General features: G+C 42.0%; 2 protein-coding genes, 1 long non-coding RNA gene and 1 pseudogene across 3 annotated transcripts; 1 reads left to right on the top strand and 3 right to left on the bottom strand.

Moving 5' to 3' along the window:
* Window positions 1-1,360: 1,360 nt before the first annotated feature.
* Window positions 1,361-6,094, bottom strand: LOC119907519 (CMP-N-acetylneuraminate-beta-galactosamide-alpha-2,3-sialyltransferase 1-like). Its single transcript, XM_038725280.1, has 5 exons — window positions 5,913-6,094; window positions 5,419-5,598; window positions 4,102-4,147; window positions 3,883-4,002; window positions 1,361-1,855 (listed from the first exon to the last, which is right to left on the bottom strand). The coding sequence occupies exons 1-5, from the start codon at window positions 6,044-6,046 to the stop codon at window positions 1,676-1,678; spliced, it is 660 nt and encodes a 219-aa protein (XP_038581208.1). The 5' UTR covers window positions 6,047-6,094; the 3' UTR covers window positions 1,361-1,675.
* A 20,531-nt stretch (window positions 6,095-26,625) lies between these two features.
* On the top strand, window positions 26,626-29,850 carry LOC119906748. Its single transcript, XR_005445021.1, has 2 exons — window positions 26,626-29,604; window positions 29,700-29,850. It is a non-coding gene; the product is annotated as an uncharacterized LOC119906748 (long non-coding RNA).
* Window positions 29,851-32,470: 2,620 nt separating this feature from the next.
* Window positions 32,471-44,417, bottom strand: LOC119908077 (CMP-N-acetylneuraminate-beta-galactosamide-alpha-2,3-sialyltransferase 1-like). Its single transcript, XM_038725812.1, has 8 exons — window positions 44,254-44,417; window positions 43,388-43,795; window positions 42,701-42,972; window positions 42,331-42,527; window positions 38,139-38,318; window positions 36,941-36,986; window positions 36,722-36,841; window positions 32,471-33,471 (listed from the first exon to the last, which is right to left on the bottom strand). The coding sequence occupies exons 3-8, from the start codon at window positions 42,941-42,943 to the stop codon at window positions 33,292-33,294; spliced, it is 966 nt and encodes a 321-aa protein (XP_038581740.1). The 5' UTR covers window positions 42,944-42,972; window positions 43,388-43,795; window positions 44,254-44,417; the 3' UTR covers window positions 32,471-33,291.
* A 19,893-nt stretch (window positions 44,418-64,310) lies between these two features.
* LOC119906859 lies at window positions 64,311-70,498 on the bottom strand (annotated as a pseudogene).
* Window positions 70,499-72,089: the final 1,591 nt, after the last annotated feature.

Here is a 72,089-nt window from a genome sequence, read left to right as displayed (position 1 = left end):
AAAAGTTGTTAGACAGGTTATATTGCCTCTTGAGCTGAGATAGTGTTTTCCTTTATTGTGTCAAGAATAGTAATATTCAGAGTCATAGTTATAGGTCTCATTTAAATGTGTTTCATTTGATAGTCCATACTTTCATGGGCCGAAGTCCATATTCAATGTATTAAAGCAGCATTGTCTGAGTTGTAATGGTTTTAGGAACTTTGGAGCCACTTCTACCAAAATCATCCAGACTCTTATCTGAAAATTCAGATGTCATATCTGAAGCCTACTCCTTACTTACAGTCAGCTCAGAACAAATGGATGTGTCCCTGTAAACGTCCGTATATGTGTGAATGAGATTATGTGTACATTCTTTTGTATGCACACACGCATTCATGTATGATATGTTCCAGCCTGTTCTTCTGCAATGGCTCCATGGCACCTGAGTGGAGATTTAGTGTCCACCAACTGTTTCTGTTTTTTAATGCCATGTTCTGTAATTGATTTTGCTATAATAGCTATATCCCATCCATGCAAATTAAACATGTCTTAACTTCCTATATTTGTGTGTTAATAAATAGACATACTGTAGGAAGGAAGCTGGCTGACAATAAGTGACTGTTTAATGGTGAGTTGATAATAAACCTGCAGGGGTGGACTGTACCATGACTTCACTGCCCACATCAGTGGAGTGATGACGTCCTGACTTCCAGTTATTACAGTAAGAAGTCTAAGAGCACCCTCTATGTTTAAACATGTGTAATGACAGCTTGATAGGCCTAATTTTAAACTCTTTCATCCATTACACAGAAATGTGGTATTCTCATTCATACCAATTTAAAAAATTATTGGTGTCAATATGTGTCCTTTTTTCACTCCTTTACTTGCTTTCTTCATCCTCTTTGTCCCAGAATCCTTTCAAATCTTTGCAGTTTAAACTTTTTAAAAAGACAAGAAAGATTGTAATAAGGGACCTCTGAACAGAGAATGTTTGGATTTATTGTTAATTTAATTTGTGTGTTGCACAATTGAAACCCTGTACATGTCTGATCACAGTTCTGATATTTTTTTCTGTCTGAATTGCAGTACATTTTCCAACTTTTGTTCCTGTGGAGGTCAAATGCACTTTGTAGTTTGCTTTAGACAAAACCTTTTGCCAAATAATAATAACTTTATTTATATAGCACATTTTAAACCAAAGTTACAAAGTGTTTTGCAGTGATAAAATAACACATCCAAAATTTTCTTATAAACTTCATTTAATCCCCCCTCCCGCATTTTACCCCCTCCCGTATGTTTTTTTTTACCTACAATGTCCCTAATGTGCCATCGTACTTAGATACATTTAATAAGGTAACATTTTGGCACAGTCATTAACACGTTTAAATAATCCATCACAATCTTTCAGCAGACAAAATAGTTAATTGTTAGTTGTAAAAAATGTCATCACATAACAGTTTTCAAGAAACAAATCAATAGTCTACACATTGTAACATGCTGTCATTTTCAAATTTTAGAACTTAAATAGCTGGCAAAACATTCATTCAAGATACTACTCTCATTGTCCTTGTGTTTCCATACTATGTATCCATCTATACAATATTTTCTCCTTCTGCTTTCAGCTAGGCAGTTAGTCTTCTCATTCTTGTTTTGCATGGCGAATGATTTGCTATCAAGTTTATGAATAGTTCAAATGCTAAGAGAAAGATCTCCGCCCTGTAAAAAACTTGATCTTTTGTTGCTCAGCTAGCTCCTCGATAATTCCATACTCATGAATTCCAGGATGTATTCCAGTTTTAAACTTTGGGTTTTTGAGTTTTTCCCAGTAATGATTCCAGTTTCCATTTTTGTCTGCTCCGTAACCGAACACACGGACCTTGGAGAAAAAAAAAACATCTCTTAACAGAACAACATAATGTATGAAACATTGCTTTTGCCACAATGTTTAAGATGTTAATTTTGCTCATAAGCAGTACTGGCAGCTGGACTTCTGAGTGGGCCACAACATTCAAACTGAACTGTCTATCAAGCCAGTCGGGCCACGAGTCTGGGTTAGCCAATGCAGGTCTGATTAAGCAGCAGAGCTCTTTGCTGAGGTGTAGGATTCAAAAGTAGTTTAAAAGAAAGTTAGGTCTGGTTTAGAGAATGACTGACATTAGGTATACTGACATAATGATAGGTCACAACATAATTTAACTCTAATGCTGGGCCTCCATAGGAATGTTCACCCAACTGTTGGCCAATATCACCATGTCATTACAGTTTTTCACAATTGCTGAGACACATTTCTTGAAACCTTCATCCATTTTCTCGTAACTTTAAACACAAAACCTAATCTTTACACTACATTCACAAAACCCCTGACTCAAAAATCAAACAACTGTCTCAAATCCATGTGATCTATATGCTTAAAATCAAGTAATGCTTTCAAAGCATAAACACAACCAGTCAATAGGTAAAACACTACAGAGCGTTCTTTAAACACTACATCAAAAATTAAGAACACAGCGTTCAGGGCATGTAGTTACAAAAAAATGGGGTTTTTTGCACATAGGAAACACCTTTTCCAATTTAAAAAAATATATTGATCAGAACTTACAGTACAGTAAATATATAGTATACTGTAAGTACCGCAAGTAATACAGTACTGAATATCTGTATAATCAAGCACTTGCATAAAAATACAGTACAGTAAGAAAACTTTAAATGAAAAGCCTACACATTTACACTCAAAAATGTTGTGCAGCCGCAAAATCAAAGTTTGCGCTGGGTCCGGCCAGAGGACTTGATCTACATCACATGCAGACTTACTGTAACAATTCCATTGCATGCAAGAGATTTCCCTAGTAAATGAATTTCGGTCATACATCTTCCACCACCAGGCAAAGAAATATTCCTTTATTGGATAGAAGTAAGGGCTGTATGGTTGAAGGTAAACATTTGTGAATTACTGGTTGCTGGTTTATGTTAAGCCACTTGCTTAGCAGGACACCACAGTGAAAGCTGACATTGCCCCGAGGTTGAATGAAAGTACAGAACGTGTCCCTAATTACAGAGTTACAACCAACCGTTGTCTTTGAAGAATTTATTTAACAAAATACATAGACAGCTGGTCCAGAGACCTGCCGCCTAGGGTGGCTTGGGGCGTTTGGCCCCGAGCAAAGGGATGCATCATCATTTACACAGTCTAGGTTTCTATGTTTTGGGGAACAGAGATCCTCTCTCTGCCTTGAATGAACATTCCAAGAGAAGAGAGGAACAACAAGAGAGGAAAACACCAAAACAATCTCACAGCTCTGACCTAAACCCTAGTAAATGTGGACAGACTAACACAAGGAGTTTAGGAGAGGAAAGGTTAAGGATAAAAACACAATACATATATCTAATAAGCCATATACAGAATAGTAGATAATAATGATAATATTAAAAGATCATGACAGGACACAATTTTCTGCCATAACATGCAGAATTATGAGTTGTGTGTAAAAGATGACAGCTGTGTTGTAGCTGTGTTTAACTTTTGCTGCATGTATTTACCATTTTGCAACACAAGTGCATCACAGTGCAAAATGTGTTTCAGTAAGTGAGAATTTGCAATATTTAGACTTTTGCAAAAAGAGTGGATGAGATTTGCAAAGAGTGTCTTAACTACCTGAGCTCGACAAATGGATTTAGGCCACTGAGCACTGGGTTCACAGATTGGGGTTTATTTAGCAATTGTGAAAAACTGTAATAACAATGAGTAACATCTGATTGTTAACACTTCTCAGAAGAAACCTACATAAATACAAACTTTGATAACTTGACTTTTTTCAGTCATTTGCATCCACTTGTTAATCATTAGTGTGTTACAGCAACACTAGTGACATTCACAAGGAAATAACAATTTCATAATTGACTCACCTCGTCACAAATGTGGAGGGCAAGAATCAAAGTCATAAAGCCAGTGGATGGATAACTGCCCTTCTTTTGCAGCCACATGTCATGAACATACCTCATGAAAGCTGGATTGATCACCATCACCTGTTATGAATCAGAATTAGCCTTTACACTTATTTCTAGGAGCCGCTGCCTTTGTATCCAATACAATGTGTTGTTGAATGCTTTCAAAATAATACTCACCAAATCCTTGTTAGCTTTGATATTTGACTTAACTGGCGCATATGACCTGTTGAAAATACCATGAAGTATCAAACTTAACATCAAAGCAAACTGCTTTGTATGTATTTATCAGTAAAATGATATACTAGGCACTCCAAAAGAAAACTACAGCAGAGATGATTCTTAACATTATTATATGTTCCATTTCTGAACTTTTCAAACTGTTTAAACAATGAAATTGCTAGCAGGTAAATGGATGAGCCCCATTCATTCTCACAGGTTTTAGGCGCCTCCTCTCCTGCTCCTACTTGCTCTCATGTTTGCTGGTTCCTAAGAGCTCAAACTGGCAGGGAAGCCTGTCCTTAACACACCCTGGATGGAAGATTAGCTGTTTCTCATATCTCAGTGTCTGCACTGCTGTCCTGTAGAGCTGTATATTGTGTTTAGACTACATCCTAGATGGTATGTTGCAGGTTAATGGTGCTGGGATGTGTTACTTTCCTTCTACTGGACCTGTATTGAGCACAGGGAATTAAGCCAACTACACTGTTTGTCTGACACAGGACATGAAGTCCAGTCTCTTGCATGACAGTCAGTCATTACTTTTTGCCTTCCCTACACAAAGGGAAAACTACCTCTTGTACTGGCACTGACTGTTTGTATTGGATGTAAATTGTGTGCTGCAGGATTAATTGCAGCATGAATGTAAATTCCTAAGTGACAGGCACAAGTTGTGGTGAATTCCTTACTGGTGATAATTATAATCCTCATCATTGTGAGCTACGTACTAAAGTCGAGTGGCCATCTCTCACGGTAAGGTGTGGTTGGCACTAGGTTTTATTTATTTATAAGGCTCTTACTGAGTCTTTACTCCCTTACATTACTCCATTGCTGTCTCTTAATGTGGGCCCTTCTCGAACACACTCAAATGATTTGATCACATTTTTGCATTCAACTTTAATAGCTTTACTTATTCTTAAGGTTTTATCATTTTACGTATACTGACTTCTAATTTTTAGAAGATTTAAAAAAAAAATCTTAAAGTTTATTATTTGTGTTTCATGTTGCCTAGGATCTTTGGTTGTTGTGGCTATATTTCACATAACTGACTTTCTCACTTGACAGCCAAATAATATTGTCATTGTGGAAAAAGGGCAAATTTGACAATAAAAAATTTAAAATGTCTTGGAAAATTTCAATTTTCATGCTTATACAATATATCCTGTCAGTATTTATTGATATAATTATTTATGTTGTAATATTTATGTATTTAATATTGAACTCATTATGTCTACATACTAAGGAGTGTGGAGAAAGAAATTAAAAGATCTGACTCACCTTCCAGAGAATCCAGTAGAGAAGGCCTTGATGAGCCACTCGAGATCTTGTATCTTGAATGGAAACAGCACAAGATGAGTGTTGTTATCCAAGTCCACGGCACTCTCTGGATACATGACATGATGAGTTGTTCTGGTCCCGACATCTGCTTCAAAGCCTTTGGTAGGACCATGGTTAATTCTAAATAGAACAATGGGATGTTATCTTATATGCCACTATCACTGACAAAAATACACTACATTAGGGTACTGCTGGAATTTTAACACTGAGGAAAAAACGTGTATGTTTATCCAAGCAGCAACCTCCAGGACAGAAAAATGCAGTTCCTCAAATGGACACTTGAGGCCGGCTGTAGCCTGGTTTTGGTATCTAATTTCCCAGTTCCTGACAACTGTGAGAGTGTGAATTTTTATATAACTCACCCATTTAAATAATATTAAGGCTTACAGTTATGCACTATTAAGAGCTTCACAATCCTTAGCTGAAAGATTTACCTTATGATGACATCATGTAAATCTATGAGAGGTCCATATCGTGATTGCTTCAATTTACCAGAATTCCCCACCACAGCGCAACTCCTGCAGAGGTCAGGGCTGGGTTTTATGACATCTGGACTGGATGGGAACATCTCAAACAGCCTGTCCACTGTTTTTTTATAGGTACTAAAGTCGCGCCTTTCAACCTGTAAGCGCTGACACACAAACCAAACATACATTTCTGTTAAACTACTTGTGAAATGTATTGCTTAAGTAGTTGTTTAACTAAAACAAATGTTGCATTTGTGATATAATTGTGTTTCACTTCCTGATCCTGATCTGATAACTGCAGGCTGAGAGACTGTTCCAGAAACTTACCTTCCACCAGTTGAAAGCATCCTCTGAGAGATTGTATTGCGCTGACAAAAATGGTTCAACAGATGTGTGGAAACGCGGCATAGACCACAGATCATCTTCTGATAAGCATTTGTCACAAGCACAGGGGTTTGTGTCCTGGAGCTGGTTGAGGTATTCTGAAAACCTTCTTGAAACATGTCCTCTCAACACACAGATGCCAGTCACACACAGCAGGACAACAAACATCTTCACTTTTGCCTTCATCTTGGCTGTGTGAACCTTGTGATTCCACTCTGTAGACAAAGTGTGTGGTGAAATATGTAAACTGTCGTATTGTTTATTTTAGTCTAAAACCAGCAACAGCAAATAAAGCAGATTGGTACATTATGTCACATCATTTTAATATCAGGCAAACACAGCTGCTAGTCATTATGAAATGAACATCACAGTATGTGTTATTTCTTTCATGAGGATGAAGTATAAATGCAAAACTGTTCATTAACTGTATTAAAAATTCTGATATGGTTATCATTAATGATAATAATAACGTCTTATTTTTTTTTCCAATTGATTTCTGAAAATATTTTCATTTATTTCATGAACCAAAATATACAAAAAATGATGCTGTACATTAAATAAACAACAAAAGCTTCAGCTGTTCAAACGTACCTATTAAAGTTGATTTTATTTTTGTCTTACCTGATCAAACAATAATCCACTTCTGTTGCAGTTATACTGAATAAACGTTGGGACATTTAGTAAACGTCAGACCTTAAGATCTGAGGGTGAATATAAAGAACTAGTGGAAGACTTAGTCCCGCACATCTCTGGCAAAGGGGTTTGTGCTTCATGTGTTGGTGTTCCCGTTCGTGAGGCAGGTGTGTGGCAGGCGTGCCTTTATAGGACTTGTCGAGGAAATAAACATAAAGGCCTACACATTCTGTCCATTGCCCATGTATAGTTTTCACGTGGCGTCACATTCCAAAGAAATCGCTCCCTTGAAGGTGGAAAAAAAGGCGTTATTCTCCGCTGCCCAACCAGGAAGCAAGTGATGCACTGTTACTTTGAGTTTGTTACTTTTGCGTTGCCAGAATGCTGGATGGTTGTTCTGCTTTCGGGTGCACTAATCGAGGCGGTTTTTAACGGTAGAAACGCGGCAGAATCAGCTTTATAAAGCCAGGTACGTGTTTCAAATGACCTGGCGACGCCCATGGCTCAGACTCCGCAAAGCAGTTAAATTTTAGTTGAACAGCTGCACATAGGGCCTAATACTTAGGCCTATTTATTCCAGCATTCTTTGCACTCATCACACTGTGTACATGTAAATGCAAATGCTCCGTAATGATCCTTTCTAGTCTTTTCGACCACTCAAAGCTCGGCTTTTGCACTACATCTGCATTCACCAGTCATACACATTCATACACTGAGCCTAAGTGCTCAAACGGAATCTAACATTCACACACTGGCGGAAAAGCCTCCAGGCCGCCGACCTTCCGATTAACGGCCAACCTGCTCTACCTCCTGAGCCACATGCTTGTATGTGTATGTGCACCTGTGTATCACATCCACCTCCGACATTTAGGCCTACATAATAAAAGGAATAATGTTTTGACTGTAGCCCCGAATGTAACTCAACAACAGCAAAAAAAAATATATATATATTTTCAATGTATATATAGGCTAAATAAGCAATAATCTTCATGACGCAGCCTGTCTGGCAGGTCTTCAAAGACTCGCAATAATATCGCTACATTGAAGTTCATGTAGCGTGACCCCCCACCGTTACTCAGCCTGCCTGCATTTAGAGACAGCAGGAGAAGACAGAGAGAGAGAGAGAGAGAGAGAGAGAGAGAGCACTGCTTACAGCTTCAGGGCTTTTGTCCGCAACATCATGAATTGTCCCCCGCAAAATTGTAATCAGGCTAAATGTTGTTGGTCAGTGTCTAGTCAATGTAGGCTATTAACACAGACGGTTAAAGTCGGGGTAGGCAAGTTGTTTCTAAAACACCTTTTGTCATATTTGTCATCCCCTTCTCATTCAGGGGAATCCATTTAATTACACATTTCCTGACGGCTATTTCAGAACCTTTGAAATAGCCGTCGGGAAATGTGTGATTGGATTCCCCTGAATCTCTTCATAACAACTTTGTTGAAGCGAATGATTAAAAAACAAACAGAAGAAGAATAACTACTTTGCAGAGAAGAGTGGTTGAACCTGCAACACCTGGAATGCGAGTCATGCACTCTACCAACTGAACTACCAACTGACAGCAAACTGCTATGAAATGATCTTAAAGAAAGGCACCTGCCGACCCCTGTATTCAGCTTGGTTTGTTATCTCGAGATCAGGAGAAAATTATCCCGTTATCAGGAGAAAACAACAGCCGTTATCTCCAGATCATGAGGTAATTATCCCGTTATCACGGGAAAATGGAGTAAAAAAAAATGCGAATGAATGGCCGCTTAGGGCTTATGTAGAAACTGTCTGTATACACCAATACATATCAAAAAGTTAGGTGCTCTTTAGTCCTCTCTGCAATAAACACAGCCACTCATTCCATTCGGGCCGAATGCAAGCTGAGCCAGGGAGAGGTCTACTCAAAGCTGAAGATGAGGGATTTGAGTTTTATGCACACAAACACTGCTCTATTTTATGGGACTGTGTAAAATTGTAGTTTTTGATTATATTGAACTATTTTAGCACTCTGACGGGCTGTACACATGACATGTTGGTAGCAGCATATTGTAACTTAAGTTGGGTGTATTTGAACCATGCAACCATTATTACCCCAGATTTTTACTAACAAAATAAACTCAATCAGCAACAAAAAACTACTTCCTTAAGAGAGAAAGCAAGAATGTACCCCCCCCCCAACCACTAGATGAAACCAGTAAATATTATAACATTGACGACTTTGCACATTAACTACTTAATTTCCTGCAATCTGAACACATTTTCTGCACCACTTTATGGAGGAAATGTCTTAATTTATATGAAGTCTCTCACATCAAAGGCATGCGTCTTATGCACTGCCCCATCACCACCCCCACTGTCACTGTGGCAGCTCTAACATGCAGAACAACGTACATGTTATGAGTCTAACAAGAAATTCATGTTTGTGTAGTGTAACTGATGGAAACGGGAAAATGTGTATCAGCCTGTTTTTAGCTTTGCCCAATGTTACCGCAGCTGTTAGCACAGCTACTTGTTGCTAACAGTTAGCTAGCCAGCTCCTTACTGAATCAAAGTCAGTGTTATCAAGCTATCCAATAATAACATGCTTGATAGTGAGTAGGCTACTAACAGCCGGGTTAGTTGTTTATTTTCATAATGATAAAGTTAGGTGTTTTCTTACCTGTGATCAGGGGCGATTTTAGACCATTTTTAGGGTTGCTGAAGCACCCCTAAAAACTGGATTTATTATATACTGAAAGTATTTTACATGTATTTATATATAGGCATAAATAATATATATATTATAAACAACAGTTTGCAATATGTTTTCACTTAAAGCCAACATCCTTCTGTAAGCGAGGAATCTCTGTATGTCTTTATGTATTTAGCTGTTAAGGTCAGTGGAGATGATGCAGAGGTACAGGGTGATGATGACCCCAGTCATGTTGATGAGGAGGGAGAGAAGAAAAAGAAGGAGGTGCTGCAGGAGCCGCAGGAGGAGGAGGAGGAGGACAATGGAACCAGAAAAAACAGCGACAGGGACAGTGCGCAGGGCTGAGTAGGCAATCATATGATAACATGGTTAAGGATGCGAGAACACACTATTTTTCTGAACTCATTACTACACATAAACACAATCCCAGGTTTCTGTTTAAGACTGTGGATCAGCTGGTAAACCCAACCCCTCCTTGTGCCTCAGCTGGAAGTAATGATGACTGTGAATTGTTTTTATCTTATTTTACCAATAAGGTGGTGTCAATCAGAGCCTCTATTACCCCCACTACCTCTTACTCAGAGGTTCCTCACCAGCAACAAGAGAGTTTTAACCAGTTTTATCCCATCGACTTGTCTGAGCTTTTAAAAACAGTATCACAAATGAGAGTGTCCTCCAGCCCACTTGATGTAATACCTACAAAGTTTTTTACTGAAAGTAATGGATTCTGTTGGGCCCCATTTGATCTCTGTTTTCAACAGCTCCCTATCTACTGGTTGTGTCCCTGATTATTTTAAAACGGCTTGCGTGAACCCACTTTTAAAGAAACCTGGTTTAGATCCCTCCCTCCCACATAATTTTAGACCAATTTCAAAACTGCCTTTTATTGCAAAGATTCTAGAAAGAATTGTGTCCAAACAGCTGCTCACTGTAGAGGAAAATAACTAAATATTTGAAAAGTTTCAATCTGGTTTCAGGAAGTACCACAGCACTGAGACTGCCCTGCTTAAAGTCACCAATGACCTTTTAATGTCTGCTGATGAAGGCATGTGCTCAGTCCTGGTACTCCTGGACCTTAGCGCTGCTTTTGACACCACTGATCACAACATCATGTTAGACAGACTGAGGCACTAGAATTGACTTTAAAACTTTATTGATCACTTTTAAAGCTCTTCATGGCCTCTCGCCTTGTTATATTTCTGACCTTTTAGTCCCATACGCACCAGCACGTACCTTGAGATCCTCGGGCAGAGGTCTGTTGTCTGTTCCAGAGTCTCGACTGAAAACTAAAGGGGACAGAGCGTTTGCTGTCAGGGCCCCGAGGCTCTGGAACAGCCTGCCCGAGGAAATCAGGTCGGCTGAGTCAGTGAACTCAGTCCCTTCTTAAAACATACTTTTATAGGAGAGCCTTTCCCGATCTTATTTGACTTTATTTTATCCGTTTTATTTTATTCTATTTTACTTATTTTATATTTATCTTAAACATGTATTTTAGTCTTTTCAATGTTTTCTTGCTTTTATCTTGTATTGTTTTTGTATTATTGTCTTTACACTTGTAAAAGCACTTTGTAACTGTTTTTTGAAAAGTGCTCTACATATTATTATTATATGTAGAGATAGAATTAGAGAATAGATTATCATTTGTCATATTTATAACTGAAGTTCTTCTCATGCATATGTAGCTGTACAAGCAGAGTCCAGCACAGGAGAAGCTGAGCCAGGGAGAGGTCTACTCAAAGCTGAAAATGAGGGATTTGAGTTTTATGCACACACACACTGCTCTATTTTATGGGACTGTGTTGTAGTTTTTGATTATATTTAATTATTTTAGCACTCTGACGGGCTGTACACACGACATGTTGGTAGCAGCATATTGTAACTTAAGTTGGGCGTATTTGAAATGTTTGCTACGTTCCCTAGCTGTGAAATTAGTTTTAATTTAATGTTCGAATGTTATAGTAATAAAAAATAACTTATACTCCACAGATTCCATGCAACTATTATTACCCCAGATGTTTACTAACAAAATTACCTCAATCAGCAACAAAAACGAACTAGAACGCAAGAATGCAACCAGTGCTTGAAATGGAAAAAAATAGGTGCCAGTACTCCCCCCCCCCCCCCCCCCCCCAACCATGAGATGAAACTAGTAAATATTATAACATTGACGACTTTGCGCATTAACTACTTAATTTCCTGCAATCTGAACACATTTTCTGCACCACTTTATGGAGGAAATGTCTTAATTCATATGAAGTCTCTCACATCAAAGGCATGCGTCTTATGCACTGCCCCATCACCACCCCCACTGTCACTGTGGCAGCTCTAACATGCAGAACAACATACATGTTATGAGTCTAACAAGAAATTCATGTTTGTGTAGTGTAACTGATGGAAACGGGAAAATGTGTATCAGCCTGTTTTTAGCTTTGCCCAATGTTACCGCAGCTGTTAATGACGTAGAGCAACGGCAGAAACACTGTAATTCTGGTAGCTGCATAGCTGCACAAACAACAAGTTTCTTGGCTTAGTGTGTTTGTCTGACTTGGATTGTCACTGTTTAATCAGCCTACGAGGCTCACCTGCAAAACACCAACACAGCGTCACTGATGGCCGAATAGTTGTTGCCGGTTAGCGATGCTAGGGTGATACAGCCGCTATCAGCTCGTGTAGAGTGTGACCCCCTGTCACCGATCAGTCACGTAGCGTGAACGCCACAACGACTTCAAGACTCCCGTCACAAGACGGCAAGTTGTGTAGTCTGAACTTAGTGTGAGCCTTAAGATGGTGTGTGTGTGTGTGTGTGTGTGTGTAGTTTTTTATTTTGTGTCACAGGGGAGTGTACATCTAAAATGAATGGTTTATTTTAGTCATGTTTAAGTTGTGTTATGTGACAGAAATGGATCATTCATTCATAAAAAGATCACTTTGCAACATTTAATAAAAGTTTCAATCCTGACATGAAGTGTTTATTTGATCCCTTGTAGACCGTGATCCAGAGCATTACCTGGCCACAATCCAACTTGGACAGCGACGAGGATGAGGACGACACTGTTCCATTGGTGAGTGACTACACAAATGAGCCTCATTCATATTCCAGATCTGGAAATGGTGGCACTGCGAGACAGTATGGATCCATTGCAGCAATCTGACTGTTTTGGGGCGGATATATACCTCAACACTGTCCAGTACATTGAGAACTTTCTTGAGGCAAGATAAGAGCATGTGGCCCTCTTGCAACTTTCCAGTGGCTTCCTGTGACTTTGACTAACAATTTAACAGAAACTACTTTGGAACACTTCAAGTGATATTTTGATTGTGCCTTATGCTACGAGCCCTCGATCATCCATACTAATATTGACACAAAAAAATGAATACAGTAAGTTAGTATGAATATTATAAGTTTGTGTCTGGGCATCTTATTTTGAAAAGGGAAAGAAAATCCACCTAGTTACCTCTCTACAGTGGCTATTGGACTTAGCTAGGGTGATTAAATTGACTGAAAGCTAAGTCACATTTGGCACTGCATCCTGGGAAAGAACGTGGCCCACAAAGACTTTGTCCTCCATAGACCATGTGGACCATCGCATAGGATTTCCAGGACTTAACAGCTGCAGTCAGCAGACAACTCACTAGGAAAAGCCTATTCCGACAAATGATTATTGGAATTAGTTTAATAGATAGCTTTTAAGCAACATCATTAAAACCAACCTGCCATATTTTATTTCAGTCCCCCTTCTGTTGCTGCAGGGAGTTTGTAAATCAAGATATATTTGTGTGTGCATCCGAAATACATTTCTGAATCTTGTCCTGTGCATTTCTGAATCTTGTGTGCATTTGTCAATTTTGTTTGCATTTCTGAATTTTGTGTGTATTTCTGAATCTTAATAATGATAAATTATTAGTATTATTTTAGGGGTGCTTAGATGAAATTTAGGGGTGCTTCAGCAACCCTAAAAATGGTCTAAAATCGACCCTGATCACAGGTAAGAAAACACCTAACTGTATCATTATGAAAATAAACAACTAAACCGGCTGTTAGTAGCCTACTCACTATCAAGCTGGCATGTCATTATTGGATAGCTTTAAAAACACTGACTTTGATTCAGTAACAAGCTGGCTAGCTAACTGTTAATAACGGGTAGCTGTGCTAACACATTTTGGAATGGCTGATTTTGTCCCCACCACTTTCTGAAAGCATTTGTTAAAAATGTTCTGAAAAACAGCTTGCACCAAGAAATGTTAACTAACAAATGAAAATGCTTTGAGAGAGTTTGCTTTACACAATAAGAAAACATGCAATGCAATATAGTTTTCCCTTATATAAAAAAGACATTTCCACCATAAATTCGAATAAAATGTCTCCAGAATGCAGGAAGCTACCAGTTTAATGCTCAAAATCCTCTGGGGGAGGACCCCCAGACCCTTGCACATTTATTTCCACATCAAATATTTCATCTAAATACTGCTAAAAATCTGCTTTTCTTGTTGCATCGTCACGTCTCATGACCGAAATGGATCATCACACCTCTAGTCTGAGCCCTTATGTCCCTACCACTTTTCAACACAAAGTGATCCCCTTGATTGACCTGCTCCGCTCTAGTCTAGGTCTAGGCCTACTTATACTCTCCACCAGTTAGTGAACACTTTTGCAAGGCATTGTATGCATGCTACATTCTCATTAGGGGTTGAGCACCACTAAAGGTCTGATCCTAGAATCGACCCTGTGATTCAGACTTGATGTGAGCCGCTGCACTGCGCTCCTCTCCATTTGTCAAACTCAGCTCGTCCTCCTGCGGTGTCGGCAACGCACGTTCACATGTTTTGGGGGCGTGGCTTGGAAGGAGCCCAGGAGGGAGGGGGTGGGAGTTTCTCTGTTGAATACTTTAAAAATCCAACAGTTTCTTGCTAGTTTCTCAAACTTACCTACCCTGCCTTTAACACAAAGTAGTGAGAGAATATCATGACACCTGACGCTCTGTTTGCTGCTGTCTCTGACCCCCTTACTCTGAGACACTTCTCATTTACTGTCTCCAAGATGCTTCATTCCCTCTAAAGCGGCTCTGATCTGCACTTTATCAGAGGTGCTGAAGTGAACATTTGTGGTGATATTTGGGTTGTTGAGGATTATAGAAGATTAATATGAATAAAAATAATTTTGTCATGATTCAAAGTGCTGTAAATGGTTAAACCTTTATTTGTTTTACAAGGATCTGTTGTTGTAAAAACAGCTTTGTTAATAGATTTCTTACCTTTTGGAGCCAAATCTTAAAATTGTCCTATAGTGTGACTGTCTCAGTCATGGATCAATAAATTACAATTTTTATAAAATAAAATGACACGCATAACAACATTGATAAAAAACTCAGACATAATTTTACAAGTGTCTGTTTTAGTAAATGGCAATCATTTATTTCATCCATATATTTCTAAAAGCGTAGGAGCTTAATAAATTTTTTCACTGAAAACCATGTCCTCTGGTGTGACACCATATCTTAATTTTAATCGGGCAATTCAACAGACAACCTTTTAGTTGGAAGAACCCATTTAATATTAATGGTACTGAAGCCCCCTGTGAAGATCATGATGTGCACATGGTAGGTTTTTCTCAGACTTGTTCAAATATTTAGCTGAGTTTCCCTGCCAGTCAGTCAGAACTGAGGGACAAAATGTCTTCCAGTATCTTCAACCAAGTCCAGTTGCCCTTGACTTTAACCTTTGTTGGATATAAAAGTGTTACATTTTGTCCTTTGGTGTGACTGCCCTAATTATATTTTTTTATTAAAACTTTATGTTGAAGTACATAATTATTGAAATGGTCATTAACTGGCACAAAAAGGCTGAAACATCCTTTGGTGTGACAAAAATGTCCTCTGGTGTGACAGTCACAGTCACAAGTCTCTATAAAACGCATTTTCAATTATTAATTAAGATTTGTTGAACTCCTTTGCATTTTTTTTTCACTATTTTTAATGTTTTTAAATGAAAAAATTACAGTAAAAATATTTTCAGCTGTTTTTGCAGAAAATTTCTACTGGTATAAAGTGTTGTGAAATAAGTAACGTGAAATGTGATACTTAAATTTGTATTTTCTGACGGTGCCACAATCCCCCTTCTGATGTTCAAGACGCCATTGTTATACATGTGCAGCTTGTGTAAAACTATGGTAAGGCTTTTGAGAATGTGGAAACAGAGTAACATGTTAATTACACTCCTCAAAGAGCTAAGTTAACTTCTCTCATCAAAGAGCTAACGTTAACTCCTGAGGTGAGGCTAAGGGTTCGCCATGCAGCCTTGTGTTCACGAAGCCACTGCTCTCACATGTGCTGCTTGTGTGTACACTGTGGTGATGCCTGTGAATATTAAACTGTTTATTAGAAACACATTACATTGATAGAAGTGATAATTCCCCACCACCAACCCCATCTCATTGAGCTAGCCGTGTTGAACGCGCCGCTGCGCTCACCGACGCTAAGCTAACGGTTCGCCCTGCGGTCCACGCCACCCTCCCGGTCAGAACCGAGTGAAAGGCTGGGGGAGGGCCGGGCATCCATTTCACTAGCCTGATCGCCGAGTCCCCGCGGCCATAAGGGTCTGCTTCCACAACGTGACAGCCGAGAAACGAGCTGTTTTTACCGTGGAAACTGGGCAATGCAGCAGTCTACTGTAGCACTGCATTCCCAGCGCGCCCACGAGGACTCGCACGGGCACGTTGCTAGCTCACCGGCAGTGAAAGCCTGCTACATAAACCAACACGCTGCCCTGCCAACATCTCTTTCGCCGAGCGGTCACAGCGCATCTAGGCTAGTCCGCTATAGCCGGAGAGAGACGGCCAAGTCAGGTCTCTCTTGGTATAGTGCTTCATGTGCTTTCGTTTCCTCCGCGGGCAGCTCGTAGCGCCTGTTGCCGCAGGCGAGGCTGTCTACCTGCCACTGCTTCACAGGGAAGCTGTGAACTTGAGGCTGACGCCAACACCGGGTGACGTCAACCACAGTCACGCCGGCTGTGGTACATTCAAGGCCGGGTCGGCCCTTTTCAACAAAGACACCACGGCCAGTTCAACCTTTCGAAAACGGCCCTTGAAATAAGTCTAAGCCTTAATTATTTTAAATAAATAAAAGAAGGGTGACAGAGGGACAGAGGCTGATGCACACCACCAGATCTCCTCCCTCCGTTATGTGTCCAGCATGCCTTTATTTGTGTTTCATGTGCTGCTGTGTACACACTGAAAATGCTGTGAATGTTCAACTGATTAATACAGTACATTCATAAAGAGCATTCTCCTCCCCACCGTACCCCCTCCATCTTCAGCTCCACGCGCTTAAATCTCCACAAAGCTGCACCGATGCTAAGCTAATGATCCGACCTACGGCCCACACTGCTCTCCTTGCTAAGCTCCAGAGGGACAGTGGGAGGGCCCGGGTCTTTGCTGCGCTATTCAAACCACTGGGACAGAAACCCATGTCCCACATCATTGTCCTGGTGGCATCCGAGCGAGATGGTAGTAGGACCTGGGTTTCCTCCTTCCTAGCTGGCTGTCCAGCCCGTGCAACGGGTCACCTACAGCCAAATGAAGGACTGTGGTGCATCCAGGGACACTATAGCCCGATCACCCCCACCGCAAAACGTATGGAAAGCTTGGCGGTGGAGGGTGCTGAAAATTCGTTGTTCACGTGTACACATTTTCATGCAGAATGGCGATGCCGCAGCATGCTGACAAGCTGGGTGGACAGCATTCTGAGACGAGGCTACTCTCTTCAGTTCTGCTGCATACCACCAGTTTTCCTGGACATAATGGAAGCCAGTCTATCCTCTCAAGAGGAAGTGGACTTCCTGGCCGCTGAGATCCAGCAACTTCTGCTGAAGCAGGCTGTCTTAGGGCATCTCTGTGCATGACATGCACAGAGATGGTCTTTCACCATGTACTTTTTGGTCCCCAAAAAGACGAGAGGCTTCTGAGCCATTCTGGATCTTGGCCACCTGAACCAGCATAATGGACAAGAGGGCGTTTCCACATGCTGATGATCAGGAAAATGCTGGAGCCAGTGCCGCCCGGCAACTGGTTTACCGCCATCGACCTGAAAGACGCCTATTTCATGTCGAGGTGACACAGTAACAGGGAATTTCTGTGCTTCTCCTCTCAGGGGGAAGCCTACAAATACATTTGGCTCCCCGTCAACTACTCGCTAGCCCCCCACACACTCAGCAGATGCATCACACTGCAATCGTTGTGCGAGAAGGGCATGAGGCTTCCTTTCTACTCACGACCTCATGGTCATGGAGAGATTGAAGCCTTGAGTGATCTCCACACAGCCCAGTTGATTTTGCACCTCAACAGCCTGGGGTTGCGATCAATTGGGAAGAGAGCTCCCCCAGCCGCTGCAGCGAACTGAGTATCTGGGGATTGTGCTCAACTGCAACACTCCAAGAGCGTATCTGTGAACTTGTTGGTCCACAGGCTGCAGCAGGGGACAGCTGCGGCAGCGCTGTCAGTGATGCTGCTGTTGGGCCACAGGGGAGTAGTCCATCAGGTGCTACCTCTGGGCTTGCTGCACATGCGACGGCTACAATGTTGGTTTGCCAGCCTGCATCTGGACCTCAAGAGGCCAAGGTGATGCATGGTGACCCGACTGTGTTGGTGGCACTAATAGCTGCACCTTATGAGCCCCTAGAGCAGTCCAATCTCTTGAACAGCCCTGCGCCTTGCTCTCACCTCTGCTAAGAAGGTGAGTGAGCTGTGTGCCTGTCAGTTCACCCCAGCTGCATGCTGGTTCTTGGTGTCCACAGTGCAGCCAGATTGAGATAACACACCACCTTTGTTCTTAAGAACATAAGGAGCATGTTCAGGTCCAGGACAATAATCTGGATGCTTTCTACCCCCCTACCCCACTTAGGGTGCAGGGAGGGGAGAGTGCATCTATTGTGTCCATGTGTGCTAGGCTAATGACCTATGTAGAGCACACAGCCCCCATTCGATGCACTGGTCAGCTGTTCGTCTGTTTCAGTACAGTCAGTAAAACCCTGTCCAAGAAGAGCCTGGCCAGCTGGCTTTGTGAGTAAATCTCCCAAGGCTGTACATTCCACTCAGAAGTGTGGAAGTGTTTACGACCCTTTTTCAGCGGGGTGTGTGTCGAAGAGATCTGCACAATGGCATCTTGGCCTTTACTGTGCCCGTTTGTGCGTTTCTATCTCTTGGATATGTCGGGCTGCTTCTCTGGATCCAGCTCGCAAGTGCGACCTAGGATCTGAAAAGTGAGGATCTAGTGACTACTGGGTGTAGAGGGGGAACATACACTGGCAGTGCCTGACGTTCCAGTGAGAAGTCAGAGCAGTCCAGGTGTTAATGGTCAGGCCAAGCCCCTATTGGTCCAGCGACCTTCTCAGGGGTGTCCACCCATTCTGTCATTATGTGATGTGGTGTTCAGGGCTGTGGCCGGCCTGTGGCCGACCGGGTTGGTGTGGTGGACTTTGGCTTGTTGCGGCTAGGGCGGACAGTCATCGGGCTCCACCCACTGTACCCATAGAGTCCAGTAGAGGGAGGAGCCTGTGTGAGATAGAATGAAAGGTTACAATATGCTCTGACGCGGTCTGCTGAAGAGGCGGTCGGATGCTGAGGCAGTAGGGACACTGCTGTTTATACATCATGCACGTATCTGTAGCGATGTCCTATTGGTCAGCTACGTGCATGATAAAATTTCAGTGGGCAAGTGCGTACGTGTGATTGGAGGAGGTAGTACCCACAGAGTCCAGTAGAGGGCTCCGCCTGTGTGAGATAGAACTAGGGTTACCATAGTAACCTTTCATTCCTAGATATTTATACTGTTCTACAAATTCAATACCGGTTCCTTTAATGAGGTTCTGAGACGGTGATTTGGATGATTTTCCTAATTGGAGGAAGGCCTCAGCACACCATTTAACAAACTCATCTACCACCGGCCCATGCTCAGATTCAGTCTTATTAAGTAGGCTGATAACTGAATCATCAGCAAATTTCAGGATGTGCCTGTCCTCATGCTGGCTTCTACAGTCATTGGTGTAAAGAATATACAGCAGAGGGGACAGGACAGAGCACAGAGGAGAGCCAGGAGGAGGAGCGCTGATCTGACAGAAAGCCTCTGAGACTTACACGTTAAAAAATCTACAATCCAGCCCACAAAGTTAACATCGAGATTCAAATAAATAAGCTATTCCTGGCTAAAACATGTGGCTGGATAGTATTGAATGCAGATGACAGGACTTTCTAGATGACTGGACAGGAAGTTGAGTAATGTGATTTGGGCATCTTCTACTCTCATATGCAAACTGCATGGGGTCCAGAGTCTCCTCCACCATTTCCAACAGTTCCCCTTTAACCAACCTTTCAAATGACTTCATGACCAGTGATGTCAATGCCAATGGTCTTAAGTCATTAAGCTGTTTTGGGTTTCCACATTTTGCCACTGGAACAACAACGGACTCCTTCCACACCTTTGGAACCCTTCACTGCTCGAAAGACATCTTAAAAATAAAACAGAACACCTCACAAAGCTGCTCTGAACAGCTCTCCCTGTAATACTATCCGGCCCTGGGCTCCTATTTTTCTGAAAAACTGCCATAACATCCTGAGGATTAAACATCATATTTGTGGTTTGATTTAAGTGCTTCTTTGTCTTTGTTACCATCATAACCTGCAATGTTAAATTACTTGTTTTCCGGTTTTTGCCGGCATGTCATTTTTCTCATTCCATCCCAAGCTGCCACCAAGTTATTGCTGCTTAAATTCTCCTCTAACTTGTTTTTATATTGTAACTCGGCCCCTCTTCTTTCTGCCTCCTCACCTTTAAGGAAGGTTTTTTTCACATTTTTCAGGGATTTAGTAACCCATGGGTGAAATTGATGAAATCATATTGAATGTAGTATATTATTGTTATACTAACATTATACTATTAACTAAACATTATACTCTTTATTTAATACACTCGTGTACAGTTCCCCCCTTTTTTCTTCCTCTGATGAAGAGCAGTGCAAATCTTCTCATAGAGTAGGCTACAAGTCAAATTATTTATTTATATAGGCCTAATTGTTTTTTAAAAATGGGTTTATGCCCATAAAGCATAGGCCTATACTGACATTGGGCTGGCCCAATCACATCTCTTACTAGGCGGTAAGAAAATGTCTCCAGAATTCAGGAAATTAAAAAAATCTTCTGGGGTAGGACCCCCAGACAATATTTCATCAAGAAATATTTTTTACTTGAATTCAAATTAATTAAGCTAATTTATCATTGAGGTGAAAAGGTGCCATATGCACATCTAAAAAGACTTTAGGCTACTTCAGGCATGGCAGCAGATATGTAGACTCAGCTGGGATTAAATTAAATGAGAAAGTTGATCTACAGGAGAAACATATCTGACAGCTATACAGAATGCCTGACAGCCTTACTGCATTATATTACACTATATTTTTTTCAGAAATTCACCAGAATGCAGGAAATAAGTGTTTAAAGCCCAGATTTTTCAGGGGGAAGACCCCCATACCCCCCTAGTTAATATTATCAGTGTTAATTATTATCAGTAATAATGTAGGCTATATATATCATTTACTGTTGCTTTATAGATGTACTTTGGGTACGCAGCAATGGGGGGTGGGGGGTGAAAACATGAAAGATTTCTGGGCTGGACAAAGCCCCCAATGTTTCAAGTGCCTGGAAACGCCCCTGGGCATATGTACGGGGGAGTCGTGGTGTGAGCCGCTTTTACAACTACAACATATAATCTTTACATGTCACACAATTTTTGAAACATCTCACTCAAAGAGCAAATCCTCATCTCAAATCTCCAAAACCATAAGCTATTTCTCAGCCTTTAAGTTAGTTTTCAGTTGCATAAAACACTTTTTTCAAAACACTACACACAATTCTCTACCTAACACAAAAATCTTACAGGAAGTGACCTGCTTTTCTTTTCCAAACACAACCAATCAATATGCTACACTTCACCAGGTCACACACCCACTCCTCACATGTGCAAACACTAACTGCTTAACTGATCACTAACCAATCACTGCTTTAGTGTTCAGTAGAACTGTACATAGGTCAAAGGTCAGATTACCTGTTTTGAACAATGGCTGCCAACAATGGACAGAGAGCAAGGGGAGTAGGAGGGAGACAACGAGGACTAGTTCAAGGAGGAAGAGTTGGAAAAAGAGGAAGAGGACGATGACAAGAACGTCTTGGGAGAGGACTAGTTGGAAGAGGACGAGAGCAAAGAAGAGAAGGAAGGCGAGCCATCACTGATCATGAGAGAAGCTCGACTGAGAGTCCAGCCCAACTTGAGTCGGTTTACAGTGGCGTCCATAACTGCAGGCATGCAACAATCTATTGGTTATTTCCGCAGTACAGTATTGTAAAATAAGTACTATTGTTTGGCAATAAAAGTAAAAATTATACTTTAGGTTCAGATATGTTTATGGTTTTTGTTTCTTGTATGCTACTGTACAACACTGTGCTACTGTAACAACTGTAATGTTTTGCCAAATAAATATTTGCTATTGTACTTTTCAGCACCTCTTAGCAGATTAGTTTCACTCTACAACATTGTATGTTAATGTATGGAAATACACAAAAACCTATGAAAGACAAGACAAGTTTTAGATTTAGAACAACAGTGTGTAAATAAATCCAATAATTTGCTATAATGGAAAAAGCCATTTGATGCAAATGCTTCATTTTGGGATGTGTTTATGGCATTTTGAATGCAGTGTTTCATTTTGAAGGACATATGAGGCATTTTGCATTGTGTGAGCTGTGAGAGTTCTAAACTTTCCTCAATCACGGTGAAGCATCAGTTTTTATTTTGCAAATTAACGCAGTATTAATGAATGATGCTGCCAAGGAAAAACTATAAACCACCTTGCTGAGGTGGAGGAAATTAAGAAATCTCTTGATTTTTTGTCAGCGGAGATTACAAAAGTCGCAGCCTAAAATAAGATCATGGAGCTGATGGGAGAAATCCAAGCGCTTAAAACGCAGAACAAGGAAAAGGATAAAATCATAACTTTCCTGGAGAATCGAGTGGCCGAACTTGAGCAATTTACCCGGAGTAACGACCTCATTATCAGCGGCCTGAGGACCAAACACCGGAGTTACGCCAGAGCGGCCATGGCATCGGAGGATGCGGGGCCGACGCCTCGGAGGACGACCGTAAGTCGATGGAGCAACAGGTGCTTTGTTTCTTGGACAGCAAGGGTATTTCTATTAACAGCGGAGACATCGAAGCATGCTATACCCTGCCCAATAAATCCAAAACGGCTGCACCTGCAATAATAATGCGGTTTACCAACAGGAAGAAAAAACACGCACTCCTTAAACAAGGAAGGAAGCTGAAAGGGACAGACATCAACGAACACCTCACTATTGCAAGAAGAGCACGAATGCTACAAGATCATGTCAGTAACATGTCATTATGAAGTGTGTCACAGTAGAAATTGAGAGAGAAAAAGAAAGAAATATTCCACACTAATTGACAATATATTAACAAACGTTACTGACAGACCGGTTACAAGTGACCTAATAATAACTGACATAAGCGACCACTCGCCAGTCTTTGCAATTATACAAAAAAAAGTTTATGTGAGTGACGTTAATAGGGCCTATTAAACATTTCTGAGAATCATATCAGGATTATATGACAACCATTGTCCTCTAGTAAAGAATATAGTCAAGCTAAAATACCAAAAGGAATCAAAACTGAATGCAAGAAGAAGAATTTACTAGAATTCTTAAAGAGAAGAACAACAGAAGCAGAACAAAATATAAGTTATATAAAAATAAATTAACAAAAATCATTAGATGCAGTAAAGTTGATTATTAGAACAGTTTACTGGAAGACAACAAAAATAATATTTAAAAAATATGGGACGTCTAAAATGCTATCATTAAAAAAAATGGAAAAAAAGAATATCCAAGTTACTTGCTAGCATCAAATGATACAGAAATCACTGACAGGGCTTCAGATGCTGGGGAATTCAATAAATACTTCAATGCTGGTCCGGGACTGGCAAGGGATATTCCAAAGACGGGTAGTAGTGATGGAGTAGAAAGTAAGTTATTTGTTGAAGAAACAATATTTATTAAAGTATATTATTATATATAATATTTATAAGAGGGACTGATGAAAAAGAACTTATCGATATTGTAAAAAAAAATTAAGAGTAAGAAGTCCACCGACTGCCATGATATTTATGTGTCAGTCCCTACAAACCGATAAATTGGGGATTTTATAGGGGCGGTGCGGTGGTGCAGGTTACTGCTGTCGCCTCACAGCAAGAAGGTTGTGGGTTCAAACCCCAATTGCCCTGGCTTCTCTGTGTGGAGTTTGCCCCATTTTTAGACTCTGATGGAGCTCAGGATTGATCAGGAGGGCGGCTGCTTTACTCCAAACAGTTTTACTGTGTGAACCTGGACTGTGTGTGAGACCTTTTGGATGTGTAGAAGAACACAGAACATGAATTAACATTAGATCCTGACCGATCCTGTCGGGGTGTCGGGAGATTTTTAATTATTTCTTTATGTTGCTGTGGCTCGTGCAGAAATGCGCAAGGCGTTTCTGGAGAGGCACTTCATCCAGCGACTATTCAGTGTTCATTTTTCCAATCCTGCAGCCCATCCACAGAGATCTATGCTCTAAGACAGAAGCCAAGGAGGCAGTTCACTGAGGAGTGATGGTTAAAATCTGTAATTGTAAATGTCACTCTGATTGGCATTATCAACCGGTTTTGACGCTATTATGCAGCTGCCCGTTATTGTGCATATTGTGGTTAGGCCTACTGGCAGCAGATGCATTTTAATACCACAGGGCACATAAGTCTGGCTAAACAAGCAGCTAAACAAATTATCATCTTGTAGTTATTGGTATTTTCCATAATTATGGTCGTGATCTGACTTTATGCTGCACACAACATGAGTCTGCGAATAGCGAAAGTGAAAGGAGTTGGTTGGCTGAGCAGGTTGAGGTGTGCAGCCTGTCACCTGCAGCTCTTTATCTAAAAGCTCACTGTGTCTGCTGCTCCTGACTGTTGCATTACTCACTGCAATATTTCAAACGGGTCCGCTGTCAGAAAACTGTTGAAAATGACAGCTGTCTTGTTGTGTAGCTGCATTTTTGAAGCAGGGCTTCAGCATTACAGTAAGAAGTGTTGGTGTGCTTTTAGCATGACTCAGCATATTTGCAGAACTGTTTTGGCACAGACACAGAAAAACTGGAACACAGAGTTTCAGATGTCAGTAAATTACATCCCTGTATTGATGAAAATTCCCCTTCACTTAGTCACTTGATCCACTTAACATAAAAACTATTCAGAAGGTAAAAGAAGATTTGACTTTTGTGGTGTGTCTCAAGCGCAGCAAATTGAATGTTGCCCAACTTGAATAAATTGTCTTGTAATTTATCATTTCCGAACACATGTAGCAGTCAAAAAAGGGGGCTGCCTGCCAGTATGTTTCATTCAGGATACAGCTATCCAGCACATTTTCTGTAGCGAACCTGACAGTATAATGTATGGTCTCTTTCAGTGGTGGACAGTAACTAAGTACATTTACCCAAGTACTGTACTTAAGTACAAATTTGAGGTACCTGTACTTTGCATATTTTTATTTTCTTGACACTTTCTACTCCACTACATCTCAAAGGGAAATATTGTACTTTTTAGTTCACTACATTTATCTGACAGCTTTAGTAGTTACTTTATAAATAAAGCTTTTTACACACAAACATTTGAAGAGTTATATAAAATATGATGTTTTGTTATAAATTAAACTACTGCAACAGTTTATTCAAGTACAGCTAAAACGATTAGTCGGTTGGCAGAAAATTAATTGGCAACTGTGTGAACTCATGATCATTTAGGTCATTTTTCATGTAAAACATTTCATGGTTCAAACTTCACAAGTGTGAAGATTTGCTGATTTTCCTTTTAATGATTTGAATAATTAGAATGTAGTGTTAATAATGTTGACGTTTGTACTTTTGGTTGGATAAAACAAGATTTGTGAAGGTGTCGCTTTGAGCTCTGGGTAGCTGTGATGGCATTTCTCACAGTTTTCACCATCAATCAGTCGATTAATGGAGAAAATAATCAGCAGATGAATTCATAATGATATAATTTGATTAGTTGCAGCCCGATACAAAATAGTTCTAAATGAGCTCCACCTGAACCACCTTCATCAGAAAAATCCTGCTTTACATGAATGCATGAGGAATAATAATCTACACAACAGTCACTGGGGACATTTTCTTTTAATACTTTAAATCATTTTCCTGATTACACTTGCACAATTTAACTTCAGGAACATTTTCAATGCAATGTGCTTTTACTTGTAACAGACTATGTCTACAGTGTGGTATTAAAACTTTTACTTAAGTAAAGGATTTGAACACTTCCTCCACCTCTGGTAACTTTTCTTTCCATATTAAGTCTTTAAAGCTGCATTAATTGTGGCGGAATAAGCTGTGGAGGACACAATCACAGAAAACAAACCAAGATTGTTATGACATTCACATCAGCTTCAGCTGCACTTGGTGTTTAGTACTGATGTATGATGAAATGTTAGGATGGAGCCCTGTGGCCAAGTACTACCCCCACATAGCTGCAAGCATGGCTGTAGACTCTATCTAAACCACAGGCTTCAGTTTGGCAGCTTCAACTGATTTCTGTTTTTCTTTTCACAACTTGTACAGATAGTGCTTATTTTGCCAACGAATATTTGCGAGTTAGTGAGAAAGAAGCAGACAGTTTTGCAGTTGCATTGTGCATTTGAATGTTGTCTTCAGGCTGTCAAACTGGCTCAGGCTGACGTGAAAAAAATAAAGACAGAAGCTAAAGAATACTGATCAGAGTAAAAGTGGACCACCATATCACCTGAATATTGAGAAAGAGGACATATCAACACTGTTAATGTACAGCTGGGTAGGTCTCTATTCACTATTATAATCATTAAAAAGCAGAACAGTAGGGCTTTATAACGTTACATTCAGTAGTATGTTAGTAGTAGTGATTGTAATTATTAGTGTTTGACCATATCTTGGCAAAATACTGCAAAAGAAAGCTAGAAAACGACCCGTTTTGCATTAGAGTCAATGGAGCGCAGCCATGAAAGTGTCGGACCTCAGTTATAGCGAGCCCTATCCTGCGCTGTGATTGGCCAGCTGTGTCCAGGAGGAGAGCTTTTGCTCAGTCTCGGTCTACCTTTTCTATGGGGCACATTTAGAACAGACATCAGGATAATCTTTTCACATCAGACTGTAATGCCGCACTCAGTCAACTCTAAAGAGAAGGGAGGCAAGTGATCAACCTGAGGGCAAGAGACGTACAGTATGTACATCTGAGAGACACACGTGGTTGAGCTAGATGCCGGTACAGCAGGGTTACCCTGTCTGGTCACTGCTTTCAGCATGCCTCTCCTTCTCCCTGTCTCTCTGTACTGCCTGTTTTGTGACCAGATACCATTATTTTACCAGAAGAACAGTCACTGAGCTGGATGATCATTTTAATTTGATACATTGAATATTCTGTTTGTATCACTGGTTTGTGGATAAAGAACAGTGTACATGCAGCCCTGTCTGACAGGTGTCTGAGACTGTTATTATCCCTCTCTTCAATGCTCCCAGACTCCTTTAGACAAATTTTACCATGCAGAACACAGGAGTTGCTGGTCTACAGCTGCCTCAATTAGTTAGTTTGTTTATGTTATTGTGTGACCAACTGAGACAGGTGTGGGTTCCAGATGTGTCTATTTGTGAATGTTGGTAGGGCTTGTGAGCATGTCTGTATGTACATTAGTTAGAAAAAGGAAAAGCACACAGAGGAAGGTATACAAGATCCTACACCGCACACAAACCGTGGAATTTACAATCACTTAGCAGGTTTTGGATTCCACTCCTGATAGTTTCGCTATTGTCTCAAGAGTTAACACAAGCAAAACACAGATCTTAATTACATGGTAAAACATCAAAAGTGGTTTCAACTTTGAGGTGTGAATTAACAGACAGAGAGATTTTGGTGCTGCTTTCTTCGTTACATGCCATTTGTTATTTAGAGGCCACTTTATGAAGGCTTTGCCATAGGATGAGGTTCCAACGTTTTTTAATGATCTACTTTACCTGTAAGTGTGACACGTTTGTTCAAAAGCCATAACGGCATATCTGGTTTCCCTCAGGCTCAGTTACTAATTGGGATTCAAATATTTCACCTATAAACTCAGTGTCATGCAGTCTTGATTGTTGTTCCATGAGTAAGTGCTGCAAAATGAGTTCCAATTAAGAGGTAATTGCAGTGCTGTTGAGCAGTAACAAGTTGCTAATGAAAATCCTGGGCTTATGATGGAACTGGGAGATTGCTTTTAAAATTAGGCTGCTTCACCAGTTTTGCTCTCTGTGGATGAAGGAATTAGACAGCATGGGTCTGGGAAGTCCTGGCTAATTACTCTCAAATCCCAGTGAAGTCCATTTGTGGCAATTATTGCCCTGTGATTGCCTTTGTACCATCTCATCTCACAAAGCTGCTCACAATTTCTATTTGAATTTCTCACAAACTGTGTTGTTTTGGCACCTTTTCACGTATTGGCACCTTGCCACATATTGTTATTTTTAGTAATTTGAGCCCAAGATAATTGACTGATAATATTTAAAGGTACAGTATGTAAGAATCTACTACTCTCCACCTGTTGTTCACACTCCAAAAATATAAGGACAGTATTTCACACATCAGGTCAAAATTATGACAGTTTAGGCTGCATTTTAGATAATATTTAACCAAATACATGTTGTGAGATGTGCAACATTCTTTTCTTATCTCTGATAAAAGCCTGATTAATTTAATGGGGCGTGATTTACTGTGTAAAATGCATGCTACTCAGAGAGGAATCTGTATTTATTAAGTGCCTGTACCTGTGCTTTATGGACGGTAGCTGCACGAGGACACACACCCTTCCACGCCGTCATGCCAATCTAGTCCGCAGTCGGGGTCTGAACCTGCACCTGTGGCGCTTCCATGTCTGCTCCCCACGGGGTTTTAGTAAATTGACATCCGTTAGAGGTGTCTCTTGTCACAACAGGCAACCCCTCGCTGGTGACAAAGGGGGCCTTCTGCCTCCCCCTATTGGTAGAAGTGGTTCTGACCAGCTTGTGGTTTGGAGTGGTCCTTATTAAATGTGGAGCATTCTTAAATGGTTGCTCAGTATTTTGCTGTACAGGATGCTGTGCGTTTTGTTGTGGTTATTTTAGTGTGTGCAAAGTTCCCTTGCAGTGCTGTGTTATAGGGTGGAAGGACAGCCCCGGTGACCATTAGGGGTTGACCTTTGTGAGGGCTCTCTGCCTTCCTTGCTACATTTCACTGGGGGGTAGCTTCTGTGTAGTGAAGCTTCATTTAATGTAAAGTAGCTAGTAGCTAGGCTCACTACATTTTCCAAGTAGCTTGCCCAACACTGTTAATAAATTTGTTCAGTTGTGTGACAAGAACTATCTCACCGTTAACACTAAAAAACTGAGGAGATGGTGTTTGACCCTCGGTCAGTGGGGGATGATACCCCACTGACCATTCACAGGTCACTTCTTATAAGTATCTGTGTATCCACCTGGATAAACTCTTAAGCTGGAGTGATCATGTTGACTATGTATGTTCCTGTCACAAACCCCCGGTCGTGACCCTGACCTTCCTGTTGGGATGTGTGTGTGTGATAGTAGTTTTGAGTTCTTTTCCCCTTGGGATGTTTACGGTGTGCTTGGTGTGTTTTGGTTTTTGTCTGTCTCTCTGTGATCTGCTTCCTCCCTCATGCTCTGGGGCTGCTGGTGGGCGTGGTTGCCTGAGCTCCTGTTGACGCACCTGAGACTCATCCATTTAATCAGCACACCAGTGCCTCAGCCTACAATCAACCCACCTTAAAAGACCAGCCCAACCTTCCAGTCCCCGCTGGATTGTTGTCCCACACAGTACGAACACGCCAGCCTGTTGCCCAGTCTGAACAATCAGCATCTTGTCTGAACCCTTGAATTCGTATTAATGTGTTTTTCTGTCTTGACCACAGCATACCTGCTCATGCATGACTCGGATTCCCTCCTGCGCCACGAAAATCCCTGAGCTCTGGAACCAGGACCACATGCCCCTTGGAACAACCACCCATCCTCAAGCCACACCTGTCTCTCCCTTGTGTTCAATAAATCGTTACACTGCTCATACTCTGGTCTGCGTCTGAGTTTCTGGCCCCACTCCTGACAGTTCCCATTTATAGCAAAGGCTGAATTTTATTTTTACGCAGACTGAGGGTGTTACATAAGTTTTTATTTTATCAGGCAGTGATGGAGAGTGTCATCAGGTATGGGATGGCGGCGTGGTTCAGCAATCTCTCCACACAGTCCGAATCACAGTTGCAGCGCCTGGTACAGACTGCTATGAAGGTGATGGGGAGGACTGAAAAGCTCTCCCTTCAGTCCATCTATGAGCAGTCTGTACTCAGGCAGGCGTGAAGAGTACTGCTGGACCCGTCCCACATTCTTCAAATGGAATACGAGCTCTTGCCTTCTGGCAGAAGGTACAGAATCACAAAAACCAAATTGAACTGTTTTAAATACTTTTTCGTACCGACCTCCATCAAAATTTTAAATCAAAATTTTTAAAAGATCCTTAGTCTATCTCACAAAAGCAAATCTTTATGTCCTTGAACATGTCATTGTTTATGAACAAGATAGTCAAAATGGCATGTTATCAATATAACAGTGTAAGGGTTTTCTGATGTAAACTATAGCTAACGTTTTGATGACAATGGCACTTTTTTTTCAATATGTCATATCCATTTCAGTATAAAGTTAGACATTGCAAGAGATTGGACAGGATTCACAGTTACGTTTTCACTGTTCGTACTATAATTTGTTGACAGACCACGTGACTGTGATGCAGAAAAGAAAAATAAAGGACTGTTTTCTAGCACTGCATTGCACAACATAAGGAATTACAAAATTAGAAATGTATGCATCTGAAACACTCCTTAGGCTGATGTTCCTGTCTGTCAGGTCACAGATTCTTATCCACATCACAACAGATATCGTCATCACTTACAGTAAGGAAACATTTACAAAACAATGTCTAATAGATGTGTAGAAAGTATGATTGACAGAGTATCTCTCTCTTTCTCTCTCTCTTTCATATATATATAAAATCTTAATCTTATTTAATTCAATTTTAGCGTGTGTTCTTAATGAAACATAGCTTTTCCCAATGCCTGGTTTAAGCCTTCACCACACACACACAAAGAGAGCAAGTTTTAATAAAAGTATTTTTACAGGTCTCTTTGTATTTCATTATAGATCATTAGTTTGTGTGACTGCATTGTATAACTTTTGTTGTATTTAGGTGTAATTTTGGTATAATTATCGTAAATAAGCTCTATTCAAAGAAACCTCACTAATTTCTAAACCCTGGTGACGTAGGTCACTTCCAATCAGTCACATCACTGAGATAAGTGATGGTACGCATCATTTTGCCAGTGGGTAAAAAAATTATTGTTGTGTTTTTTTGTCATTAAATGGACCAAGTAAACATAATTTAAAGAAATTTCAACAAACAAAATATTTTGGGGGTAGACTTTGGGGTACATCCCCTTAAGGCAACACTGTACCATAATGGTAAAGAATGGAAAAAGAGAGTTATTATTTAAAGTCTGACTAAAATGTCTTAAAATAGTCACTGAAAATGTTCAATGCTTTACCAGTTTAAAGTACAATCATTTTAAATTTGAAAATATAAAAAATAAACTCTTCACATAGGTTTGTTTGTCTAAATGTTACCTTCAGGCAACATACCATTGTGGAACCGCCTATAGGAATGAATGTAAAAAGGAGACTACACATATTTCAACAAAGTTTACATTAAAAATCTTTTATTTATTATTATTTTTTTTTTTTTTACATTAAAAATCTTTAAATGCAAACATCAAAAACTTGCTGAAGACAGAGCTACCTTCCATCAATTCCTCATTTGTGTTACATTTAAATGTGTCTTCAGTTCTCTGGTGCCATTTAAGATATGTACTTGCATCCGTCTTTGGCTCAATACTTATGGAAGTTGACAAAGCATAGAAAGTCAACAAAATGCATCACATTATCAATAAGTGAATACAAGTTATTAAATAGGTTTCCTCCCTATCTTATACTCATACCTGTCACTGCACTTTTATCCTAACTGCTCTTCATTCTTTTCCTCATCTGCGTTCTTAGACTCATCCTCACAATCACTCTTACTTTTCTTGCAGGATTTCCAGCAACTCATTGTTTTCCTCATTACTAAATCCTTATTCATCCTCACTACCATCAGCTGGAAGTGCCCTTTTCTTAGATGAACCATAGAAAACCTTTATGTTCATCCTCTTAATGGAAGAACAATGTGTTTAACCCTATATAAGCATGTTCTCTGCAGGGAAGATAACAAAGCATAAGGTTCAAATGTCCAGTGTAATACATTTAATATTACAGTGTTATTACAACCAACACTGCCCACATCAGTGGAGTGATGACGTCCTGACTTCCAGTTATTACAGTAAGAAGTATAAGAGTACCCTCTATGTTTAAACATGTGTAATGGCAGCTTGATAGGTAAGCTAATTTTAAACTCTTTCATCTGTTACACAGAAATGTGTGGTATTCTCATTCATACGAATTAAAAAAATTCAATGTGTCCTTTTTTCTCTCCTTTACTTGCTTTTTTATCCTCTTTGTCCCAGAAGGACACACATTTCAAATCGTTGCCGTTTAAACTTTTTATAAAGACAAGAAAGATTGTAATAAAGGACCTCTGAACAGAGAACAGAGTTTGGATTTTTATTGTTAATTTAATTAGTGTGTTGCACAATTGGAACCCTGTATATGTCTGATCACAGTTTTGATATTTTTTCTGTCTGAATTGCAGTACAGTTTCCAACTTTTTTTTGTTTGCTTTAGACAAAACCTTTTGCCGAATAATAACTACAATAACTTTATTTATATAGCGCATTTCAAAACAAAGTTACAAAGTACTTTGCAGTGAGAACATAACACATCCAAGTTTTTCTTATAAATTTACCACTTCAATTTTGATTTTTTTCCTCAGCATTTTCCCCCCACCTCCTCTTTTTTCTAACCTATAATGACCCTAATGCGCCATCGTATTTAAATACATTTAATGAGGTAACATTTCAGCACAGTCATTAACACGTTTAAATAATCCATCACAATCTTTCAGCAGACAAAATAGTTATGTAAAAAATGTCATCACATAACAGTTTTCAAGAAAAAAAACTATAGTCTACACATTGTAACACGCTGTCATTTTCAAATTTTAGAACTTAAATAGCTGGCAAAACATTCATTCAAGATACTACTCTCATTGTCCTTGTGTTTCCATTCTATACAATATTTTCTCCTTCTGCTTTCAGCTTAGAACAGCTGTTACCCTACATTTCTGTTGATGTGAGCAATTTTCACTTTATAGATAATCTCACTGAATCAGTTTGAATAGTTTAAAAACACTCAACAGTATCATTCACATTCATTAAACATTTTTTTCCCTGTGCAGCTAGGCAGTTAGTCTTTTCATCCTTGTTTTGCATGGCAAATGATTTGCTATCAAGTTTATGAATAGTTTAAATGCTAAGAGAAAGATCTCCGCCCTGTAAAAAACTTGATCTTTTGTTGCTCAGCTAGCTCCTCGATAATTCCATACTCATGACTTCCAGGATGTATTCCGGTTTTAAACTTTGTGTCTTTGAGTTTTTCCCAGTAATGATTCCAGTTTCCATATTTGTCTGCTCCATAACCGAACACATGTACCTGTTGGATAAGAAAAATAACAACAAAAACATCTATTAACTTAAACAGAATTACATAATGTATGTACATAATGAAACACTGCCTTTGCAACAAGTGCCACAACTTTCAAGATGTTAATTTTGTAATCACACTACATAAGCAGTACTGGCAGCTGGACTACTGAGTGGGCCACAGCATTCAAACTGAACTGTCTATCAAGCCAGTCGGGCCACGAGTCTGGGTTAGCCAATGCAGGTCTGGTTAAACATTCTTGTCTGTCTTGGACTATGGTGATATTTTATACATGTATTCAACCTCCCAGTGTCTTCATGCTTTGGACACTGTGTTTCATGGAGCCTTGAGATTCATCACAAACTTAAAATCTCTCAATCATCACAGTTTGCTGTATTCTCGGGTCGGGTGGTTCTCCCTCTCCATTCGGCGTTGGATGCACTGGCATCTTTTTATTTATAAGGCAGTGTTAGGACTTCATCCTCCCGAGGCCTGCAGGAACATATCACCTGCACTCACAGGATCTGTTTTTATTGACTGTCCCTAAAGCCCGCACTGACTTTGGCAAAAGGCTTTTAATTTTGCAGCACCTTCTGCATGGAATCAGCTTCAGAATGAACAATGTACAGTTGAAGGAGTTGGTCTCATTTTATCCTTTTAAAGGCTTTTTAAAGGATCTTGCAGAAAGGCAGTCTGTCTGTCACTGTTTTTAAATTGATTTAGGACCCAGGTTTTTTATGATGACATTGTTTGAATATGATGAGTGAAATTATGTCTATGTATTTACCTGTAAGTGTCTCTGTATGTATTTGTAACTGCGCTGCTGCCACTTGCCAGGACACTCTTGTAAAAGAGATTTTTAATCTCAAGGAGTTTTTTATCCTGGTTAAATAAAGGTTTGAATGAATGAATTTAACTCTAATGCTGGGCCTCCATAGGAATGTTCACCCAAATGTTGGCCAATATCACCATGTCTATTACAGTTTTTCACAATTGCTGAGACACATTTCTTGAAACCTTCATCCATTTTCTCATAAACTTAAACACAAAACCTAATCTTTACACTACATTCAGAAAACGCCTGAATCAAAAATCAAAATCAAGTAATGCTTTCAAAGCATAAACACAGCCAGTCAATAGGTAAAACACTACAGAGCATTCTTTAGACGCTACATCAAAACTTAACACAGCGTCCAGGGCATGTAGTTACAGAAAAACTGTTCTTGCGTAGAGGAAACACATTTTCCAATTCAAAAAGTATAATAATCACAACTTAGTACAATAAATATATAGTATACAGTAAATACTGCAAGTACAGTATTGAATATCTGTATATTCAAACACAGTAAGCCCAAAGAACAAAGAAACCTATTAATGAAAAGCACGTTACCCTCAAAAATGTTGCAAACTGCAAAATTAAAGTCCATATAGTAAGAGGCTTCATCCACATCACATACAAGCAAAGAAAACCCTGGGAAGTGCTGGATGCAGCCTTACTGTACTCACTCTACCCTCTACTGGACTCTATGGGTACTACCTCCTCCAATCACACGCATGCACTTGCCCACTGATATTTTATCGTGCACGTAGCCGACCAATAGGACGTCGCTACTGATATGTGTGTGACGTATAACAGTGTCACCGTGAGCGCGTCGTCAGTGGAGCAGTCAATATCAACAGCTGCAGTGAAGCCGAGTCAGGACAGGGCATCCTCCTCTCCACTGCAGCAAGCTGCTGCTGGGAGAATGAGCCGCTGTCCACTGTAATAAAGTGATACGGGCCGCACCGCTGGAAGAGACATGTTGTCTGGTTGCGTCTCTCCGGCTATATTTGACCTAGATTGGCGTTAGCTCGACTCGTGCTGTCGCAGATAGTCAGCTGAACGCTGCGCTGGTTCTGTTGAGCATATGTTGACAATGTGGTTGTGTGTTTTAGGAACACACACACTGTCAGTGAGCTAGCAGTGTTCCCGTGGACATCAGCCTTTGTCCCCCTTTAAAAAAAAAAAATAATAATAATAATAAGGCTTAGACTTTTTCCAAGGGCTGCAATCGAAAAGGCTGCGGTGTCCTTGAACGCACCATGGACCGTTTTTCGACAGGTTGAACCAGCCATACCGGCCGGAGTTGGAAAAAGGCTGACCTGGCCTTGAACTCACCACATCCTCGTGGAGGAAGTTAAACCAACCGAAGCAGCAAGCGATCTCTTTCGTCCCGCTATACCGAGAGAGACCTGACTTTGGCTGTCTCTCAACCGGCTATAGCGGACTATCCTAGCTGCGCTGTGACCGCTCAGCGAAAGACATGTTGGCAGGGCAGCGTGTCTGTTTATGTAACACGCTTTCGCAGCCGGTAAGCTAGCAAAGCGTCCATGCGAGTCCTCGTGGGCGCGCTGGGAATGCACAGTTACAGTACACTGCTGCATTGCCCAGTTTCCACGGTAAGAACAGCTCGTTTTTCGGCTGTCACGTCGTGGAAGCGGACCATTATGGCCACGTGGACTCTGCGGTCAGGCTAGCAAAGTGGACGCTGGGCCTCACCCACCCTCTCACTCGGTTCTGACCAGGGGAGGCCGTGGGGCGAACCGTTAGCTTAGCGTCGGTGAGCGTTCAACACGGCTAGCTCAATGGGATGGGGTTGGTGGTGGGGAATATAATGTGTTGCTAATAAACAGTTTAACATTCACAAGCATCACCACAGTGTACACACAAGCAGCACATGTTAGAACAGTGGCTTCCTGAACACAAGGCCGACGCGCTCACGGTGACACTGTCCCTTACTTATAGGTTGGTCAAAGGGTGACATTGCCACTATGCTGGCCAGGGACTGGACCACATATTAGTTTGATCACATCATTAGAAACAAGTGTGCAGAATTGTGAGTTGTGTGTAAAAGATGACAGCTGTGTTGTAATTGTGTTTAACTTTTGCTGCATGTATTTACCATTTTGCAAAAAGTGTCTTAACTACCTGAACTTGTTTAAGGTTTTGCCAAGAGAGTGGCTGATTCGACAAATGGATTTAGGCCACTGAGCACTGTGTTCAGAGAATGGGGTTTAGCGTGTTAGCAATTGTGAAAAACTGTAATAACAATGAGTAACATCTGATTGTTAACACTTCTCAGAAGAAAGCTACATAAATACAAACTTTGATAACTTGACTTTTTTCATCATGTCATTTGCATCCACTTGTTAATCATTAGTGTGTTACAGCAACACTAGTGACATTCACAAGGAAATAACAATTTCATAATTGACTCACCTCGTCACAAATATGGAGGGCAAGAATCAAAGCCATAAAGCCAGTGGATGGATAACGGCCCTTCTTTTGCAGCCACATGTCATGAACATACCTCATGAAAGCTGGATTGATCACCATCACCTGTTATGAATCAGAATTAGCCTTTACACTTATTTCTAGGAGCCGCTGCCTTTGTAGCCAATACAATGTGTTGTTGAATGCTTTCAAAATAATACTCACCAAATCCTTGTTAGCTTTGATATTTGACTTAACTGGCACATATGACCTGTTGAAAATACCATGAAGTATCAAACTTAACATCAAAGGAAACTGCTTTGATTTGAATTGCTGGTTCCTAAGAGCTCAAACTGGCAGGGAAGCCTGTCCTTAACACACCCTGGATGGAAGATTAGCTGTTTCTCATATCTCAGTGTCTGCACTGCTGTCCTGTAGAGCTGTATATTGTGTTTAGGCTACATCCTAGATGGTATGTTGCAGGTTAATGGTGCTGGGATGTGTTACTTTCCTTCTACTGGACCTGTATTGAGCACAGGGAATTAAGCCAACTACACTGTTTGTCTGACACAGGACATGAAGTCCAGTCTCTTGCATGACAGTCAGTCATTACTTTTTGCCTTCCCTACACAAAGGGAAAACTACCTCTTGTACTGGCACTGACTGTTTGTATTGGATGTAAATTGTGTGCTGCAGGATTAATTGCAGCATGAATGTAAATTCCTAAGTAACAGGCACAAGTTGTGGTGAATTCCTTACTGGTGATAATTATAATCCTCATCATTGTGAGCTACGTACTAAAGTCGAGTGGCCATCTCTCACGGTAAGGTGTGATTGGCACTAGGTTTTATTTATTTATAAGGCTCTTACTGAGTCTTTACTCCCTTACATTACTCCATTGCTGTCTCTTAATGTGGGCCCTTCTCGAACACACTCAAATGATTTGATCACATTGCAGCTGCTGGCTGTTTTCATTGAGTTTGGTAAATCCTACAACAACATGCAGAAAAGGTTAGTTGATTAATTTGCACTGAATTTTAATAGCTTTATTTATTCTTAAGGTTTTATCATTTTACTTATTAGTTATTTTTTACTTCTACTTTTTATTGCCACGTACCTAAGTTTATTATTTGTGTTTAATGTTGCCTAGGATCTTTGGCTATATTTCACATAACTGACTCAGCCCTTTCTCACTTGACAGCCAAATAATATTGTCATTGTGGTAAAAGGGCAAATTTGAAACATACAATAATAAAAACTTTAAAATGTCTTGGATAATTTCTCATTTTCATGCTTATACAATATATTTAGTTTGTATTTATTGATATAATTATTTATGTTGTCATATTTATGTATTTAATATTGAACTCATTATGTCTACACACTGGGAGTGGGGAGAAAGAAATTAAAAGATCTGACTCACCTTCCAGTAAATCCAGTAGAGAAGGCCTTGATGAGCCACTCGAGATCTTGTATCTTGAATGGAAACAGCACAAGATGAGTGTTGTTATCCAAGTCCACGGCACTCTCTGGATACATGACATGATGAGTTGTTCTGGTCCCGACATCTGCTTCAAAGCCTTTGGTAGGACCATGGTTAATTCTAAATAGAACAATGGGATGTTATCTTATATGCCACTATCATTGACAGAAACACACTGCATTGGGGGACTGCTTGAATTTTATCATTGAGGGAAAATGTGGGGGTGGTGATTGAGCAGTGGATAAGATGCATACCTTTGCTGTGACACCACCAGTGTGTCCCTGAGCAAGCCACTTAACCCCTAGTTGCTACAGAGGCATGCGACCTCTGACATAAATAGCAATTGTAAGTCGCTTTGGATAAAAGAACTAACTAAACTAAACTATAAAGAAATAAAAAAATAAACTATACTATAACTAAATTAATAAATGTAAATGTAAATGAAAGAAAAATGAACCAAGTGCAAAACCTGCAGTTCCTCAAATGGACACTTGAAGCTAGCTGTAGCCTGGTTTTGGTATCTAATTTCCCTGTTCATGACAACTGTGCGGGGATTGAATTTTTATATAACTCACCTGTTTAAATCATATTAAGGCTTACAGTTATAACAAAGATCCAAATCACCCTTCTAGCTACCGCCCACTCTCTCTTATTAATACTGACCTAAAAATTATTACAAAATCCCTAGTAACAACAATAGAGACAGTTACACCAAAACTAATCCACCCAGATCAGACAGGCTTCATCAAAAGCAGGAACGCTTCAGATAACCTCTGTAGACTCTTTAACTTAATCGATATATAACAGCAAAGACAAGACAAAACCTTAATTGTATCATTAGATGCCAAAAAAGCTATTGACAAAGTAAACTGGACTTTTCTATTTAGCACCCTGCGCAAGTTTGGTTCTGGAGAGTCAATCATCCATTGGATAAGAACACTGTACACGTCACCTAGAGCTTCAGTAATCACAAACCAGATAACCTCACCTAGTTTCACACTTCATCAGGGAACCAGACAAGGATCCACTCTCACCATCCCCATTTGCTATTTTTATTGAACCACTCGCAACAGCAATACGACAAAATAAAATTGATGGAATCCAGATATATCCACATATCCACATATGACAAATGAGTCTTTATGCAGATGATTTATTACTGTATCTAAAAAATCCATCTGTGTCACTACAGGAAACCTTTCACATCATTAATAACTTCTCAATAATCTCAGACTACATAATAAACTGGAATAAATCAACTATACTAGTGCTATCTTTAGATGCGTGGGATTCTGCAGCTCAAGACTTCTCCTTTCCTCTTCAAGCTGGCAACATAAAATATTTATTGCATTGGCATTAATATTTCTAATAAGATGTCAGATCTCTTTCACCTCAACTACACCCTTCTGATAAAAAAAATAGATGACTTTAAACGATGGACCAAACGTCCACTCACTCTCACATTTTTACTAATTACTGTAAGAATAACACAATCTCATCAACTCTCACAGCCTTGTAGAAAACTAGTAAAATTACCAAATCGTTGATAACATCTTTTGGCACGATCCGGATTTCAAACTGCATAACACCCCTGTGTATTTTCCATCATGGCAGCCCAAATTAAGTAAATATCAAAAATCACAGATAGAAAAATATTATCTCCAGACTCTAAACTCATATAGATACATTAGATACAGATACTTCTGTAACAGTCCCAATTTCAAAATGGGATAACAATTTAGCAGTCTCTCTCAACCCTGACGTCTGGCCACAAATCTGCAATAATATCTTCTCTATGACCACAACACATCACAAACTTGCTACTCATACAAAACTATCCACAGAATACACCTCACTCAATACAAAATATTTAAAATGGGACTGGTCAATACCGATATCTGTCCTCAATGCACTTTACGTAAAACAGATAATTATCTCCACGCCACTTGGACCTGCCAACCAGTTTACTCTCTTTGGAGAGTAGTGTTGTGTCGTTCAAAGAACGTGTCGTTCATCTGACCTAATCTTGTATGTGACTCAGAAGGAACGCGTTGTCTCAGTGAGTAATTTGTTCATTTTCACGCATGCGTGAATAGTCTTGGACTCTTACGTTACGTCTTACACAGCAGCTGCATGGTCTCCATCAGCACAGGAAACAGAATTGATTAGTTCACGACTCTCAACTAAGGGTCTCTGGGTTTGAGTCGTTAATTTTTCATGTGACATCTCGGCTACTGTGGAGCAGGAATGAACTAATCGTTCAGCGCTCACATGGGTCCTCCTCGGAGTCTGTCTTCACTCAGCAGGCTGACTTACTGCCAGCACCGGGGAATGAGAGGCAAGTCTGTTGTCAGGTAACAGTCACTGGACTGACATATATCTAATATCTATTTTGATAATTTTCTGACATTTAATAAATCTATTAGCAGTGCTGTGTTGTAGTTTTAACACAGCCGCACCGTAACGTAAGTCCTGCTAGTGTTTACAGCTAACAGCTGATGAGAGTTATTCTGGGTCCACTCCACTTCAGAGCCCTGACAGAGTTCTACCAGGAGCTGAATTACCACAGAGGGCATCTCCTTTAAAACATTAAAACACAGCCACATAGCAACCTTAATGTTAGCCCTGTGATGTGTGAACAGCTAACAGCTGATCCGGGTCAGCCAGAGAATGCAAGTAACTTTTACTTTTTATTTATCGACAGAGCCGTGCTGTTGTTTCACAGCTGACTGGTGAACAACCTGCAGCGTTTGAGATTATTATTAAATTTGTTAAATTTTAATAAGAGTGTGTTTTATTCATCTAGTGTGTCAAGCTTATTACTTCAATATATTCCCTGTAAATCTGATGTTAACATTTAGATGTTACTCATGGATAGGCGTTAGACTACTGTATGAATCAGCACTTTAGAGATCTAGTGATAGTAATTATATTTTTTATATATATATGGCTGGTCTGGTAGTACACTCAGGAATGATTGTGAAAATGGACGGATTTAGTCGAAGTTGTGGCTTAATCGAATATTGACAACATATTTCTGTGGTTTTTCCATGGTTTGAATTTGGTTGTGGCTCCATGAGGCTTTATAGAACCATGATAGAGAAAGATCAAAAGTGAATTTGTGTATTATACTTTGTCAATTAGAGCAAGCCAGGCGGCCTTCTGTGTTTGAGGACTGCGCTGTTTTTAAAAAAATCACCCACTAGGCTGCAGCGCCGCAATAACAAACCTGGTTAAAATGAACGAAATGAAGACACAAAAAAAGATTAGTTCATTTTAATGAACGAGATTTGGTGATTCGAGACTGTCAAAAGAGTGACTTTTCCCATCACTATTGGACAGCAGTAACTAACTTTCGCAGATCTTGGGCTACAGAATCCCATTGTCCCCATCACTATGCCTACTGGGAGATAACTACGCAAATTATCCTACCAAATAAATATAAAAACCTACTACTTGTTTCTCTAGCTGTTACCTAGAAAGTAATCTTTCAAAACTGGCAATCCAAGAATTCTTGTCACATCACTCACTGGATTCATTTACTTATAGAATATATTTCGCTAGAAAAAATAATAGCATACAAAACAAGCAAGATATCAGCTTTTAATGAAACCTGGGATACAGGAAGAGACGTTTTGTTCAATTAAATTTTATTATTATTTTTAATATAATTATTATTCATATTTTTTTATGCTTCATTTAGTTATTGATTTTTTTAAATTTATGCTCTTGTTCTTCTTTTTCTAGTTAATCCCTACTCTTTCCTTAAATTCAAAGCATTTAATCTCTATACTTCCCAACTCAGTTTCCCCCACACCACCTCCCATTTTCTACCTCTTGAACATACACACACACAAACACAAACACACACACACACACACACACACACACACACACACACACACACAAATTGCCTTTAAACATCTTTAATATCCAACATGCTGTTATGTCCAACTGTGCACAGTTGTTTCTCGTTTCTGTTTTTGTGTATTTTCACGAAATACTGTTGTGTCTGTTATGTATTTCAGCTGTTACGTGTTGCGTTATCTAATAAAAAATAAAATAAAATAAATAAAAAGGCTTACAGTTATGCACTATTAAGAGCTTTACAATCCTTAGCTGAAAGATTTACCTTATGATGACATCATGTAAATCTATGAGAGGTCCATATCGTGATCGCTTCAATTTACCAGAATTCCCCACCACAGCGCAACTCCTGCAGAGGTCAGGGCTGGGTTTTATGACATCTGGACTGGATGGGAACATCTCAAACAGCCTGTCCACTGTTTTTTTATAGGTACTAAAGTCGCGCCTTTCAACCTGTAAGTGCTGACACACAAACCAAACATACATTTCTGTTATACTACTTGTGAAATGTATTGCTTAAGTAGTTGTTTAACTAAAACAAATGTTGGGCAGAAGTGATGATGAATTTGTGATATAATTGTGTTTCACTTCCTGATCTGATAACTGCAGGTTGAGAGACTGTTCCAGCAACTTACCTTCCACCAGTTGAAAGCATCCTCTGAGAGATTGTACTGCGCTGACAAAAATGGTTCAACAGATGTGTTGAAACGCGGCATAGACCACAGATCATCTTCTGATAAGCATTTGTCACAAGCACAGGGGTTTGTGTCCTGGAGCTGGTTGAGGTGTTCTGAAAACCCTCTTGAAACATGTCCTCTCAACACACAGATGCCAGTCACACACAGCAGGACAACAAACATCCTCACTTTTGCCTTCATCTTGGCTGTGTGAACCTTGTGATTCCACTCTGTAGACAAAGTGTGTGGTGAAATATGTAAACTGTCGTATTGTTTATTTTAGTCTAAAACCAGCAACAGCAAATAAAGCAGATTGGTACATTATGTCACATCATTTTAATATCAGGCAAACACAGCTGCTAGTCATTATGAAATGAACATCACAGTATGTGTTATTTCTTTCATGAGGACTTGTTGAGGATTGAGAATAAATAAAAAACTTAATTGGTCATTAACTGTATTAAAAATTCTGATATGGTTATCATTAATGATAATAATAATGTCTTATTTTTTTCCAATTGATTTCTGAAAATATTTTCATTTATTTCATGAACCAAAATATACAAATAATTATGCTGTACATTAAATAAACAACAAAAGCTTCAGCAGTTCAAACGTACCTATTAAAGTTGATTTTTGTCTTACCTGATTAAACAATAATCCACTTCTGTTGCAGTTATACTGAGTAAACGGAGGCACATGTAGTAAACGTCAGACCTTAAGAGCATCTGAGGGTGACGATAAACTAGTGGAATTGCCTACTTATGCTTTAATAGCCTTAAAGTCCCACAAAGAAGTCATCTGAGAGAAGGACTGGAACATCTCTGGCAAGGGGGTTTGTACAACGGCGTCCAAAGAGGCATACAGGCATAAATGACGAGAAAGAACCATTTCAGATCCCTGTAGATCCGTGTCCAGATCTTTGTTTTAGAACAAAAACGTAAAAAATCTCGTTCTTAGGTTTAGTTTTGCGTGATGTTGGCGGTGCTCTGCTTCATGTGGTGGTGCTCCCGTGTGTGAGGCACTTTTGTGGCGGGCGAGTCTTTAAAGGACCTGTAGACCAGGAAATAAAAATTCTTATTACACATTCTGCCCATTTCCCATTGGTATAAATAGAATGTGAATGAGTCCCTGTGGCATGACATGGAGACATCGAGGAAGAAGATGAAATACATTGCTTAACGCATCACAACAATAAAACCTGAATGGAAGCGTTGCAACATTCTGTAACTACTGGCTGCATTTTTCTATGTTGTATCATTAGACCCACAAGTACATAACTGGTGGCTACTGATCGTTCCAGATGTGTCTCAGTCTGTGGCTTGAGGGACACTTGTCTGCTAACAGTGTTAGTCTATGTCTAATTGCCATATTATTGTATAATATTTTCAACTTTCGCAAAAACTATCGTGTTATTGGTATTTTCCATAATCATGCGAGCAGTCGTGATCTGACTTTATGCTGCACACAACATGAGTCTGCGAACTGCGAAAGTTAAGGGAGTTGGTTACCTGTCTGACTAGGTAGAGGTGTGCAATCTGTCGCCTGCAGATCTTTATCTATCAGCTCACTCTGTCTGCTCCTGACTGTTGCATTACTCACTGCAATATTACAAACTGGTCCGCTGTCAGAAAACTGTTGAACTGAAAATGACGGTTGTCTTGTTGTGTAGCTGCATTTTTGATGAATGAGGGCAGTCAGCGCTGATCTCACTTACCAAACAGATTGCATTTCCTGTGATTACTTCAAAATTAAAGTCAACTTATGTTTCACCAGTTGAATGCTTTTAATGTGAAGCAGTGGCAGGAAATGTTAAGTTTACATTTGCAGTAACTTAATAAAGCTTTTTTCACAGTTTGCACTGCATGATAAAGCTGATGTTCTCTTGCACTTGAAGGTAAAGTGGTCACAAGTTTATTTTTTATACAGCAGCGTGTGTTATTTAAAATGTAGCGAGATACAATACTTAAAAAAAACCCCACACACATAAGGAAAAGTAAAATTACAGATTTGAACAACAACTTTAAAAAGTATAAGTAGCTACACAGAGAGCTAATTTGTTACTTTCCACCTCTGGTATTATACAATAGCTTTAGGATTGGGACATGCCTTGACATTGTATTGCCATTTGCACTTTCCCAGCAGTTTCTGCTAGAAAGAGACCCCAAACATGCAGAGAGGCATAGCAAAACAGAAAAAAATGGAATACAGTTTCAGATGTCAATATATTACTGTATTTTTTGAGAAATATTACACTTCACTTAAAATTAGACATTTTCACAAACACAGCAGGGCAAAGCAGGTGGATGATAGGGTATCCTGAAAGCAGGGCTTCAGCAATGCAACAGGAAGTGTTGGTGTGCTTGCAGCATGACTCAGTATACTGGCAGAACTGTTTTTTTGTTTACTGGCACATCAGTGGCAGAACAGAACAATGTAGACACATACACAAAAAAAAATTAAACAGAGTTTTAGATGTCAGTAAATTACATCCCTGTATTGTATGAGGGAAATTCCCCTTCACATAGTCACTTATTCCACTGTTTTGCAAGGCAAAAGAAGAATTGACTTTTGTGGTGTCTCAAGCTCTGTGAATTGAATGTTGCCCAACTTGAATTTAACTGTCTTGTAATTTAATAGATTTACAAGCTACTAAGCATATCTTTTCTGAGGTACCTGTACTTTACTTGATTTTTCTTTTCATGACACTTTCTTATTCTACTTCTACTGTATCTCAAAAAGGATATATTCAGTGTTGTGAAAGCTACTTGGAAAATGTAGTGAGCTAAGTAAGTACCTTAGTTACATCTAAGCTACTTTCAATGTTTTAATATTTTATAGTTAGATCATATATATATATATATATATACACACACACACACACACACACACACACACACACACTCCTAATTAGCGCCATATCATTGCAGCTAAACATATTTCCTCATGCAACAAATGGATTGTTGTTTGTATAAAGCTAATTAATTATCACATTGTTATCATTAATATTGTTTGTTATTTTAATAGACTAATTGTTATTTTGAAAAAGCGAGGCATATTTTTAAACGTAACATAGGTCTATTTTGTGTTTTAATCGTCTTTCTTTAGTTTTTATAATGTCATTTCATTATTTATTAATTATATCTTTTTCATTGTTTATATGTGAACTTGTGCTCTGGCAACATTGCAACCTAAACAACCTAAACATTCCTGGCAATGGGCGAGAGGGCGAGAGAGAGAGACTTTGACTTTTGACTTCTTTTATTTACGTCACATTAGAAAACAGACTCCATTTCCATCATCATAATAAATCCTCAACCAGGATTATTAGGCACACACACACACACACACACACACACAATAATAAGTTAAACGTTAAGAGCAGTGAACCATCTTCCTCTAGGGAACATAAAATATGTCTGATCCCCCACAAAGCCCTTAAAGGCTCCAGATTACTAGTCATTACTAGAAAGCGTGCTCTACTCTCAGACGAGCTGCAACCAGACCTTTCAGGCTCCGCACCGCATCTGTCCAGACCTGACCCAACATCTGACTCTTCCTGGTCTTCCAAATTGCTAGCTTAGCTGTCCCAAATAACAAATTGATTAGAACCAAAGTCAGTTTTTTTCTTTTTTGGTCCAAAGACAAACAGAGAAATCCTCTCCCAAAGCTTCCACCCGTTCCTTCAGGACTCTAAAAAGACCAACTAGTCGAGGACAACCCACCACTAAGTGCTCTAATGTTTCCCTCTGAGTGCAAAATGGACAGCCCTCCCCAGTGCCTGGATCCAGGTGAGCTCTGTGTCTGTTCGTAGCTAATGCTCCATGTATCATCCTCCACTGAAGGTCCGCCATCCTTTTCTCAACAGGACCTTCCACCTGTCTTTAGGGGTAACGTCTGAAGCAAACACCTCACACCATCTCGCTCCAGAGAGCGAAGGTTCAGCAACTTAACACAACTGAAGTACAGCTGCTTCTTCCCACAGGAGCTGAAACTACCCAGCACCGGTGTTTTCATGGAGAGAAAAAGTCCACTCTCCTCTCGCCACTCCTCTGCAGCAGGACAGACGCTCAGAGAGGGAAAAATGTACATACCGTCATCCTTCCATTGGCCAGTACGTTTCCTAGCAAAGCCTCTCAGTGGCTTAGAAAGGGACTGCCAGATTTCCTCCACAACCCTATTCAGCACTCTGGATTAGAATGTGGCATTTCTAAGGAAGTTATTATTAAACAGCGGTTCCTCATAGATCCACATTCCTGGCCTAGGGTCAGGAGTTCGTGTGACCATCAGTGTCTGCCAGGCATTAATCACCGAGCTGTAGAAAGGTGTGAGTCCAGTCAGGTCAAGTTCAGATGGTCTCAGCAGAAATAACTGCTTATCCAGCCCAAGCCAGCCAGCGTTCCTGAGAAGCAGGAGCTAACCGGCAGCAACTGCAGCCATACAGCAGCCTCTGTGCCGTCTGCAGTCTGAAGGCCGCGGTTCTGGACAGAATGCCTACAAGTCCTTGTCCTCCCTCTGCCACAGGGAGATACAAGACCGACGCCTTCAGCCAGTGTTGACCGGAGTGTTGACAGAAATTTACCAGGAGCCGCTGCACCTCCTTCAGTAGGCCTGCCGATGGCACCAACACGATGATCTTGTGCCACAGAGATGATGCGACCAGATTATCCCCTATATGACAGCTGAGGTAGCAACCATTTCCATTTAGACAACCTGGCTTCTACCTTTTCCAGCACTCCCTCCCAGTTCTGCCTCTGAAAGTCCTCACTCCCTAAAAAAAACTCCTAGGCTTTTTAGACCCCTTTTTCCCCACCTAAGGTTCCCAGGAAGACCAGGAGTGCTCCCCACGCACCACTCCCTCACTAAACAAGCTAGCCCAGTTCACCTTGGCAGAGGAAGCTTTTCCATATAAGGCCAGGCTTTCTTCTAACTCTTGAATGTCTCCCTGATTGCAAATAAATACATTTACATCATCAGCATATGCTGATACAACAACAGGGGGCATCTCCAGTTCTTTAAAAGGGCTAAATCTCCTTTCTTAGGCAGAAGAGAAAGAACTGCACGCCTACAGGATGCTGGAAGTGTCTCTTTGTTAAAACACTCTTTAAAAACGTCCAGAAGGTCCTGTCCCATGATGGTCCAGAAGTGTTTAAAAAAGTCTGATGGCTCTCTCCTGCAGGAAGGAGTTCAGCTCCTGTTTTGTAGATTTTAAACGATCATTATTTTGCTGATCTGTTCGTAAGGCATTTTCCAAGTCTCTTATCTGGCCCTCTAACTCCTGCACAGCTCTCTTGACGTTTATAGTGACACTGGCTGTGTATTCCTGAAAAAACACCTTAATTTGAGCTTTTCCTACCTCCCACCACTGAGTCAGAGAAAGAAAATCATCTTTCCGAGATCTCCAGTAAGCCCAAAACAATTTGAAATTTTCACAAAAATTAAGATCATGTAATAATTTAATATTAAAACGCCAAAAGGATTTTGGTTTTCCAGTGGGAGAAAGAATCAGCTCCATTAAGACTAAATGATGGTCTGTAAAAACTACTGGGATGATCTGAAAGTTAACTCCGGCAGTAAAGGACGCAGGTACATATAACCTGTCTAGTCTAGCTGCACTTACTCTACCATCTGATATTTCGATCCAAGTATATTGTCTGTCTGAAGGGTGTTTCATCCTCCACACATCAACCAAATCAGTTTTTCTTAATACATGAGACAGGACAGAGGAAGACTGAATATGTGGCTCCTCTCCAATCCTATCTAAAGTAAAGTCAGTGCAGCAAAGTTTCATTTTCTTTGACATTTTATTCTTTGTCGCTTTTCCTTAGACCGGTGACGTGTTTATTGAGACGATAACATTTCTTGCTATCCAGTAAATTGAGCCCAACAACTCTCTAGTGTGTTTTGACTGACTGAATAAATTTATCCACATCAGGAAAATATTCTTTGACATTTGCTGTTTTTCCAAAAGTGTCATTCAGGAAGCCATTCGCTGTCCGTTGCTCCCCTCCCCGCTATCATCCGCAACAGCAGCTGCAGCAGGCCCTGTGGGGGCACGCGATCCGCTTGTGGCCCACATCTCACACTCAAAACACTTCATGTTACCGGAGCTAGCATGCACCATGTAGTGTCCCTGTTCATGCTTAACACGAAATGAGACATCCAAAGTTTGAGTTGGAGAATCCAGAAACATGAACACTTGTCTCCGCAGAGACTGAACATGCTTCAGCTTGGCGTCCTTACAGCCCAGAGTCACTGCCCGGAAACCGCTCGCGGGAGCGCTTCAGTTCTGTCTCTAGCACCTCGTTGGAAATAAACAGGGGGACCCCAGACACTGTGATCCGGACGGAAGGCACCACCAGCGGGGAAACCTGAACAAACTCGTCATCTAAGACCAGTCTGCTTTCTATGAGCTGACTGGCAAACTCTAGATCCTTCAAAAATACAACCACCGCTTTATTCATTCATGAGGCACACGAGATGTTTCCATGCCCCACCTGCTCTCCTACCGCCAGCAGCACCTGCTCCACCGTGGTGCTGGGCTGCGGCACCACCCTCACCCCATGCTTCAGAGACAGGGACGGCTTCAAGAAACACGGCTTACCGCCCCCCAAAGCACCCAAACACACAGCAACTTAAAGTGACAATAAACGCAAAAAATGATCAAACAATCATACAGTAAACACTTAGGAGAGGAAACAAATTAGTTTGAAATAACTCAGAAACTCTCAGCCACACTCACCACACTCTCCACCACCAAACTCCCAGCATGCACAGAGAGAGAGAGAGAGAGAGAGAGAGAGAGAGAGAGAGAGAGAGAGAGAGAGAGAGAGAGAAATCTCTCATTTGATCTCATGAAAACAAGTTTCTGCCACTACATATCAAAGTTTCCTCCTCACTAGAGTCCATGCTGACCCTGATCCTTCTCACAAGAGGTGTTACAATAACTATCACATTAGAAAGTAAACTTCTCAGTCTCATGCTGTGGCGGTTTTGGGGGGGAGCCAACAGGGGCTAGTGCCCCTGTAACACAGACCTTGGACCCCACTATGGCCGCCCTCTAAAAGAAAAGTCTACAATAATCATAGTAATATATCTTCCTTGATACAATATGGCGCTGATACGAAAGGCAGAAGTTGTGTCTCAACTAGTCGGTTCCTTTAGGAAAGCAAACATTTATTTATCTATAGTCACTTGGTCATCCATGTTACTGTTTGGAAGCAAGATCCAGACAGACTGTCACCTTTTTCAAGTAAGCTGCTCCTACAAATATCTACGCCATCGATACTGTAAAATCAAGATTACTGTAATCAGTTTAACACATTGCTCGCCTCAATGTTGCATCTACTTGACTCGAAATGTAGCCTACAGCATTGTAGACAATATTTTGTCCTTGTAATCCATGTTTCCATTGCATGGATAGCCTTTGGATATTGCTGGAAATTGTTCTCAGTCCCCCTCCTTAAAGGGTAAATCATTATCATAACATTTTAATAATGGATTTAAACAGCACTTTTCATTCACAACGCAATAACAGTAGTGTACTGTTCCAACCAGTCTGGACATGCAGTCTGCCAAAATATGTATCCCCCTCTATAATGCACAGATGATGGCCTACCATCAAGTATTTAATTTTGTGTATACTTTTGTGTACCCATCCTGACTAATAACAGGGGTGAATAGAGAAGTTTCTATTTTCCAAGCAAAACTTATAGGGGGATACATATTATTTCAGACTGTATTTTGAACCTGCCATTAAACGTATCCCCCCTTTATAATGCACAGATGATGGCCAACTATCAAGTATTTAATTTTGTGTATACTTCACATCAGGACTAATAACAGGGTTGAATATGGAGAAGTTTCTATTTTCCTAGCAAAAGTTATAGTGGGATAGAAAATACAAACTAGGATCCAGAGAATGTCTAGGACACTGGAGCTCTTACTGTTCATTAAGCCTTACAAAGAAGTGTTGCATCAAAGAATGTACTGTAACTTAAGCTAAAGTAAACAGGAATGTTTTTTTGTATAATGTAATTTAAGAAAACTATAACTAAGTTACTGAAAATCCTGTTACTGAAAAAAATAACTGTAAGTTACTGAAACATACTAAAACATTACATTATATACTAAAAAAGACATTTTGAAAACTTGTACATTGCCTTTGTTTCTTTTGTCCCGGATTGAAAGTGGGCCTCTGACAAAACAACTGGCCCCAGTCTGACCCCCTCAATAAAGTTGGTCTAGAACTGCCACTGGTTGCGCGTGTCTTTATTCCCCTGCAGCAGAGTCGCAGACATCAGCCCAAGGATCGGTACGTGATGTCACCGTCACACGGAAGTGCTTCCGCCGGCGCTACTCGGTCAATAAAAGAGCTTCGGTACTGAAAAACTATTTGATCCAGAAAACAGCGAAGCTACCACCAAGCTACTGAGATATGTAGTTAAACTAGTAACGGCGCTACTTGCAGCGACGCTACTGCCCAACACTGGATATATTGTAGGCTACTTTTTACTTCACTACATTTATCTGACAGCTTTAGTACTTTACAAATTAAGCTTTTTACACACAAACATATAGAATTTATAAAATATGGTGTTTCAAAATGATTAGTCGGTTGACAGAAAATTAATTTGCAACTGTTGACTCTTTATCATTTAGGTCATTTTTCATGTAAAACATTTCATGGTTCAAACTTCACAAACATGAAGATTTGCTGCTTTTCCTTTTAAATTGTTTTATTTGAATAATTAGAATGTAGTATTAATAATTTTGAGGTTCGTGCGATTGGTTGGAGAAAACAAGATTTGTGAGGGTGTCACTCTGAGCTCTTGTTATGATTAGGCCTTGCCTCCTCCTACTTCCTAGTGTTCTCCCTGTGGTTCCCTCCTCTGCTGTCTCTGTCTGTCTCCTTTGTCATGTGCTCTCTCTCTCTGTATGTGTGTGTGTTTGTGACCGATCCTGGCTCCTCTCCACCGGCAGTCTCACACCTGCGGCTCATCCAGCAATCACCACCTGCAGTCAAATACCCTGGTTCAGCCTCCACTCTTCGCCAGTTTGTCAGTTTACATCCTGTTGTACAATTACTCTGGCTAAATGGTTTTGCCTCTCTGTGTTTTTGAGTGTTGCTTTTGTGAATCTAGCCTAACGTCTCTGAATCATCCAGTGAAAACATAACAGCTCTGGGTAGGCGTGACGGTAGTGTAAATAATCTCTTTGTACTGTTGGTTAGACAAAACTAGCGCTGTGATGGCATTTTTCACTATTTTCAGAATTTTTTTTACAAACAATCGATTAATGGAGAAAATAATCAGCAGATGAATTCATGAAAATAATTGATTATTTGCAGTCCTATACAAAATAGTTCTAAATGAGCTCCACCTGAACCACCTTCAACAGTAGAATCCTACTTTTACATGAATGCATGAGGAATAATAATCTCATGATTAATATACATTCACAGGGATTTCCTTTTTATACTTTAAATATATTTTCCGGATTATACTTACATACTTTTTCTTAAGTAACATTTTCAATGCAATGTACTTTTACTTGTAACGGGCTAAGTCTACAGTGTGGTATTAAAACTTTTACTTAAGGAAAGGATCTGAACGGTATCTTTTCTTTCCATATTAAATCTTTAAAGCTGTATTAATTGTGGCGGAATAAACTATGGAGGACACAATCGCAGAAAACAAACTTTGTTGGTAAGTGGTTCTTTGTTGCACATAAGGGGTTTTGAAGTGGACAGGTGATGATGAGAGTGATCCACAGGCCAGCAGGAGGAATAGAGGCAGCAGAGTTGATATTCGACGTGAGCCATGGGAATGTAGAGCGGACTAGAAGGGAGATGGGTGAGCAGGTCTATCGGCCATGAAATGTTGGAAAGACATTTATGGTCCCCAGAGGATAAAACTTTTGTGATCCCCTGACTTACTCTAGCACCACCATCAGGTTAAAAGTGCTTTGTTATAGAAGCAAATACCTGCAAAACCGATTACATTCACATCAGATTCAGCTGTACTTGGTGTTTAGAACTGATGCATGATAAAATGTTAGGATAATAACATGCTAAATATTGTTTGCTCAAAGACCCCTATGGCCAAGTACTACCCCACATAGCAGCAAGCATGGCTGTAGACTCTTTCTAAATCACAGGCTTCAGTTTGGCAACTTAAACTTGTCTGATTTCAGTTTTTATTTTCACAAAATGTACAGATAGTGCTTATTTAGCACATTCAAAGCAGATAGATATGAATTAGTCATCTTTGGGCACTTATGAACAAATATTTGTGAGTTGTAATTACTACTTAATGGATGAAAATTCAGAGCTGTAATATTTTTTGTTATCAGGGCCTGACTCAGACATTGAACATTTCTTCAGTGAAATTATTAATATTAAATAATAATATTATATATTAGAAGACCTCAGCTCATCCTTTGAGATACATCTATCAGTCTTAGGAGGGGAATTGCCCAAGTCCAGTTGGAGAACCAGCCAATCAACCCCAGCTGCACTTTAAATGTGTAATCAGATTTGGCTCAATCTACCTGATGGAACGCATTTAGAACAGACCTCAGAGAATGATGAGTCATTTATTCCTGCCTTATCCTACGTGTGTATCTTGTTTTGGAGGTTTTAAAATATCTCACTAAGAGGCCTTTGACGATGATCAGGATAATCTTTTCACATCGGAATGTATTGTCACACAGACATTCTGAGGGCAACAGATGTTTGTATAAATGAGACACACGTGGTTGAGCTAGATGCGGGTTGGCGGCATACAGTGTAATGGAAGTATACAGTACAGTGCCTGTATGGTATGCCGTACAAGAGCAGTGGATAAGACACATCCCTTTGGTGTGGGAGACCCAGGTTCAATTCCCACTGGAACATCGACCAATGTGTCCTTGAGTAAGACACTTACTCCTAGTTTCTCCAGAAGCGTGCAACCTCTGACATATATAGCAATTGTTAGCCCCATTGGATAAAAGCGTCAGCTAAATGACAAATTATAATCATTATTATAACTGTTTTGACTCTAGGGATGGCAAAGCCAGTGTATTTGTCGGTCACTGTCAATTACTTCGGTTAGTTATGTAGAGACATTGATGGTCCCCAGACACACCTACCAATTATTCAATTGTATTTTGACTAAATATTGTTATTTATATAATATTAAGACGAACAATGACTGAACTTGATGATCATTTAAATTTGAATATTCTGCTTTTATTAATGGTCATTTTATTTACTGCTGACATGTAGGTGAGGTCCAGACTGAGAATGGTTCACAAAGACCCTTGATGACAAAACGAGGAAGAGGAGGAGAGACCCTGCCTGGAGGAAGCCCCGTCTGGAGCCAGGCCCAGAGGGAGGGCTCGTTGGCAAGCGCCTGGTGGCCGGGTTTGCCACGGAGCCCGGCCGGGCACAGCCCGAAGAAGCAACGTGGCACCCCCCCACCATCCATCGGAAAATTCGCAGGGGTCGGGTGCGCTGCCACATGGGTGGCAGTGAAGGTCAGGGGCCTCGATGAACCAGACCCGGGCGGCAGAGGCTGGCTCTGGGGACGTGGAACGTCACCTCTCTGTGGGGAAGGAACCGGAACTTGTGCGGGAGATGGAGCGCTACCAATTAGATCTGGTGGGGTTGACCTCCACGCACAGTCTCGGATCTGGAAACGTACTCCTTGATAGGGGAGGGACACAATTCTTCTTGGAGTTGCTCAGGGTGTGAGGCGCCAGGTGGGTGTGGGGATACTCACAAGTCCCAGGCTGAGCGCCGCTACGTTGGAGTTTACTCCGGTGAACGAGAGGGTCACCTCCCTACGCCTTCGGGTAGTTGGGGGGGAAAACTCTGACTGTTGTTTGTGCATATGCACCAAACAGCAGTTTAGAGTATTCGTCCTTCTTGGAGACCCTGAATGGAGTTCTGTATGGGGCTCCAGTAGGGGACTCCATAGTTCTGCTGGGAGACTTCAACGCGCATGTGGGCAATGATGGAGATACCTGGAAAGGTGTGATTGGGAGGAACGGCCCCCCTGATCTGAACCAGAGTGGGTGTTTGTTGTTAGACTTTTGTGCTAGTCATGGATTGTCTATAACGAACACCATGTTCAAGCATAAGGATGCTCATAAGTGTACATGGTACCAGAGCACCCTAGGCCGAAGATCAATGATCGATTTTGTAATCGTTTCATCTGATTTGAGGCTGCATGTTTCAGACACTTGGGTGAAGAGAGGGGCGGAGCTGTCAACTGATCATCTGGTGGTGAGTTGGGTCAGGGGGTGGAGGAAGACTCTGGACAGACCTGGTAAGCCCAAACGGGTAGTGTGGGTGAACTGGGAAAATCTGGAGGAGGCCCCTGTCCGAGAGATCTTCAACTCAAACCTACAGCAGGAGCTTTTCTGGCATCCCTGTGGAGGTTGGGGACATTGAACATGAGTGGGCAATGTTCAAAACCTCTATTGCTGAAGCTGCAGCGGAAAGCTGTGGTCTCAAGGTCTTAGGTGCCTCAAGGGGCGGTAACCCTCGAACACCGTGGTGGACACCGGTGGTCTGGGAAGCCATCCAACTTAAGAAGGAGGCCTTCAGCGATTTGTTGTCTCGGAGGACTCCGTAGGCGGTTGTAAGGTACCGACAGGCCCGAAGGGCTGCAGCCTCTGCTGTGGCAGATGCAAAGCAGCGGGTGTGGGAGAAGTTTGGAGAAGACATGGAGAAGGACTTTCGGTCGGCACCAAAGTGTTTCTGGAGAACTGTCCGCCATCTCAGGAGGGGGAAGCAGGGAAGGATGAGACCCTGTTGACCTCAACTGGGGAGGTAATTGGGCGGTGGAAGGAACACTTTGAGGAACTCCTAAATCCAACTGACTCGCCCTCAGCTTGAGGCTGATGGGGGTTTCTCATCGATTTCCCTGGTGGAAGTCACTGAGGTAGTCAAACAACTCCACAGTGGCAAAGCCCCAGGGATTGATGAGATCCGCCCAGAAATGCTAAAAGCTTTGGGTGTGGAGGGGCTGTCTTGGATGACACATCTCTTTAACATTGTGTGGAAGTTGGGTACAGTGCCCAAGGAGTGGCAGACTGGGGTGGTGGTTCCCCTGTTCAAAAAGGGGGACCAGAGAGTGTGTGCCAATTACAGGGGTCTCACACTTCTCAGCCTCCCCGGTAAAGTCTACTCCAAGGAATCTCAGATTGAAGAGGAATAATACGGTTTTCATCCCAGTCGTGGAACAACTGACCAGCTCTAGTCCTCGCCACGTAGTTATGGCGAGGAGGGGCTGCGATTTGGTGGGCTTGGGATCTCGTCACTGCTTTTTGTGGATGATGTGGTCCTGATGGCATCATCGATCCATGACCTTCAGTTCTCACTGGATCAGTTTGCAGCAGAGTGCGAAACGGTTGGGTGCTGGAACGTAGGATCTTTCTCTTTCTTCACAGAACTTTCTAAAACCTTCCTACACCTTATAAGCACTTTCAACAGTTTTCCATTATAAAGCCTGATTGAAACTTCTGCATCAAGTAAACACCAAGTCTGAGTTGGCCGTAGCATCATAGCATCGAATGTGTTGACTTCTGCTAAATTCCAGTTTAGCCCTGCAGTAACATGAATAGGGGTAAAAGGGTAATTGTGCGGCTCCTCAAGACCTTTCAGATATTATCGACCAAATTGCTACGGCATAGATTTAATGCAGAAGTATAAATTATGCTCAAGTCTCACATTTATCAGACACTGTCCTTTCCATGTTGTATAAAGTAGTATTGAGTCCTGTATGTCCTAATCTTAACCTAGAAAAGCAATAACATCTTCTTTCCTACACCCTACAGTATGTACAATCAAATTAGTTTTTTAAAGTGTCCAATGCACATGGGAGAAATTAAACCACTATCACTATGAAGCCCTGTCTTCTATGGCTCCACCCAGAAAGATGCCTGCCAGAAGACCAGATGGTTTTTAATTACCAACTCGCAGAATTGTTGAGAATATATTTGGGATCCTAATTCTAGTTCTCAATACGGAATTGTCCCATATTTGAGAACTAGCTTGTCCCGTTTTGAATTAATACAGGACGTGGTTTGTCATGTATTTCCAAGTTGTATTTAATGCAGCATCCCACGCAAATCTTCCCACCTGTATTCTCTGAAGACTTGTTCTATTCTACCCCTGATTGTGTAATACTCTCTGCCGTTGTTGATTTGATAAATACCAGCAGATTCAGGGCCAAAGGAGTCAGATAAGCCCCTGTGTCCCCTCTGAATCGAAAGCGGGTGCAAAAGATGACGAGAGCGGGAGAAATCAAATGCCTGATGAGTATCAATCCAAACATCACAATTTGTAGGCCAGTGTTCTTTGTGGTGGACGGTGGCCTGTCAGACATGTGACAGCATGACAAGGCAGTGTAACGTACTCATTTTCTGATTCATTACTCTGGATTTCATATGCTGCCTGTTTGTTAAGAAATATTGTTACAATGTAAATGAACCACATGCCTACATTATGGTATGAGCATAAATTTAATAGATAATTTTAGATGAGAGATATAGGCGTGATGGTGGCGTGCTTTACACTACTACATCCAACGCTTTGCATTGCACTTGCTGATGTAAGGCTTGGATACAGCTGCATGGCCATGGAAACCCATTCCATGAAGCTCTCTACGCACTGTTCCTGAGCTAATCCACAGGCCACACGATGTTTGGAGGACTGCAGCTATTGACTCTTTGACCCTTGCAGAAAGTTGGCGCACTGTGCAGCTTCTGTGCACAGTGGCCTACCACTTTGTGGCTGAGTTTCTGTTGTTCCCATCGCTTCCACTTTGTTATAATACCACTAACAGTTGACCGTGGAATATTTAGTAGTGAGGAAATTTTACAAATGGACTTACTGCACAGGTGGCAACCTATCTCAGTACCATGCTTCAATTCACAATTCACTGAGCTCCTGAGGGCGACCTAGTCTTTCACAAATGTTTGTAGAAGCAGTCTGCAGGCCTAGGTGCTCGATTTTATCTGTGGTCATGGAAGTGATTGGAACACCTGATGTGCAGTGATTCGGAGGGGTGTCCCAATACTTTTTGCAATATAGTGTATATCGTTATATCACACAGCCCTACTTATTAATGGCAGTTATGTTTTAAATCTAACACTCTGAAGCTTTTTCAATGTAAGGAATTGCAAGCAAGTGAATATCATCTGCCTTGTGATTGTTGCTCACACTTGATGGATGAGCTGGTGGTGGAGGGGAGTGGTTTTCTGCTTTGTCATTTTTGCAGCCAGAGCCGCCTTACTTGACTTTGCTCCTAATTATGTGGAGAGGGCTATGGACTTGCACATCTCCATAATTTGGTCACCATACCATTATTAAGGGAAACTTACTTAATGTCTCGCACACCTGGGATGATATGTTTATATTTTCCAACTGAGCTAACTTGAGAAGCAAAATGGTCATCCTGAGGTGTTGTCGTCCAAAGTCAGACAAATCTGAAAATGTACTTTTGGTTTGCATGCCAAAAACTTGCAAACAAATGGATTCATTAGGACTGCCAAGAAAAACTTGTTGTTTGAATAGGTATTATTCAAACCATTTTAAGAAGATGAGTTTGAATTCACATTGAATTTCATTTAAAGTCTCGCTTGAGTTGTGTTTGTATCACATTCCCACTCTTTCTGCTTGCACATATTTGCATCTCTTTTGTATACCAACTTAATTTAGAGATTGTGGACTTCCCTAACTCAGGTGCACACAGTTGTGCACTGCCTTCCAAGGCCAGGTGGACCTAATTCAGCAATCAGCTCTTCGGGTAGAACTAGAGGACATAAAAGGAACATGGATGCACAGCACAGGGAAACACATACAGCCATAACAACATTTACCAGATACAAAAACTGGCCAGATCCAGAAAGTGAGGAAGTCTTTGGATTGTGCATGATGTTCACTCTATGTAAAATCACCATTTGGATGTACCATTATCCCCTCTCCTTTGTCTCTAAATAGTATCAGATGTGGGTATTTGTATTGTGGTGGTAATTTAAAAGGTCTGAGTTTCCTCAAATTAAGTTAATTTAAGGAAGTCTGAAATTGTCATAAATAAACCTAGTACAAGATAACTCAAAAGGGGTTTCCGGTCGAAGACAAATGGATATATATTACTCTAATGTAAAATGTGAACATGTGGTATTTTTTAATTAAAAAAACAGATGTTGGTTTGAGGTTTTGATAATACACCTATAGCTAAGACGCCTTAATTGAAGTATCTGTAAAATGGCATTAAAATAAATTTTTAATCACAAACCCATAAATTTTACAGGAAGTTTACATTTATTTTTCAAGCCCATTAAAATGTGTGGACACCTGTCATTTAACAATAAATTAAATATTACCTTTCTGTAATTTTACCAATTTTAGTTAACAGCTTAACAATGCTTGTAGACATTACACACTGATTAAAATAACATTTATTCAATGTTTTTATTTTCTAATTTTTTTTTGATTAAAGGAGATCAGGAGGTTAACTGTTACTAAATTGTACCAAGTTTAAGAAATGTTTTTACAGTATTAAAGTTACAGCTACACAGCTACAGGTTTTTCATGTTATTTTACATTAGACATGTAAATTCAGTTTATTTTTAGTAATTTTGATATTTTCATGTTTTTCAAAAATACAGGAATACTTTGTAACTGTAAAATTACAGATTTTTATTTTACAGTGTAGCTTATTATAATGTCCATTGGTATTAATCTTAATACTTTCCTGAAAACAGGTTGTGGTTGCCGGGCCCCCAAGGGCTGTGGCCCCCGCTGCAGTAGGCATCCCTTTTTTTCTGTTTTGAAGTTGGCAACCCTATCTCTGTCAGATGTTGTGGTAAAAGCTGCTTGCATTCTCTGCAACTGTCTTAGGCTACATTCACACTGCAGGTCTTAAATTCTAATGTTTGCAAAATTGTTGTTTAAATTTGTCCCATATTAGACTGAAGTGTGAACTGTCCACGGCCTGCAAGTGACTGGCAAAAGAATAATACGTCACATTCAGCACACTGACACTGTCGGTAGTAAACAAGTAGGCTACTAAGGTTAACTCCGGTTAGCTCATACTTGCTAACCCTCACTGGAGACTCCCGTATTTCATTGCCCTCTCTTGGTTTCCTACCGGGGTCACATTTCTGATGAATTTTGACAACTTTCTGTCATTTTTATGACATCATTACTGTTTTTGGCACTGTACACTGCATTAAGCCCCACAGCACACACTCTCTTGCATTTCAAAAATCTGACTTATATCGGATTTGGACCTGTTACAACCCAGCTCGTCGTGGAGAGTAGTAACATAATTGGGATTGGAAATGAGGTAGAGAACAACAAATGGGGTGGTTTTGGTTAAAGTCGGGGGTTTAATGACTGACTGCCATTAGGTACCGAGATGAGATCCTCAGACCCCTTGTGACACCATATGTTGGTGCGGTTGGCCCTGGGTTCCTCCTAATGCAAGAGCTGGAGTGTGTCAGCAGTTCCTGCAAGAGGAAGGCATTGATGCTATGGACTGGCCCGCCGTTCCCCAGACCTGAATCCAATTGAGCACATCTGGGACATCATGTCTCGCTCCAGCCACGTTGCACCACAGACTGTCCAGGAGTTGGTGGATGCTTTAGTCCAGGTCTGGGAGGAAATCCCCCAAGAGACCATCCGCCACCTCATCAGGAGCATGCCCGGTCGTTGTAGGGAGGTCATACAGGCACATTGAGGCCACACACACTACTGAGCCTCATTTTGAGTTTTAAGGACATTACATCAAAGTTGGATCGGCCTGTAGTGTGGTTTTCCACTTTGATTTTAAGTGTGACTCCAAATCCAGACCTCCATCAGTTGATAAATTTGATTTCCATTGATCATTTTTGTGTGATTTTGTTTTCAGCACATTCAACTATGTAAAGAGTATTTAATGAGATTATTTAATTCATTCAGATCTAGGATGTTATTTTAGTGTTCCCTTTATTTTTTTGAGCAGTGTACAACAAAAAGAGGGCTATACAGGTGCTGACAAACAACCGATACACAAAATGAAACCAAAGAGGGTCTTGTCCAAAGACAGTTACGTAGATAAGAATGAAAACAGGTCAGCATCCATAAGCTTACAAAAAGACAATGGAAGAAAATTAACTAAAACCGCCCTGAACTATGGACACACGAGCTATTTAAAGTGCAGCTGGGGTTAATTGGAGACTCCTGTTAGGTAGATTTGGTCACATCACAGCCACACCAATCACAGACACCAGCGAACAGCAACCAGGAAGTAGGCGGTATCAGCTCCACAGGGACCAGTCCTCAACGGGGATTCACACAGCTGGATTAGCATAACTGTCAGAATCACTCACAGGAACAGCACAATTAATACTCAATAAACAGCAGCCAGCGGCGGCCATAACAGGACCACATATGAAAGTTGAAAAGATTTGGGTCACTTTGAACTCTAAGACCATCTGGAGCAGAGGAACAGCAAAGACAGCTGGACTCACTGAAGAAGGTGGTGACCACTAGTGGACAAGTGTTAATTATCAACTTTATTGTTGTAGGTTATTTTCAAGTTCAGTGAACATGGGTGTCTGTGACATTTTTTAATATGATTGAACCAAAAATGCCATCCCTAAGTAGGCCTGACCATCTACAAGTCTTTGCATGTCTTGCAAAAAAATCTCGATACAAGATCGGCCTAAATGAAGGCTTTAGGACAATGTGGACGCAGCTGATAATACCGGCCAACCACTCACTCTCGGCTCACATTGCCCGTTCTGCGCCCTCCTTATCCCTGATGAGCGGCAGGATAATTCACCATTTAGCAGGAGGACTCCTTGGACAAAGCCCTCAGCCTGCTGCTACCGAAAGAGCCGTAGTCGTATGGCTCCTCTTCTATTCACGGGTCTCCCAACAGCTCCCTGTTTTCCCTGGCCGCGGCAATCGCTGACCTTGAGGCTGGGGATCCTGACCCCGAGGTAGCCTTCTCTTGCGAGGTTTCTGTTCTGCTGTCGGCCTCCGCTCATCAGAGAGCTTCCTGCCATCATCCAGAGGGTGGCCAACCACTGTCAGCTGTCTGTTCCCCCAGCCCAAGAGCTCTCTCCTCCGGATGAGATGGCCAGTGTTCTCGCTCTTAGCTAGCCAGCTAGGTGGGACCCGGTCTGGCCCCTCTTCCTTCCCATCCGGCAGTACCAGGAAGGTGCCGCCTCAGACCCAAAGACTCTGCGGGCTTCTGTTACCTCGTATATCCCCATCACCAAGGTGGAAGGCTTCTCGGACAAGGGTCCGAAGGTCCCTCCGCTGGAGCCCAACCTCATGGCATTCTTCGGTAGCCAGTTCAGGCGGCGCCTGGACCGCAGTGGGTGGCCAGAGTGCGAGTGGAGTGCGCCGCTGCCCAGATAAGTGTCTGGCTGACCCAGATTCACCATATCCTGTGGCTCCTGCACTCCTCCATCCCTGAGTCTGTTAGGAAGGATCTGGTGGAGGCTCCAGGTGAGCCCGGACAGGCTCTTCGGTCCTCATTTCCGGACACTGGTTGACACGATGCGGTCCGCTGCCCAGGAGGCAGAGAGCATCAGGCGGCACGTCGGCTGGGCCCAGCTTCCCCCAACCCCGTTCTCCAGCTCGCTGGCGGGACTGCTGTGACCGGAGGAAGGCAGGACTTAGCCCTGCCGGCTCAACGGCGGGCTCCCAGGGTCCCGGGGGTTGCCTGCTCATGGTCCAGCCCTTCAGCGCAGCCACAGGGCCCCTCCAAGCGTCAATGACAAGCTGGGGAGGAATTGTGTGTCAACTTTTCATGTTCTGCCAAAAGCACTGAATGTTTTGAAATAAAACACAAACAGAGCCGCAGCTGGCTGGACAGCCTGGCTCCGATGTTTCAATAAGACTATTCTCTGGGGGGGGACCAGGGGTTCTACTGCTGCTATTTCCTGGTGAGGAATAAGAGGGGGGGATGAGACCCATCTTGGATCTGTCACTATTCAACAAAGCGATTATGGACAGACCTTTTCGTATGTTGACAGTGAACCAGGTGCTGGAGTGTGTGCGGCAGGTGTACTGGCTGTCCTCCATCCACCTGAAGGACGTGTATTTTCACGTTCCCGTCATCCCAGCACACAGGAAGTTCCTGCGCTTCTTTTTCCAAGGTGTCCAGTATCAATACAACCACCTGCCTTTCGGTGACTCTCTGGCTCCACGCACGTTCTCCAAGTGTGTCGAGACTGCCTTGGAGCCACTGCGGCGGGCGGGCATCAGAGTCCTGTTTTACCTGGATGACCTGCTGCTGCTGGCACGGTTCCAGGATGAGGCGTTGGTGCAAACGGCCAAGCTTGTTTCACACCTTTCTCCCCTGGGTTTCATGGTGAACTGGAAAAAAAACACTACCTTTCCCTCCCAGATGCTCACCTACCTGGGCGTGGTGCTGCATTCCTCCCTCCTGAAAGTGCGGTTCTCCCTGGAGCGCGTGGACGCTCTGACAGAGCTGCTCCACCATGTGGCTCGCCAAGAGTGGTGAGGGCCTCGAAGTATATCCCTGGCGTCTCAGGCAGGAGGCTATCCGCTTCTCGGCCAGACCCACAGGGGCTGAGCGGCAGCACCTAGAGGGTTTCTCTCTGGCGGTGGTGTGCACCATCCAGGGGTCGAGAGCCGCTTCTACTCAGTCCTCTTACTTCTCCAAATGGTTAATGCTGGTGTTTGGACCAAGAGTTGGACCCTGTAGCTTGTCCGCTTCCGGGGGTGCTTTCGTTCCTTCGGCTGCTTACTGACAGAGGTCTGGCGTTCAGTACAGTTAAAACCTATGCAGCCACCATTTCATCCTGCCACAAAGGCTTCGTTGACAGGATGGTGTTCACTCACCTGCTGGTGCAGCGTTTCCTGAAGAGGGTGTGGAGGCACAGGCCGGTGTTGCGGCCTTCCTCTCCACAGTGGGATTTGCCGCTAGTTTTACATGCCCTGACCCAAGCCCCTTTCAGGCCCTTGGAGATGGCGGACCTGCGGTTCCTTTCGGCCAAGGTCGCTCTGCTCGTGACTCTGATGTCGACCAAGAGGGTCAGCGATCTGGCTGCCCTCTCTGTCGATCCATCTTGTCTCCGGATCCAAGGTGATGGCAGCTCCGCTGTCCTGCGCCCTAATCCTGCTTTCATGCCTTAGAGTAAGTAAGTAAGTAAGAAACTTTATTTATATAGCATCTTCCACAGACAACAGGGGTCAAAAAGTGCTTCACAGTAAAAAAATTCATAAAACAAATAAAAACAATAACACATAAAATACAAAACCAAATGGCTAGTTAAATGCTAGTATAGATGTGTCTTAAGGTGTTTTCTAAACGTTTCCACAGAGTCCAAGCCTAAAGGAAGCCACCATACAGAAAACTAGGATCAGGTCTTGTTTCAAAATCTGTTCTGGAACAGTTAAACGGTCTTGGCCTGAAGACCTCAGAGAACGACCAGAAGTGTGTGCAATAGATCCTGGATGTAAGAGGGAGCTTGACCATGCAAGGCTCTGTAAGTAATGGTTAAACATTTAAAATGCACTCTAAAACCAATTTGAAGCCAATGAAGAGTCTTAAGCACAGGAGTAATGTGTGATCTCCTGTTGGTCTTCAGCAAAAGTCTTGCAGCTGCATTCTGTACAACTTGCAGTTTGTCCATCTGAAGACTCTGACCAGGGCTGCAAAGCCCTGCATCCGACCTCTATTGGGAGACACCTTGCTCTCCATCCGGTTTGTCGACACTCGCCGACTAGTCCTTCATACTTGGTGAGCTTCCTTTCAAAGGCCTCTTCCAGGCAGTCTTCCCAAGGGACTTTTAGCTCCAACAGAACCACTTGTTTTGTAGACTCAGACAAAAGAACAACATCTGGTCTTAAGGTGGTAGTCACAACGTAGTGGCCAGGATGCCTGCAGATGTTTTTGCAGCTGGTCTTGGCTGCTCTCCAGCTTTGATGAAGGTGTGATGGCTTGTTTGGAGGGGTGGGAGCGCTTGGCCACCTGTACCTTCCCTCTCCCAGTGCCTTAGAGCAGCAGCTCAGAATGTGCTCTAGGGTTCCACGCTTGGAGCACAGTGGACATGCTGGTGACTCCACTTTGACCCATATGTGAAGGTTTGATGGGCTGGGAAGCACATCATATACCGCCTGGATGAGAAACTTGATCCACTGTGGCTCTGCCTTCCACAGCTCTGCCCATGTCACCTTCCTCTCGATCGCGTTCTCCCATCGTATCCAGGCACCCTGATGCCTCATTCCCACTGTTCTCCTCAACCACTGCTCTCATCTCCTCCTGGACTAGGCAGCACCTTTCCTTCCCTTTGGTGGTGTCAATGTGGGGAGTTGAAAAGGAACCCAGTCCAGCCCTGCCTCTTGTTACCGCTCCCGCCAGCCTGTTGTGATGTAATCTTGCCTCTGCTTGTCGAACAGCCCCCTCAGCCTTCCACTTCCAACCAGTCCCCACTTCAATCCCAGCCTTTGCCACCTTTGGATCGCTCAAGTCTCTATATTACAACACTTCCCTGGCTCTCGTTACCTTGAACTCCTCTTCCAAGGACTTGAGTGGCAGTTGCAGTTTGTTGCGGTGCCTATGGAGTGCAATGCTACTTAGACTTTTTGGAAGCCCCAGCCATTTTCTGAGGTGGCTGCTGACCTTCCTCTCAAAGGTTTCCACAGTCAAGATTGGCACTTCATAGATGAGGTGTGGCCAGAGGATCCTGGGAAGAATGCCATGCTGGTATAGCCAAGCTTTGAACTTCCCTGGCAATCCAGACTGGTCCACTGATTTTAGCCATCTGTCCAGCTCAGTGCAGGTTGATCGGATGGATGCTGCATCCCTCAGGGTGCTGTCAAACACCTTGCCTAAGCTCTTGACAGGCTTTTCAGTGACGGTCGAGATTGTTGCCCCTGCAACACTGAACCGGGATTTGTCATCCACCTCTCCTCTTCTCAGCACCATTGATCTTGACTTGGCTGGTTTAAAACGCATCCCTACCCACTCCATTTGCTTTTCGAGACCCTTGAGAATCCACCGGCCTGGAACTGACTCTGTGGTGACTATGAGGTCATCCATAAATGCTCTTATCGGTGGCTGACGTTGAGCTGATTTCGTCTTGGGCCCTCTGCACTCTTGTTCAGTAGACTTTGTGAACATATTCATGGCCAGGGATAACAGAATTACGGAGATGGTACAGCCCGTGATGATTCTGATCTCGATCTTGTGCCAGCCTGATGTCACTGCTCCTGAAGAGGTTCTCATCCTGAAGTTGTTGTAATAGTCGGCAATGAGGTCTCTGACTCTGCTGGGGACGTGATGTTTTCAGAGTGAGCTGCACAAGCTTGTGTGGTATTGAGCCATATGCATTTTTTTATCGATTTGAATTCTTTTTTAAAGTCAAGCTAGCCGTTTCCTCATGCTTATTCTCCCTGTGTCCCGTGCAAGAGAGTGAAAGACTAGAGTACCACTCAGCACTGACAGATTGTTCTCTCTCTGAGGAGCTGCATCACAACACCAGTGTGCGTCTGTTCTTTGAGAGGAAGGTTGGAGACAGCACTGAAGAAGATCTTGGCCGGGAGATGATGCAGAACTGGTCTATCTTCTTGGAGTTCTCCTCCTTTGGAATCCAGACCCCCTCAGCAACTCTCCACTGTTCAAGAATCTTGCCCCTCCTCCACATAACATGCAGGATCTTCCACAGGCGCAGCAGGAGTTTAGGACAGTTCTTATACACTTTGAACAAAGTGCTGTTTGGGCCTGGAGCAGAGCTTGCTTGTGCTTTCCTGACAACCTCCCGAACCTCCTTCAGCTGCAGCTCTGCCATGTTCAACTGCAAACTTGGCTCAGGAGGGTCTGTCAGCATGCTGCACTCCCCCAACTCCTTTTCTCTTGCTGAGTTGCCTTCAGGTGGTGATCAATCTCCTCCTGAGAGCAGACGCTTTTGTCCTAGCAGCTCATTAGTGAACTTAAAGGGGTTGGCAATGAATGCAGCCCGCTTTTGGGCTCTTTCACGGCGGCGCCTCCGGTGCCACTCTGCCAGTCGAAGGATCCTGATCTTCTTTCGTGGGATGCACATCAGCTGTGCCAGGCCAGTGCGCTCCTCCTCGCCTGCTTGTACTGTCGCTTCAGGGTCTTCATCTCCTGCCTGATGTTATGGATTCTCACCTCTCATTGGTTCTTTGAGTGAGGTCCTTTGGAGCCTCCTTCCTTCATCTCTTCACCGAACCGTTCAGATGCAATGCTTTCAATTATCATTTTCAGGGCTTGCAGTTTCCTGTCAACATTTCCCCTCATGCTGGCCTCCAGAATCTGGTCAACACCGAAACTAGTTCCACATTGAGGTCATGTTAGCTGCTGGCCACTTGATCCGCCTCCTCTCAGACTTGATGCTGGAGGGAGTCTTTTGCAACACTTGGAGGTTCAGGGCACTGTGGGGTGTCTCCGGGCCTGGCTCCTCCTGTGTCTCACCAGGTTGAACACCTGTGCATTGTGTTGGTCCTGTCCCCACCAGACACTTTATCTTCCCTTGGTGGATCTTTAGGCCTCACTCGTTCTTACAGAATTTGCCACATGTACACTGCTTGCTCGTAGTCGTTTGTCCATTGCCTTGGTCTAGTACCATTGAATCCGTCTGGTTAGGGTGCTTATCCTTTCCTGGTCGTCACTGATATAATCAGATTAAAGCTGTGCAAATACATCTACTGATGCTGCTGGCCAAAGGAGTCCAGTATTGAAAGTCTGTGATGTTTAACTATATGGGGGTTTGCTGATGGTGGCCGGTAAACTAAAATACAATAAAATGTATTTGAACGACCAACTTTTCTCATCTGTAGTTCAAAAGAAGTGTACGTGCCACAGCAAGACCTCCACCACAGCCTGTGAGTCTTGGCGTGCTGATAAAATTACAGTCCACAGGACAAAGCCCATTCAGGTGATATTCAATATCCCGTTGCCAAGTCTCCATGAGCAACAAGTCCATGTTTTTGGAAGTAAATAAATCACTGAGCAAAAGAGACTTTTATTAAAAGAAATGGGCATTTATCAGACCCATCCGGAGCGGTGCAGGAACACCTGCAGCAGAGAAAGAGGCTCGGGGCAGCGACCTAAGATGCACAGAACACACACTGCGACCAGTGGTAGGGTTTCTCCAGGGCACCGGGACCAAAGCCCAGGGGACGTCAGGGCGAAGACATAAAGGTCTGGAGTCGCAGTCAAAGACCCCCAGCTTCAAGAGTTTTTTCAGATGAACCTGCCTCCCTACCCTTTTTCCTCGCTTTCTCTGCCATCTATTTGTAAGTCGTATTAGGCACTCTCCATGCCGCATACATAGCGGTTGCAGTCGGACATCTGAACCACTCCAGGTACATCCGTCACCGCACTCCGCCATGGAGGATCAGATCAACAGCATTGTTTGGTGATCGTACACCCATGCAGTAGACACAACATTTGTTGACAAACTTAGTAGCAATCTAGTGCAGGAAACAAACAAAGCATCACCAGCTCCTTCCGATCGCAGGTGATTACCCTCTCAGGCTTCTTTCCACCCCCCATGGGGCTGAGGAGCTAGGTCTCACCTCCTCAACCCGGTGCACACACTGTCCTGCTACGCTGCTTTCCCCTGTCAGTGCCGCGCTTATCTCCCAGGCTGTGCGATGCTATTTCACAGGCCTATGCGTCAGCCGGTGTATCTCCTCCGGGAGGACTCACACAAGAGACGTCTCCTCCTCTTTGGGATTTCACAGTGGAATGTCGGTAGACGACATCTGCATGGCGAGCTCCTGGTCTTCCCCATGCTCTTTCGTCCATTTCTTTCAGGTTTCTGTCTGAGTGATTGTCCTCTGTAAGTGCACGGTGAGTTTCTCCCATCCGGACAGTGGGGGAGCAGCTGGCCCTGCTCTGTGCGCAGCTGATGCTGTTGCTGTCCCAACCTCATCTGCACCTGCATAGCTGCGGGTCCCCCCCCTTCCCAATGCTGAGCTCCATTAAAGTATTTAAACATTTCAGAGGCTAAAATTTGAATTCTGTTTCCTCTACAGGGTTTCCTCTGTCCATCCTGTCAAGCTTTTAACTACAGTTTTTTTGTTTTGTCCCACGATATTTGCAGTGACATTACTCCACCCATGGAAACATTTAAACGACTGACAGCAGCCTCTCTAATCATTAAAGTTAAACTGTTAATGAAAACACTGATACATTATAACAACACAATAAAAATCTAAATCTGGCTAAATTTAATTACAATAAAGAATTATTGGGGTTGGGGGGCTATTCAGATATTGTCAGAACCGATCTGTGCATTACACCAATTCAGCTGCTATAATTGTGACAAAACAGTGTAACAGCTGCTAACATCATATTATTAGGCTATAATATCAACCAGAGCATCCTCAGAAATCCGCACTATACTGCTGTATTTTATGTTATCATATAGCAACAATAGTGCCCATTATGTTGTCTGCACGTCATTCCAACAGAATAGTGTTGTGATGACTGCATTTCAGATATGTTTTGTTTCATACATGGTGTGAAGATTAGTTTACCAAGGTTCTACTTCATACAGGCTTCACCTTTAAAGCTATCGCAATTGGGTTTACCACCCACTCTCTGGACGAAGCCCACGGCCTGCTGTTAAGGAAGAACGGGAGTCAGTTGACTCCGCTTTTCCTGTTCACGGATCTCCCAGCGGTTCCCCCATTCCCCCGTTCCAACCTCCGGTGACGCCAGCCTCGACATTGGCTATGTTGCCGCAACAAGGCAAGCTAACAGGATGCTAACGTCAGGGTAACGTTGAGCTATCAGGAAGCTAACGGTCCTGGTCAGCTGGTTCTGCTGACCAGGAAGACCCCATGTGCAGAGATGGGGACTCGAGTTTGAGACTCCAATCAGACTTCACATACACAGTGACATCAGACTCGACTTGAGACTCATCCTCAAAGTACATCAGACTTGACTCAGACTTGAGGTGCGGAACATGTGAACAATGTTTATTTTTAGGAAATGTCTGATGAGCTTGCTGTTATTCTCCTCGATTAACATAATCATTTACGTCCAGCTGGCGGCCATCATGTTAATTATTAACGGTGGCTGCGAACAGGTTTATTGTTGATCATGTAATGTTACAGTTACTTAATGTTACACTGGGTTTGACAGTCTGGGGATGTGTTGACTTACAGTAGTTTAAGCTGTCATTAATTGCATTGCACATAACATGGTCGTGCTCTGTGAAAAACAGGTTACAGGTTTATTGTTGATCATGCAACATTACAGTTTTATTTAGTTATAACGTTGCACTGGGTTGAGAGTCTGGGGGATGTGTTGACTTACGGTATTTTATAAGCTGTCATTAGTTGTTGACGCTTTAGGCTACATGGTTGTGCTCTGTAAGTGAAAAACAGGTGACAGGTTTATTGCTGATCTGGAACATTACAGTTTTATTTAGTTACACTGGGTTTGAGAGTCTGCGGCGTGTGTTGACTTACAGTAGTTAACAAGTTGTCATTAATTGCATTGCACATTATATGGTTGTGCTCTGTAAGTAAAAAATGGGTTACATGTACAGAATTCCTGTAGCTATGCAGTTTTATAAGCAGTGTGGATTGAACACAACAGGTGATACAACATTCATTAGCTGCGGCTAACGTCATCTAGCACCCGAATTGCTTGCTGTTGGCCGACCCTCGCTGCTCAGGGGAGATGGGTGTGCGACGAGCCTGGCCGTCTGCACCACCGGCTCATCCCAGGACCACACCAGCAGCAGCAGGTCGTTCATTTAAAACAGGACCCTGATGCCCTCCCACCGCAGCGGTTCCAGAGCCGGTTCCTCTCCCCTCCCAGAGGCTCACCTACCTGGGTGTGGTGTTGGACTCCTCTCACTGGAGAGCACGGCTATCTCAGGAGATGGTGGACGGTCTGACGGAGGTGCTCTGCTGTGTTGTTCCACAGGCGGTGGAGGCCTCATGTCAGCAGCTCATGTGTCAGCCGGTCAATCTCCCCTGGACGGCATCAGGGCACACTCCACGAGAGGTGTCTCTTCCTCTGCGGTGTTGCACGGTGGGATGACGGTGGATGACATCTGCACAGCGACCTCCTGGTCTTCCCTGTGCTTGTTTGTCTGTTTCTACCTACGAGATGTCTCCCGTTTTTCCATGAATCGCTCAATACTGAGTGTTCTGTCTGAGTGATTGTCCTCTGTGAGTGTGCCTTCTCCCAGCCTGACAGTGGGAGGAGCAGCCACTGCTCACTCTGGGCCTGCTCTGTGCGCGGCTGGTACGGTCGCAGTACATGACCTCGTCCGCACCTGCACAGCTGCGGGGCCACCCATCCTGTCCCCGGCCCATTACGCATGGGTCAGCCTCCCCCGTGTCGCGTCATGTCACGCCCTCATCCTGCTTCGCTTCTAACCAACGGCGTTGCCAGGTCATTTTTCCGGGGCTTTAGCCCCAGATGTTTTGACTGTAGCCCTGAATGTAACTCAACAACAGCAACAAAAATATTTTCCATGTTAATATGCAATAATATTCATAACAAAGCCTGTCTCACAAATCTTCAAAGAGCGGAGGCTGCTCGCAATAATTGATACATTTTGTTTGAAGTTCACGTAATGTGACGCCCCCACCACCGTTACTCAGACTGCTTGCATTTAGAGAGAGCACGAGAGAGAGAGAGCACATTGTTCACAGCTTCGGGGCTAGTCCGCGACTTCTGAATGACAAAATTGTAATCAGTATATTTAAATATAAATGTTGTCGGCCAGTGTGTAGTCAATGTATTAACGCAAACGGTTAACAGTTGCAGCACAGTAGTGAGAGAATATCATGACACCTGACGCTCTGTGTTCTGCTGTCTCTGCCCCCCTCGCTCTGAGACACTACTGTTTTACTGTCTCCAGGATGCTTCATTCCCTCTAAAGTGGCTGTGAGCTCAAGCAGCAAACTTCCTGTCTCCAGGCTGAAGCGTTCCCGGAAGGCCGAAAACCTGCGAATCATCGAGTGGCCACTTGAGGCTGGCTCCTGTGAGATTATGAAAGGAAGATTGACCCAGAGCTCTGTAAGCTTTATTCATTTACTTGTAATAAAACTGATTAACTTGGACCAAACCATCTAAAAAAGGGTAATTTAAAGTCACGGTCCAACACTCCAAAAGGGAGTCAATCCCCATTGACCCCCATGTTAAAATGCCCAACTTTACAGCAGAATAAAACATGTTTACAGCCTGGTACAAAAGATGGTTTTAGTGTATATTGCTAATTTTGCCCTTCATGACAACTGTGAGGGGGGTGAACTTTTTTATAACTCACCTATTTAAATGATATTAAGCCTCAAAGTTCTGCATTATTAGAGGCGTGGTTGATTTGATTGACA

This window comes from Micropterus salmoides, unplaced genomic scaffold (genome assembly GCF_014851395.1).
Source record: "Micropterus salmoides isolate LMB-PRFRI ecotype aquatic unplaced genomic scaffold, ASM1485139v1 Ms_hic_scaffold_17, whole genome shotgun sequence".
Lineage (NCBI taxonomy): Eukaryota > Metazoa > Chordata > Actinopteri > Centrarchiformes > Centrarchidae > Micropterus > Micropterus salmoides.
The sequence above is the reverse complement of the archived record's forward strand: the minus strand, read 5'-3'. Positions and strand labels throughout refer to the sequence as shown.

Bases quoted from the DNA above. Each gene is read 5' to 3' on its own strand.
- LOC119907519 (XM_038725280.1), bottom strand. From the start codon at position 6,046: ATGTTCCCATCCAGTCCAGATGTCATAAAACCCAGCCCTGACCTCTGC. The intron at 4,148-5,418 runs GTGAGTCAGATC...TATTTTCAACAG, and splicing joins TCTACTGGATTCTCTGGAAG to GTCATATGCGCCAGTTAAGT. The intron at 1,856-3,882 runs GTGAGTCAATTA...TTTTTCTCCAAG, and splicing joins CCCTCCACATTTGTGACGAG to GTCCGTGTGTTCGGTTACGG.
- LOC119908077 (XM_038725812.1), bottom strand. From the start codon at position 42,943: ATGAAGGCAAAAGTGAGGATGTTTGTTGTCCTGCTGTGTGTGACTGGC. The intron at 42,528-42,700 runs GTAAGTTGCTGG...TTTGTGTGTCAG, and splicing joins ATGCTTTCAACTGGTGGAAG to CACTTACAGGTTGAAAGGCG. The intron at 36,987-38,138 runs GTGAGTCAGATC...TATTTTCAACAG, and splicing joins TCTACTGGATTTACTGGAAG to GTCATATGTGCCAGTTAAGT.